This window comes from Dipodomys merriami, unplaced genomic scaffold (assembly GCF_024711535.1).
Source record: "Dipodomys merriami isolate MVZ:Mamm:240054 unplaced genomic scaffold, mDipMer1.0.p SCAF_28, whole genome shotgun sequence".
NCBI classification, from domain to species: domain Eukaryota; kingdom Metazoa; phylum Chordata; class Mammalia; order Rodentia; family Heteromyidae; genus Dipodomys; species Dipodomys merriami.
In genome coordinates, this window is record NW_027204270.1 from 7,445,207 (window position 1) to 7,514,372 (window position 69,166).

Sequence of the window (69,166 nt, forward strand, 5' to 3'; positions counted from 1 at the left end):
GGGCGGGGCGGACGCCAGGCCCGGGCCGCCTGCAGCGGCGGGGTCCGGCCCCCAGGGGTCGCTGTGCGGCGCGCGGCCCCCCCCGCGGGCGTCCGGAGCCGGGCTGTACCACCGTGCGGCTCCCGCGGGGGGGAGCGGCGGTCGCGCGGAGGCGCCCGGCGACGCGCTCGGAGCCCGGCTCCGCGTGGCGACGCGCGGGCCCCGGCCGGGCAGGGACGCCGAGGCGGGAAGCGCGGAAGCCGGGGGTGGCTTGGAGCCGGGAAGGAGACCCGGCTGCGGGGCCTGCCCGGGACACCCCCGCGCCCCGTGGTAGGAGCCCGGACCCAAACAAAGGCGGGTGGCAAATAAAAGGCGGCGGCGGCGCCGGGCGCCCGGGTTGCGCGCCGGGGTCCGGGGTCCGCGCGCAGCCGGCGCGTCCCTGCCGCGCAGCCCAGCCGCGCGCCGGCCTCCCGCGGCTCGGAGCCACCGCCACTCCGCCGAGGGGACCGGACGGCGCGGCGGGGCGCCCGCGGCCCCCGTCCTTCCCGGAGCGCGCCCCGCTCGGCGCCCGCCGCTCTGCCCGGCTCCGCTCGGCCGGCCGAGGTGAGTGCGACGGCCGCGGGCGCCATCCGATCTCCGTGTCGGGCTCGAGGCCCGGGGCCGGGGAGGGGGTGCGCACCGCCGGAGGAGGGGCCGGGCCCGTGCAGGGCCCCCGCGCCAACTTCCCGCGCCCTCCCTCCGGCCTCGGGTCCCCCTCCTCCCGGGGACGCCGTCGGGTGCGGTGGAGCGCGGGGCTTGACCCCGAGGCGAGCCCCCGGCCTCGGGCCCGCGCGCGGGGCCCCCGGGGCAGCCTCGAGCTCCCTCCCCCGCCCCGGCGGGCGCCGGTCCGGCTCCGTAAAAGTTGCGCGGCCGCCCGGGATCGGAGGGAGGCGGGGAGGAGGCCGGCGCCCCGCTCGGCCCGCCGCCCGCCCGGGCGCGCGGTCGGGTCCACGGCCCCGCCGCCGGGCCGCACGCGCGGGGCTGCGGGACCCGGGCAGGCGCGGGGGGTCCGAGCCCCGCCGAGGACGCCAACCGAGGGGAGCTGGGCCGGGCCTCCGGGCCCGGCGGCGTCGGGGTCGGGGGCAGAGCCGAGCGCCCGCGGCGCCGCCACGTCCCGCGGTCAGTCCCGCCTCCGGGAGAACTTTTCCCAAGTCCCCGGAGAGGCCCGCGGCGGGGCCGGGCGGGCGGGCGCGCGCCTCCCGGGAGGCCTCTGCCCCGGTCCCCGGTCCCCGCGATCCTTCGTGAAGCGGGGCGCAGGGCCCGGCGGGCGCGATCGCGGGGTCAGCCCCGCGCCCCGTCCCGCACCCCGTGCCCCCCCCCCATCCGCGTGCGCACGCACCAGCCGCTGGCCAGCCGCAGGTCCCCACGCGCCGATTCCTGGTCCGCTCGGGTAGAGACACTCCGGCCGGCCCACTGCCCGCAGCCCGCTCACGCGCGCGCACTTACACACACATCTGCCAGCGCCAGTGTGTGGACCCCGCAGCATCTCACCCCAGGACCTCTGTCCCAACGGACACCCCAACAGGGGCTGCTGCATTGGGTGATTCATAGGGTAGCTCAGACTTCTGCGCACAGGCGGGGGGGGGGGGGGGGGGGGGGGGAGGAGCCGGCACACACACACACAGACACACAGGCGGAGAGGGGGGAGCGAACACACACACACACAGGCGGAGAGGGGGGAGCGAGCACACACACACACACACACACACACACTCCCTGAGAGGTGAGCAAGCAGCAGGACTCAACAAACAGCACCTCTTCACCTACTGCAGACCTCCTGGGAACCAGCAAGAGGCTATGACCCAAAGGAACCCCCCTCACCGCAGCAGGCCAGCCAGTGCCCCTGAATCTTGGTTCGAAGTTCAGGGTCCATTTGGTCCTACTCACACCTGTCCCAGACATATCTCCCATCTGGGCCCAGAGTCCTTTTTTTTGGGGGGGGGGGTCGGTCGTGGGGCTTGAACTCTGGGCCTGGGCGCTGTCCCTGCACTCTTCAGCTCAAGGCGGGCACCACTTCTGGTTTTCTGGTGGTTCATTGGAGATAAGAGTCTCACGGACTTTCCTGCCGGGGCTGGCTTTGAACTCAGCCTCCTGAGTAGCTAGGATGACAGGGGAGAGCCCTGAGTCCTTGCCTATATGGTTCCCTGCTCTCTCCCCACTCTGCCCCACCCCTTCGCCTCTGCCTTCGCTCCTTCAGGACTTGCTTAGCTCAGATCTGACCCAGTCCGTGCTCCTTATGGGTGCTCCTTATGGGGAGCAGACTCCGTCTTCCCGGAGAGCCACAACTCCTGGCTCCCCTTCCCCGGCCCCCAGCAGTTTGCCACCCTCCACAGGAGGGCTAGACGCCAGGAGCCAGCAGAGGCTCCCAATAGACCTGGAACTCAGAGCATGGGGGTCCTGGGCTCCTGATAAGCCTCACCCCCTGGTGATCCAGAACCTTCTGTGCCTGCTTGCCTGTGGACATTTCCTTGCTATAACCTTAAAATCCAGGAGAATGCGGGAAGGTACTAGTGCTGGGGGAGGGGAGAATGCTCACCTATAAGTAGGGAGACCTGGCTCCAAGCCTCAGCCAGCCACAGATGCCCCGTGCACCCAAGAACAAACCGCCTCCTTCCTTGAAGCTCCCTGTTTATAACAGGGCTGGCTGCAGGGCCCAGTTGGGGTCCCTTTTGTGCCTGGATAATCTGGAGCATTGTCTGGTGAATCCCTTTCAAGGGGGTAGAGCGAATGCAGAGCTTTGGGGCACTCCCCTTCTGTAGAGATCCTCCACTCCTAAAGTCATCCTGCCCCTGAGTGAGGGACATTCCGATAGTTTCCTTAATAGTACCAGAAATGTCAAGTCATTTTCTTAAGGTCACACTGCTCTCAACTACAGTACACACCGAGTCTTTCAGTAGATGCCTGGTGAGTGAATAACTGCGGAGTGGCGATGTGAAGCCAGACTTGGGGGTGGGGGGGAGATGGTGGTGAAGGCCTTTTTCTCTGGTAGCTTAGACTTGTGTGATTGAAGTCCTGCTCTCCGGTCACAGACCCTCACTGGCCTTGCGTGGCCTCGCAGAGGCGTCTGACCGAGGGCCAGTTTTGATGTCTTGACCGTGGGTACTGGGTACTGGCAGCCCCAGTGCCTCGGAATCAACCAAGCAGACTGCCTTGGCTGTTGGTTTCTGGCCAGGAATCTGGGGAAGGAAGGAAGATAGCCATTACTCAGCCCGCTGAGCGGGGGCCGCAGACAGCTCTACCGACGAGATGAGCCCAGCGAGATACTGAGGGGTGAAGAGATTTTCTCCATCGGTATCAATCAGCCAGCCCACCTCGGCCGTAAAGGTAGGCACTCGAAATGGCGGTGGCGGTGATCGCCGGAGCCAGTAATATCAGTGGCGTTGATAATGGTGTTGGTATTACTTGAATGGGAAACCTAACGATTAGCCTCTGTGGAGATGCACAGTAGTGTCCCTCATCAGCCTGCCCTTTGCTGCACTCCTGCCAGGCCAGCTGGGAGAGGTGGCAGGGTCTGGGCACACACCCTTCCCAGCCCTGCTGCGAAGCCCCAAGGCCCAGAAACGATCGAGAGGACAGTGTGGGCCCACCCAGTCACAAACACGTGCGGTTTCCGCACGTCACATTTCACGGCAGGCTGCAGCTCCCGCTCCAGCTGCTCACAAAGGCCAGGGGCAGGGCGGGCGACAGAGCCTCTTCCAGCCAGTTCACCCCCTGCTTGGCCATGGGGACCCTGGAGGACTCCCACACAGTCCTGGCCCGAGGGGCGGTGGGTGGAGGATGATTCATGTCTGTGTGTGAGCCGGGCACCAGTGGCTCACGCCTGTAATCCTGGCTACCCAGAAGGCTGAGATTTGAGGACTGTGGTTCGAAGCCAGCCAGGGCAAGAAAATCCATGGGACTCTTTTTCTCCAATGAACCACCAAAAAACCAGAAATGGAGCTCAGCACCCAGGTCCTGAGTTCAAGCCCCAGGACTGGCATGTGCGTGCACAGATGTGCATGCCTACATGCATGTATGCTCGCGCATACACACACACACACACACACACACACACACACACACACACACACACACACACACACACACACACACACACACACACACACGTCTGTGTTTGGACCAGAGCTCCTTAGGAAGGGGCACCAAGCAGGACTGAGCATGTCAGGTCCCCGACTCACAATGAGAGGCTGCCAGTCATTGAAGTCCTACTGTGTGCCAAGTCCAAGGTACTTATTTATACACAGTATCTCATCTAAGCCTTGGACTGATCGCATGCTTAGGAAGTTTTACACTCACTGACTACCTGAGAAAACCACGTCTTAGAGAAGTGGAGAGACTTACTCAATGCTGTCCAGCTTCAAGAAGCCACATATGGGACAGTTTCGGTCTGAATGGAAGGAAAGTCCCCTTTTGGCCTTGGACCCTGCATTGTTGGTAGTTATTTCTCTGTCCATTTACTATTTCAGTCAAGAAAACCATTTATTGGGGGGGGGGTGCACACCTTTAATCCCAGCATTTGGGAGATTGAGTTGAAGGAAGGTGAACCCTAAGCTAGCTTGGGAGGGGGGGCAGAGAGAGGGAGGGAGGGAGGACAAAGCCCACTGGGTCACATGAATTCATCTCTGTGGCCTGGGCGGGCAATCTGGTTTCTGAGCTGGGCTGGGTGCCTCACTCCTGGGTCTCAGGCTCTGCCCCCCACCCGAGAGACTGACGTGTCTCCCGGGAGGTGGAGCCCTGCAGGGAAGCTTGGACTAAAAAGACAACTTAGCTCTGAAGACGTCAGGGCTATAGGAGGACTCTGCAGATAGAGGAGTCACATCAGAGAGGGCAAGTGGGCTGCCTGGTGTCAGCCAGCAGATGCCAGAGTTCTAACAAGCGTCAGCATCCGGGATGGGCAAAGGTGGAGCTGCCGTTGCTGCCATGGCTCCAGTCCTCTCCCCTGTATCCCCACTTGCATCTAACCCGGCCCTGCTGCCCTGGCCCCGGCCCCCACCTAGTCAGAAAGCAAAGTAAGTGTAGAATACTAGCGATGTGCCAGGCACTGTGCAGATGCTCCATGTACCCTAACCTGCACAATCCCCACACCACCACACACCCGCTGCCCTTCCACTTAGAGAACATTGTGACTAGAGAGGGTGAGTCACCTGTCCAAGGTCACACAGCTGGTAAGGGGCAGATGGAGCCCAGCAGAGTCCCTGCTCGCAGGGTCACCATGGGAGGAAGGAAGGGGAAGGTTCCAGGCGGGGCTGACGGGCAGCCCCAGGCTGTTTCTGGCAGTTACCCCTCCAGCCTGTCACGCTTGCCGGCACGTGTGCCAGCAGCTCTTGTGTCTGCCAAAACCTGGAAGGAGGAAGCCAGGCGCAGTGTTCCGGGCCCAGCTCTAGAGGACATCACTGAAGCGCGGGGGGAAAAGTCCCTGGCCAGGTCGCATTGTGTGCAAGCCTGCAAATCTGGTACGTCATCTCCTCCCTGGGGGAACCAGCAGCCTGGGGAGCGCTGGCAGGGAGGTTAGGGCTGCAGTGTGTGTGTGTGGGGGGGGGGGCCTGGGGCCTCGGGGCCACGCCCCTCCAGGAGCCAGCCTCCTAAACTTCTACCTGTTTGGGGGTTTTTTGTTGTGGTTTTGCATTTTGGTCTGAGACTGGGACTCGAACTCCGTACCTAATGCTTTTGCTAGTGACTGGGCCACACCTCCAGCCCTCAGCTTCCACCTTGGGACGTCTCCAGCCTCTGGGAGTAGCAAAGTCGCCATCTCTGCGCTTGCAGAGCTCACTGGGGCCCCCACCCGTCCCTGTCCCTCTTCCCTGGAGCAGAGGGGATGGATCACGAGCGCTGGGTGCCCTGGGTCGCCGCTGGAAGTAGAAGGACCCGGGTATCTTCCAGGGCTGACCATGGTCATCCACCGGTGGCATGCCCCGGGAGCCCGGGCACGCTTCCTGGCCGGGTGACGGCAGTGGGGTGCGGTGTGGCAGGCCCCTCCCCAGCCTGCCATCTGCCCCGGACATCAGCATGTGTGCCGACCTGGGCTGTGCATCCTTCAGCAGAGCCGAGTAAGAGGAGACAGAGCGAGGGCCAGAGGCTCGCCTCTGAAATCCTAGCACCTGTAAGGCAGTTAACCGGCACAAAGCTGGGCTGGAGGCACCACAGTAGAGCATCCAGCGCAAGGCAAGCAAGCCGAGTGAGAGGACAAGACAGTGAATTCAACCCCGGAGCTGGCGGTGAGGACAGGGAGGGCCAGGAGCTGTTCTGGGCATGGCGGCTCATGCCTATAATCCTAGCTGATTGGGAGGATGGAGGTTCAAGGCCAGTTGAGCAGAAAAGATCAAGACCTTACTCCATGGAGAGCTAAGTATGGTGCGCGAGCGCCCATCATCCTAGCTGGACGGGAAGCCTCCCGTGCTTGGACTGTGCCCGGGTATATACCTGAGCCAGAAATCTTACCTCAAAAATAGCCAGCAAAAATCAAGCCTGGAGGCGTGGTTCAGTGGTAAGAAGCACCTACCTAGCAAGCAGGAGGCCCAGAGTTCAGACTCCAGTACTGAGGGAAAAAAAAAAAATAGGAGACAACCCAGCCAGTGGAAAGCCAGGACCGGCTTGAAGGAGAGCTGGCGATCTGGGCTTCAGAGGGTACTTGCTTAGCACTCAAGGTCAGGAGGGGAAGGTGAGGCGGGGTGTGTGCTTTTCCGACTCCCCTGAGTGGGCCGGCTTCTCTGCTTCCTCACAGGGCGCTGTGTTCTGCGTGGTGGTCGCAGGGGCCATGAGCCCCCTTCCCATGTGGTTCTGTAGCTGCCCCCCCAACCCCTCCTCGCCGCCCCCCCTTCTCCCCCGCTCTGCCCTTGCTCCTGTGAGGTAGTGGGAGCATCTGTGTTTTGAGGTTTTGTGAGCACCGCCGGCACACCGCGGCCGAGGCCCACGTGTTGGCCTTTACATTAATTTGCCTTGCGTCTTTCAGGATGAGTACAATTGGATGGTTCTGTAATCCATTCCCGGGTAATTTGTACCTGTAGTCTCGGCTCCCTCTCCGTGGGGATTAACCGCTTGCTTCCTGACTGCCGGGCAACCCCACGGGGCCGCCTGTAGATGTCCAGATGTGGGCAGCATCTGGCGGGCTGGCAGGATTCCTCTGGCTTTCCCCCAGATGTGTTTCCTCGCAGACCCAGCTGGGACGTGTGTCTCCGGACGCAGCTGCATGCGGGGGTTTCCAAGTCGAAAAGCGTTTGCTGGTTTGAAAGCACCATGGTGTGACTTCACAGAAGCAGCTGGTCCTCCCTGCCGCTCAGGCAGGAGGTAAAATGGGCAGTGGAAAAGCGTCACCCGCTGGAGGAGCCCTTCCCGTCCTGGCTGGGGAGGAGCACGGAGGTGGGGGCTGCTGCAGGCTCCCTGGAAGGCTAGATTTCCCCACCTTGTTCTTGCAGAGACTTGGAGCCGATCAGCCTGGAATAGCAGAGCCAGGAGTCTGATCCTGGGCCCGCAGGATGGCATGCTTGGGTCTGAAAGAGATAGAGAGCGGATCTGGGGTGAGCAGGTTCATGGGGCCTTGAGGGGAAAGGAAGTTTGAGATTAGAAACTGAACCCTGCTGGGCGCCGGTGGCTCACGCCTGTAATGTCAGGAAGTTGAGACCTGAGGATCTTGGTTCCAGGCCAGCTTGGGCAGAAAAGTCTAGGAGATTCTAATGGAACACCATCCTTGAATGAAAAAGCAAAGCAAGAGCATGAGGTCCTGAGTATCCGTTTAAGAAAGAAAGAAACATAGCAAGTGAAGGATGTAACGACTACCAATGGGTGGGTGGAGGGGGGGTGGATGTCTAGATGGGCAGATGGACAGACATGACGGGTGGGTGGGGTGATGCTGCTAATGGAGTTTGACAGGAAGGCTTAGATTTGTCAAAGCTGGACTCCAGATTCTAACAAAGACCTGGTTCTCGTTCCCACCTTGCAGCCATCTTTCTTTGAGGTAATCTTGATACATAGCCCAAGCTGGCCTTGATCTCTAGGTCCTCCTGCCTCAGTCTCCTCAGTGCTAGGATGGCAGGTGTCTGTCACGGTGTGCAGCCCCTCCTTGCTCTCATTTTGACAGACTTCCCCGGTGCCCAGATTGCTGAGCTGCTGTCAAGGAGGTCTCTGGGTCTGAGAGGCTTTGGCTCTGACTTCGGGTTTCGAGTCCTTAGTGTCAGGACAGCCAGGCCTGGGCCTGGGGCATGGCAGATGTGGCCACTGCCCAGAGGGGACACTTGGGGAAAACGGCCCTCCCCACCACCGGCAGCCTTGCCTGGGGCAGCGTTTGAAGAACCAATTTGCTTCCTCCCTGCCCTTCTGGCCCAGTGGACTAAGTGGGTCACTTGGCTCCCTGCAAAGATTCTGTGGGGACGTCCGGGGAGCCCAATCCTGGAGAGCCCAGTCCTGGGCAGCAGCCCTGTCCCGGCCCGAGGCGCCTGAAGCACCCTTGGCTCCGGGCTTGCAGCTTCCAGGATCTACCTCACCCTCCTGCTGCATCGGCCCTCCGTCTTCTGCACGCCCTCTGCTAGTGGGGTTGCTCTGGCTCTGGGCTATGGCCCCAGAACCCTAAAACCTGGAATATTCTTTCCCGGGCCACACCTCCAAATCCTGGCCTTTTGGGGACTCCAACTGATAGGAAGGGTGGACCCTCAGAAGGACAAACAGGCAGCTAGCGGTCTCCGGGGCCTTTCCCAGAGCTGGGAACTGGCAGGTGGCTGCTTGCTGTGTCCCAAGGGAGGCCTTGGCACCTGGCGCACAGCCATTGGCTACTGGGCCATTCCTCTTGGCCTGATGTCACAACAAGCCCCCGGCACCCGACCCCATGTTACATGAAAGCTGCTGAATAGGGGGGAAAGGCAGCTCTTCTCCCGCATCTAGGCCCCTTCCTCTGCCTCCGGGCTGGGTAGTGACTGAGGCTCAGAGGTGGAGATTTTAGAGGGCAATTGTTCCCAGCCACCACCTGGCAGGTTGGACAGCGCGTCCTGAGAGGCAGAGTGACTTGTTCTGGGTCACACAGTGGGCAGGTGGCAGGCCAGGCCCCCTCCTCTACCTCCTTCCCCTCCCTGCTTCCTGCACCTGAGCCCAGAGAATGGTGCCCGGAGGTGAAAACAGGAATTGTTCTCCATATTTGCTAATCGAGTTAGAGAGAGAGAGAGAGAGAGAATGCACACGCCTTGAGCTCATCAGCCAGGAAGGAATCCAATTTGGCTTTTATAGCCATGGTTATTGGTCATACATTGTGGGATCTTTTTATTTTTTATTAACCCAGCAGTCTGGGGGCTGAGGCGCAGGACTGGCCGCGGGGCCCCCTGGGTCCCCCCCAACCCCCGCTCTGCAGTCTCCAGCCCTGCATAGAACTGCGGGCAGCAGCCAGGACACTCGGTAGGCGGCAGCCCAGTCAGGCTGGCCAGGGTGCACGGCGGGTTTTCAGGACTCTGCTGACCCTGCCAGGCATGAGCCTGGGACCCCACGTTGTAGTTTACGGCTTGGGTTCATGTTGCTGGTGTTATTGTCTTTTCTGTGATGCTCAGGCAGCTGTGACGGCTCTGATGGGGCAGTGCGGGGGGCGGGGGGGGGCGAGGGTAGTTGTGCAGGTAGAGGGGTAGGGCATGGAAGGAAGGGAGGGCAGAGCCCATCCTGGGGTGGAATTCTACCTGGCAGCCAGGGTCATGTGTTGCTCTGTCCAGTCCCCACCTTACAAGCTGCCCCCTAGGAGCTGAGGTTGGATCAGATGTGAGAGAAATAAGTAAAGCACCTAGTGTGTGCTGGCCGCCGCCACCCGGTAATGGTGAGCTTCTGCATGGTGAGTCCCTTGTAGAAAGCCATCCTTAGTCTGATGTTTTCTTTGGTTTCCTGGCCCCTGAGGACCTGGGTGGCAGATGTAAGTGTCCCCCCTCTCTCTGGTCACGAAGTCCTGGCCTGGCCCCAAAGCCAGCATCTCTTCCTTTCTTGTGACTAGAGGAAGAATGCTCTGAGGAGTGAGTCCTGCCCAGAGATCCCAGAGCCTGGGGCTGTCTCCAGCCTTCCCAGAACTCAGGGACCCCCTCTTGTGGGGGAGGAGGGGGTATTGGGGAGCTGTCAGGCCCTGGAGCTGGGCGAGGGGTGTGATCTGGGCTGCCCACGATGTAGGACCGGATCTAGATTCCCTCAGGCAATCACCTGGGTCTGGACCTGGTGTGATCTAGGGTCAGGGCCCACATTTGGTTTGCATTTTTTTTTTAAGCAAGTTGTGGGGCTTGAACTCGGGGCCTGGGCACTGACCCTGAGCCTTTTTTTGCTCAAGGTTTGCACTTTCCCACTTGAGCCACAGTGCCACATCTGGCTTTTTGCAGTTAGTTGGAGATAAGAGTCTCATAGCCTTTTCTGGCTGGGCTGGCTTGGAACTGCGATCCTCAGATCTCCTGAGTAGCTAGGATGACTGGCATGAGCCATCCATCCAGGGTTGATTTACATTTTAAGAGTGGGAGGGGCTGGGAAGGTGGCTCAGTGGTAGAGCGCTTGCCTTTCATGCCTGAGGCTCTGGGTTAGATTCCTCAGCACCACCTAAGAAAAAAAAAAGCCAGAAATGGCGCTGTGGCTCAAGTGGTAGAGTGCTAGCCTTGAGCTGAAGAGCTGAGAGACAGCGCCCAGGCCCAGAGTTCAGACCCCACGACTGGACCCCCCCCAAAAAAAGAGGGGTAGCCACTGAAGCCCCTGGTTCCTGAGATGCACAGGCAGAGGGCAGCTTTGGGGCTCTGAGAAGCCCGTAATGACCATGCTAGAGGGGCCCGGGTAGCACTGTCCCATCTTACAGATGGGTTCCTGTCTAGTGTCAGAGGTGGGATTTGAACCCAGGTCCATGTTACTTAGCTCACCCCCTTGGCACCCAAAATCAAGCCCTGGCTGTTCTCAGTCCCTGATAATCTCTTTGGTGCTGGGGGAGAACACTTTGAGCCAACTAGAGGGAACCCAAAAATGGGGCATCCGGAGGCAGCCCTCCCACACACTGCTGACAGGCTCCGCGGGGACAGCAGGTGAGCCCTCCGCCATAGATCCCCCCCCGTGCCAAGCTTGTTTGGCTGGCACGTATTGAGCTGTTGGGTTTACGAGTGAGCGCCCAGTTTTCTCACCAGCTGTCGGCCCGGGGAGGCCAGCCGTTCCTTCATCCGCTGTCTCCTCCGCAGCCTGCTTAGACAGGCTCAACACAGAACCCGCCTGCACCCCTGCGCACCCCGCCCGCCCCATCCGGTCTCCTGACAGACAGATAAGCCGGGCTGTCTTTGTGGAGAAGCGTGGTCACGGGCCACGCGGAGCTGACAGGATGGCATTTGTTGGGTGAAGCCGGTGCCTTTGTCAGCTGCAGCGTGGAGGCCAGCTTGCCGGGGGCGGGGGCGGGGGGCTGGGCTGGAGGAAGGCCCCCACAAGCCTCCCCCTTCCTCTGGGATCCGGACCACAGCCCCCACTCCCGTTTAAGATTCTGAAGAGAGCCAGGCATCGGCGGCTCACACCTGGAATCCTAGCTCCTCAGGAGGTTGAGATTTGAGGATCACCATTCAAAGCCAACCCTGGCAGCAAAGTCCGTGAGATGCTTATTTCCCATGAACCAGGGAAAACCTGGAAGTGGAAGTGTGGCTCGAGTGGTCGAGTGTCATCCTTGAGTGAAAAACATAGGGGCTGTCCCAAGCCCTGAGTTCAAGCCCCTCTTCCTCTCCCCCTGGAGAGAATTAGGGACTTCTGAAGAGGGGACGGGAAGGGCTCTAGGACCCATCTCTCAACCCAAGGCTGAGAGGATCCCAGCCCAGGATCAGACCCAGAGCTAAACACCCCAAGTCAGGAAGAAGATGTTGATTAGCTTCCTAATTGCCATTAAATGATACACACATATATGTATTTTAAGTCAAATCTGCATGTCTGATGTGATTTTTTTATTACATTTTAATAGTCTGGCTGGGATGAGGGAGGCTGGGCGGACGCTGGCCAGAGGAGGGAAGTTGTAAACAGGGTGGCGGGAAGGCCAGGCCTGGGCTCACCCACACTCCTGCGAGTAGAGAGCCGGGCCCAGTGGGGGCGGGGTGGTCTCACCCCCAAGGCCCCATTCCGCCCAGACTGGGGGTGTCAGAAACCACTGCAGACTGGGGTGATAGAGTCAGATAAAGACTTCAGACAAGAGTCCCGCCCTGCTGAGCTGTCTGCGTGTAAAATGCAGGCACTGTGCGGGGTGTGCTGTGGGGCCCTTTGGGGTCTGACAGTCCATTGTCTACTTTGGGGTTTGTTTTTTTAATTTCAGTCCTGGGGCTTGAACGCAGGGCCTAGGCATGGTTCCAGAGCTTTTTTTGCTCAAAGCTAATGCTCTATCACTTGAGCCATGGCCCCATTTCTGGCTTTTTCTTTTTAAGAGGTTACTTAATTGGAGATAAGAGTCTCATAAAGTTTCCTGCCTGGGCTGGCTTTGAGCCACTATCCTCAGATCTCGGCTGGGATTACAGGCGTCAGCCACTGTAAGACTCCTCTCTCCATGTTGGAACGGAGCTTCGGGTTCCGGGTTCTGTCACCCACAAAGGTCTGCCAGCTCCCCACTGCAGCGTCCTGCTGTCCTTCTGGGGTCCCTCCTGCCACAGCCCAAGACAGCTGTCGCTGGTGCTCGCTGGAGGACAGAACGCCTCTCTCCCACCCATTAGAGGAACTCCAAGAGCTGAGGCCGTCAGGAAACCCCTCCCCTCACACGCATAAACTAATGTATTGATGGAGCACGGTGACACGACCAAACAGTGAGTACATTTCCTCCCGCACAGTGGCGCCTGTTCCCCCCGCTGTCTCCCGGGACTTTCACTGGTGTCCAGTGCACTCTGCAGCTGGGCTTCTCCACCCTCGAGTTCTGTGCCCTCCTCTATTTTTAAATGATGTTCATTTCTGATCCCAAAGGTAAGGCTGTCCTGACCACAGAAAGAAAAAAGCAGACAAGTATAAAGGAGGAGAAAATAGTAATTACCCATAATTCTCACCCCACCCCACACCCCAGACAATGATAAGCACTGCTCATAGGTTTGGGAGGTTGTTTTGTTTTTGTTTTGGTGCCAGTCCTAGGGCTTGAACTTAGGGCCTGAGTGCTGTCCCTGAACTACTTTTGCTCAAAGCTAGCGCTCTATTGCTTTGAGCCACAGCTACACTTCTGGCTTTTTTGGTAGTTTAGTGGAGATAAGAGTCTCAGATTTTCCTGCCCTGGCTGGTACGATCCTCCGATCTCTGTAGCTAGGATTATGAGTAGATCTGAGTAGCCAGGATTTCGGGCATGAGCCACCAGTGCCTGGCACGTAGGCTTTATTTAAATACATACATCTAGAGGTTTGGGGTTGTGTTGTAGTTGTTGCTGCTGGTAGTAGTTGGGCTGGTTTCTTTCTGTTCTAAAAGTAAGAATTAGTGGTTTGAGGTGCGGCTCAGTTGGGGACTGCTAGCCCATGAGCAAAAGCGGCCACAGTACCCAGTGTGAGTTCTGGTGGCAGATCCAGGAGAAAAAAAAAAAAAGCCAAGTAGGAACTTGTTGCAGCTGTCGGTTTTGCATCTCCCCTGGCTGGCGGGGACGTTCTGCGCGCAGCCAGGCTCTCGGTCCTGCCAGTCTGGAAGGTGGCAGCCCCCATGCAAGGTGACTTGCTCTGCAGGTGTGAGCACTGTGCTTCAGAACCCCCTGGGAGGTTCAGAGCTTAACTGCTGAGTGTGTGTGTGTGTGCATAACAGACAGGCAGACAGAGAAGGGCCCACTAATGAGCTGGAAGGACCCCAGTCCAACTCCAGTTGTCAAGGATGAGTCTCGAGGGGCCCCCCTGCTCTTCTAGAGGGGCAGGGGCTTCTATGAAATGGATCTTTCCTATCACTCAAGAAGGAAAACAGACCTGTGAGCTGCTGCCTGGCCGGTGGCCTCCCTTGGGGCGGAAGGGGGAGGCAGAGCCCCCAATCCAGTCTCAGTGGTGGCGGGGCTCAGCTCACGCACAGCCCCGTGTTCAGAGCTTCCTGCCGGACGGGGCCTCCACTTTCTCACACCCAGAAGGGGGAGGGGCATGCCTTTCCAATGACAGCTCCTCCCTTGGGGGCAGGGGGAGGGTGAGAAGGCCCCGGTGCAGAGGTGTGAAGAAGGGGAGACAGACCAAGAACTCACCACCAGGTCTGCTGCACAGGCTTCCAGATCCTTCCCAGCCCACAGCGGTGTTCTGCCATGGGTGCACGTAGCTGGTGCTGCCCTGTCTGTCCAGACACAGTCCCGAGTCCCAGATCCAAGCTGCAGGCTCCTCTCCTTCCCTGCACGGTGCTCTGCACTGCTGAGGACTCGGCGCCCAGCCACGGTCTGCTTCCCAGGAGCTCATGTCCGCCCAGCTGCAGTGCCGTCCCCAGAGGTGGCGTGAGTGGCTGTGGTCAGTTTTCTGCTTACTCAAGTCCTGCGAGTGCTGGGGCTGGTGGCGGGGGTCGTGTGGAGAGCAAGGATCCACTGCGGTCCTGATACAGCGCCGTCCTGGGGAGAAGGCCCAGGCTGCCTCCAGCGGCGTGGAAGCTGAGCCTCCTGGGAAACCCACGGCTGGGGCCGGGCTTTCCTGCCGGGCTTTCCCTTGCCCATGTGGCCAACACCACAGCAGGCTGCTCAGCAGAAACTCCCCTGTGTGGTCTGTGCACGCACAGGTGCAGGCCTGCCCCAGCATGGCACTGGGATTCCACATCTGGGCGGGGGTCCTGAGAGAGCCCAGCGGAAGCCGCATCTCCCTCCCCCCCCCCCCCCCGTCCTTCCTGCTTTCTTTGCCAGGACCAGGTCTTGAACGCAGCACCTGGCAATCCCTTAGCTTTCTCACTCAAGGCTGCAAGCTCCACTTCTGTCTTTTTGGTGGTTAATTGGTGAGAGAAGACTCTCACAGACTGTCCTGCCCAGCCTGGCTTTGAACTACTCCTCAGATCTCAGCCTCCTGAGTAGCTAGGATGACAGGTGTGAGCCACCTGTGCCAGGCAGCTGGGGAGTTTTTACACCCAGGTAGAGGGTGGCGAGACTGGGCAGGCATTGGTGGGGTTCAGATCTGGGAGACCTCTTGGCAGGGACATCCATCAGAGCCGGGGAAGATGACTGAGGTTTGGGTGCCGTTGGAAAGGGCGGTGGCATTCCTCACAAAGTAGCAATGGGATAGCAGGGTCCCCAGAGCACCCAGGGCGGGCTGCTGTGACATCCAATTCTGACCTTTAACCCCCCCTCCATACCAACACATTGCACCAAGGCAGGCGGGGGGGGGGGGGGGGAGCAGGTAAGCTCATGTAGTCCAAGAGAAGTACAGAAGTCTCTGCCTGTCTCTGTTACCTACGGCTTCCTCCTTCTCAGGGCAGATGCCACCATGTAGTAACTACAGTGCTCCCCTGGGAGACAGGCTGGGTCTGGGCTGTCTCCCACACAAATACAAATACATACAAGAACGGTGAGTAGTCTTGCAGCTGGCTGGCGGGCTCCTTTGGGAGCACTGCAAATCGAATTGGAAGTTTAATTATCTCATTGATAGAAATCTTGTGTAATCCAGGAACAGCTTCTGTCCCGTCCAGCCCTCCCTCCCCCCACCCTCTGTCCTGTGCTCCCACCCACTCTTGGTCACTCTATTCCTCTCCTGGTGTCCCTGTTCGCATCTGTCCCTCTCTCTTTCCATCTCCCTCCATCCCAAATCTCTCCAATGTCTGTCCCCGATGCCTGGCTTCCCCTTGTCCTCCTCACTTTCTCCGGACTGACGGCAGTCTGCTCTCCTCCCGGACAGACCGTCTAATTGAAATGGAACGCTCCAGAGAATGTTAATAGGAAAGGCAGAATTAATTAGTCAGCTCTGGCATAATTAGCTTCTTCCTCTCACTGCCTGGTGTCTAACTAGATAATGAGGCTCTCTCCACCTGCACAGAAGGCAGGCAAGACAAGGGGACAGGCCGTGCCCGGGGATGCCCGCCTTTGCCCCCCACCCCGCTGGGATCCTCAGACTGCCTTTCCTGCCAGTCTCGCTGGCTGCTTGTGCTCAGGTCTTGGGAAGACAGCTGGCCTGCCCCTGCCTGTGCCCAAAGGTTTGACATTGCTACAGCTGCATATTAAGTGATCTGAATCTGACAATGAAAGAAATGCAGCTGTAAGGGGGGGGGGCTGCCGAGGAGACGTGGTGACACCACACCCCCTTGAGCCATGGCCGAGCATGTGATGGTCCCCAGAGGGAAGCAGAGGAGCCTGCTTATGTGACAGATGATAGTTAACATTCCATATAGACTGCAGATTACTTCCACCCTTGACCCCACAAATCGTGAGCTACAAGAACGCTCACCTTATTTCACAGATGAAGACTCTGATGTCCACAGAGGCCCAATGCCTTGCCAGTGTTCACTGCTGGGACCCAGCCAGGGTCTGTCTTCCCCTTCTACTTGTGTGAGCGTACTTTACAGCTGCTCATTAAACACAAGTGGTGGTGTGGAGTCACATCTCACATTAGCCTTAAGTTCTGAAGTCAGAGAAACCGGCAAAAGATCCAGAAAATCACATGCATTTAGGGTTCTTTTCCAATGCCCCTTACACGAAGAGAAACAGCTTTTCTATTTGTAATTGAGCTGTAGGTCTCCTTTTCTATGGCCTTGAACCCTAAGATCTAAGCCAGGTGCCAGTGCGCACCCTCAGACTGGATCTGAGGGTTGCAGTCCAAAGCCAACCAGACAAAAGAAAAGTCCATGAGACTTAGCTCCAATTATCCACCTAAAAGCTAGAAGCAGAGCTGTGGCTCAGGTGGTAGAGCACCAGCCCTGGGCGAAAGAGCTAAAGGGGCAGTGCCCAGGCCCTGAGTTCAAGCCCCAGTTTCTCCCACCCCCACCACCCGTTCTCTCTCCTCTCCCTCCCTGTCTGTCTGTCTCTGTTGAAGTGATGAAAGAGGTTGTTTCTTCCTTTTGTGGCACCTGGTTGAGTTCAGTAGAGCTGCAGGCGACCAAAAGCAATAGGTTTGGTTGTGAATGGGCGGGGCTAGCACGGGTCCCACCCCGTGAGCTGCCGAGTGGGCGTGTCTATGATTGGCCCCGCCCCGCGGGCTGCTCAGTGGGCGGGGTTAGCACTGGCCCCTCCCCCTGCAGGCTGCTGACCCCTGCCTCCCCTGCAGGCCATGGATTCTGAAGACGATCCCTTGCTGCAGGATGTGTGGCCAGAGGAGGAGGAGGAAGGAACTGGAGACGCCTTTAGGGGGGCCCAGAAGTCGGGGCCCCGAGCTGGGGCCGTAGGGCACTGTTGCTGGCGGCGGTGGACCTTCCCTCCCGGGCCGCCAGCCTCGGGCTTCTGGAGTACTCTGGGCTGGGCCTTCACCAACCCGTGCTGCGCGGGCTTGGTGCTCTTCCTGGGCTGCAGCGTGCCCATGGCGCTGTCGGCCTTCATGTTCCTCTACTACCCTCCCCTGGACATCGACATCTCCTACAACGCCTTCGAGATCCGCAACCACGAGGCCTCGCAGCGCTTCGACGCGCTGGCCTTGGCTCTCAAGTCCCAGTTTGGATCCTGGGGTCGCAGCAGGCGCGACCTGGCCGACCTCACTTCCGAGACGCTTCAGCGCCTCATCGCTGAGCGCCTGCAGCAGCTGCACCTGGGGAACCGCTCCAGACCGGCCCGAGCCCCGCGGGCCGCCCCCGCGGCCGCCTGGGACCCCTCAGCTGCCCCAAGGCCAGCGGCCCATCCGAACCAGCGTCTCCAGAGAGAAGCCTCGCCCCTGGCGGGTGGGACAGCCAACCAGAATGAAGCCTCGCAGGACCAGCCAGTGGTGGCCAAGAAAGAGCCACACCAGCCCAGCGCCCCACCCCCTGCAGCCACCGTGGCCAATCAGAGCCGTGCCCGTCGAGGCGCCGCCTCGCACTGGGACTACTCACGCACCTACGTAAGCGCCAACACTCAAACGCACGCGCACTGGCGCATCGAGCTCATCTTCCTGGCGCGCGGCGATGCCGAGCGCAACATTTTCACCAGCGAGCGGCTGGTGACGATCCACGAGATCGAGCGCAAGATCATGGACCACCCGGGCTTCCGGGAGTTCTGCTGGAAGCCCCACGAGGTGCTCAAAGACCTGCCTCTGGGCTCCTACTCGTACTGCTCCCCGCCCAGCTCCCTCATGACCTACTTCTTCCCCACCGAGAGGGGCGGCAAGATCTACTACGACGGCATGGGCCAGGACCTGGCCGACATCCGGGGTGAGCAGTCCAGGGGCTCCGGAGCGAGGCGGGGTGAGGCGGCCCGGGGGCTGTTCAGAGCAGGGACCGGTGCTCACTCCTATAATCCTGGTTACTCAGGAGGCTGAAATGTGAGGATCGAGGTTCGAAGACAGCCCAGGCAGGAAAGTCCATGAGGCTCGGATCACCAATAAACTACCAAAAAAAGGCCAAAAGTGGAAGCTGTGGCTCAAGTGGTAGAGCACCAGCCTTGAGTACAAAAGCTCAGGCACAGCACCCAGGCCCTGAGTTCCAAGCCCCAGTACACACGCACACACGTGGAAGAGAGGTTGAAGGATGACTGACATCAATCATCCTTTAGGTACATCAGCTATAGGACTTTAATGAGGAAGAGCAGAATAGGACCAGAGAATTGTTGTGGGGTCTGGGGCAGGGTTTGGATACAGGAGGATGTAGGGGAGACAGAACCCCATGAGGCAGGGCAGGAATGGGACAGGATAAAGCTGCAGGACTTCATAGTCTGAGCCCTAGAATTAAGTGGGATTCAAACAGAGCAATTGGGGATTGCTCTTCTGGGAGCTGTAGGTTTTGGAAGCTATCCGTGTCTCTAGCTGCCCTCCTCCCCCCCTCCCTGCCCCCAGGAAGCAGGAAGAGGGTGTGGAGGCTGGTGGGCACTACCTGTTGAGCAATTTGGCCTTACCCCCTGCCCACAGGCTCCCTAGAGCTGGCCATGACTCACCCAGAGTTCTACTGGTATGTGGATGAGGGCCTCTCCGCAGACAATCTGAAGAGCTCCCTCCTGCGTAGCGAGATCCTGTTTGGGGCACCCCTGCCCAACTATTATTCAGTGGATGACCGCTGGGAGGAGCAACGGGCCAAGTTTCAGAGCTTCGTGGTCACATATGTGGCCATGCTGGCCAAGCAGTCCACCAGGTAGGAAGTCCCGCTGCACCCTCGTGGGGTCCTGTCCCCACGAGGTAGCCGCTGCAGGGAATGTTTGCCGTTGCCTCGTGGTCATAAACCCCAGGTCCCCTTTCCTACATCCTTTCTCCCCACCAGGAAGCCTTTCTTGCCAAATCAGGGGCAGAGCCAGATACATTCTTGCTGTCTCTCTGCAAAGCCCTTCCCTTGATCAGTGCTTACGCTTAGTGAACATGACAGCTTGGGGGGAGGGAAGGAGTTCCTGAACTCTTGCCCCACAGGCCTTATGTATTGATTTTCTCCTGAGATGGTGCTTTCTAGAAAGATTTCTAGATAGGAGACAAGGAGCTCCTCTGTCTCAAGTATCTAAGGAGATGCTGGTAAGTTACTGTCTCCAGGTGTCATTGGAACAATAAAAGGAGGAAGTGTACCAGGTGTGGTTGTGCCTACCATCATCACAACCCTAAAATAAAAGCCCTAGGATAAAATCACATGTTAAAATTTGGGAAAGGTCTACTTTTATATTCTGTCCCAATGTGGTATGAATTGTGTACTGGATATAAGAAAAGAAAAAGAGCAGAAAGGCGAACTCAACAGTCCAACAGGTTTTATACAGGAAGAAGACCTGGCAACCAGGTCTTCTTCAGCCTGGCTGAAGAGGAAATGGCACCCCCCTTAAACCAGGGTTCCTTTAAACAGTAGGCAGAAAAAGTGAAGTCGGATGGAGCAGACAGAAGCAGGGTGAGATGGAAGCGAGGTAGGAGAGCAATCTTGAGAGTTTCAATGTCTCAACGGCACTTGTGTCTATTAGGGGCATCAGCACTAGACCTGGCCTTGTCTCAGGCCCTCTTCCCAAACCAGTGAATGTGTTTGTTGAGGGGGGGAAGTCAGCAGCAAAGGGTCCCGGGTGGAGTGCTTCAGTTTGAGTTATTTTCCATCACTGGGGTCTGGGATTGTTTCTGGCTCATTTCTATAGGTCTAGCCCTACCACTGTACCAGGCTTTAGTAAGTGTTTGTCTGAGGAATGAATGAATGAACAAGTCTGGAGGAAAGGTAGCAGAGAGTGGCTGATGGTGGAAGGCTCCTCAAGGTTTCCGGTCTGAATTATCCCTGTGGAAATGTTCAGCTGCAGAGTCAAATCCCTGCCCTTAGTGAAAAAGCCAGTCATTCCCTTCCCTTTCCCTAGTGCGTCATAGCAATCGTGACAGACAAAGCTCTGATTTCAGTGTCTTCTTTGATTAATAAAATCCCTTTCACTCCATTGTTGGTGACCCAAGAAATGAAGACTTGCACCTTGACTTAATACAGAATTATACACGTGACCACTCTCACTGTTCCCCTGATAACTCGAGAAGTCTTAGAACACTGCTTTTATTGTCTGTCCGCCTCTTGTATTTTTATCCTGTGTGTTCTATATGTGCTTAAAGCCCCCTAAGATGTTATGTTATTTCACGTAGTCTTATTCATATTTACTCACACGCTTACCTTTTCTTATTGCTCTTCATTATTTTCTACAGTTTCATGTCTCCCTCTGGGATCATTTCCTGAAGAACTCTCTGTAGTATTCTTTCAATGTGGGATTACTGGGGATAAATTCTCTGTTTTGTTTAACTGGATAACACCTCCATTTTGCTCTCCTTTTTGGAGTTGATTTTGCTGGTGTAGAGTTAGATACATGGGTGGCTAGTTTCCTTTAATACTGTTCCACTGTCCTTTGACTTCCATTGTTTTTGTACTGAAGTCAGCCCGTAACTCTTTTGAATGGTTGTTTTCCCTCTGGTTTTAAGATTTCTCTTGGTCTTCCATTTCACTAGTTTTACTGTATTGTGGTTTTCTTTGTTCTTGATCTGCTTGGGCCACAGAGCTTAATCTGTAGGTTGATGTCTAATCAGTTGTAGAACGTCTTGGCTCTTATCACTTCAGATATTGCTTCTGCCTCTGTTTTCTCTGTGTTCTCTCCTTTTATGGCTGTAATTATACAAATGTTAACTCTTATCACCAAGTCCCATCTGTCTTCAGTGCTCTTTTCTAGGTTTTACTGTGTCTAATCTGCCATTTAATGTCTGAGCTTTTAATGTTAAAGTTCTGCCTTTCTGTTAAGAATTTGCATCTGATTCTTTGTGTAGATCTACATCACTGTTGAAATTTTTCCTAGTTCTATTCATTGATTTTTTTTTGATCCACAGTCTCCTCTCTGATCTTAAACATGACCATTATGATGGACTTTGGATAACCCATAGATGTGTGGATGCAGTCTGTTCTTTTGCTTGGTTTTCAGTCATAATCCCATTTTCACTAGCAAAGACAGTCTTGCTTCTTTCTGATTCAGATACATGTCTTTTTCTTTCTTGTCTGATTGCACTGGCTAGCACCCCCAGTACAATACTGAGCAGCTGTGATGAGAGTGTGCAGCCTGTTCTATTCCTAAGAGAAGTATGTGGGATGGGGAGAATGATGATCGAGATGCACTGTATTCATAAACTGCTTTGTTAAATGACAACTCCTTTGTGCAATTACTTAAAGATAATAAAAAGCATGTGGGATTGTTGGTGTCTTTTCTCAGGCTAAGAGAGCATCCTTCTGTTTCTAATTTGATGGGCTATATTTTAAAATCAGTTATGAACATGCTTATTCTGCATCTAGAGAGAGGATTTGTAATTTTTTTTGTGTGTGGGTCATAGGGCTTGAACTCTGGGCCTGGGCGCTGTCCCTCAGCTCTTCAGTTCAAGGCTAGTGCTCTACCACTTGAGCTACAGTTCCACTTCCAGTTTTCTGGTGGTTTATTGGAGATAAGAGTTTTCAGGGACTTTCCTGCCTGGGCAGGCTTTGAACCACGATCCTCAGATCTCATCCTCCTGAGTAGCTAGGATTACAGGCATGAGCCACCAGCGCCAGCTTGTAAAATTTTTTAACTTAACAGTAAATCACATCAAATTGGTTGTCAATCTTTTCCCAGTATGGAGGGATGTTGCTCCATTGTTCCCCAACTTGCATTATCCTCTGCCATCTTCCTCTTTGATCCTCTGTCTGTGATGTGCTCTTCTCTCATGCTGCTTTCAAGATTCTTTCTCGGTCAACTTTTTGAACAATTTCAGATATGTACTACTGTACTTTTTTTTCTTTCTCTTTGAAGTTCATTCTTCAGGCTTCTTGAGTCAATAGTTTCATAGTTTTCATCGAAGTTTTCCACGTTGTTGGAGAATGCAGTAAGTGATGTGTTGAGCTGTGCTTGAGAACAGGAAATGTGGCTAAGACACTAAGCCAGGGTCACCCGAGGCCTGCCTTGCCCCTCGTCTCTCAGGAACCATCATCCTTTGTTGTCTGCTGTCCAGTGTTGTCTTCCATATTTTTTCTCACATTTCGCTCACACACTTTTTTTTTTTTTTTTTTGCCAGTCCTGGGGCTTGAACTCAGGGCCTGGGCACTGTCCCTGAGCTTCTTAGCTCAAGGCTACCATTCTACCACATGAGCCCCAGCACCACTTCCGGCTCTTTCTGTGTATGTGGTGCTGAGGAATCAAACCCAGGGCTTCCTGCATGCTAGGCAAGTGCTCTACCACTGAGCCACCTTTCCAGCCCCACATTTCTTTTGGTTCCTGTAAGAAATACAATTTAGATCTCATCCTGTTACTCCTTAAACAAAATCAGGTGTTGGTCCTGTTTGCATTTTTGGTTGTTTTCCTTTTAAAAATAGTTTGTAAGCAGGTACCCATGGCTCAGCCTATAATCCTAGCTACTAAGGAGGCTGAAATCCGAGGATCACCTGTTCAAAGCCAGCCTAGGCAGGAAAGTTTGTGAAATTCTTCTCTCCAATTAACCCCTAGAAAACCAGAAGTGGTATTGTGACTCAAAGTGGTAGAGCTCTAGCCTTGAGCAAAAAAGCTCAGGGATGGTGCCCAGGGACTGAGTTAAAGCCCCATGACCAACCAAAAGAAAAAGAATGAAAAATAACTTGTAAGCCCAAGAAGAATAGCGGTATGAAATGGAATCAAGAAGCCAGTTAGAATTTAGCTTTTGCTATTGGTAATTGACAATTGGAAGTTGACATAGAATTGATTATTATCTGAATAGAACAGGAAGTCTGAAGATTGGCCATACAGCTAAACCACTGGGGAGAGTCAGAGAACATGGCAGCCTCAGCTCTGCCCAGAAACCCCACTTAGTCTGCCTGTGTCTGGCCTGACTTGGGAAGCCCCCAGGTGATTTCCATGTCTAGCTAAGGTAGAGGGGGAGGCTCTCAGCCTTCCTGTCTCCCTCTCCCCGGGTCCTCTCCTCATGCCCCTCCTTCCCCCAGCAAAGTCCAGGTCCTCTACGGGGGAACAGACCTCTTCGACTACGAGGTGCGCAGGACCTTCAACAACGACATGCTGCTGGCCTTCGTCAGCAGCAGCTGCATTGCCGCCCTCGTCTACATCCTCACTTCCTGCTCAGGTAAGGCCAGGCCCTCCTCACTTCCTGTTCAGGTGAGGCCAGGCCCTCCTCCCCTGCTGGCCAGCCAAAGCTGTTCTCAGGAATACCAGAATAGTCTCTAATTTGGCCTGTCAGAGAGAGAGAGAGAGAGAGAGAGAGAGAGAGAGAGTGTGTGTGTGTGTGTGTGTGTGTGTGAGTGTGTGCGTGCGTGCGCGCGCTGGTGTGTGTGTGTGCGCATGTGTGTGTGCGTGCGCACGCACTGGTGTGTGTGTGTGTGCGAGCGCGCGCGCACGCAGGTCACATCTGGCCTGTCAGAACAGCCTGACCTTTTGCTCTTTGATCAGTTTTCTCCCTTGATAGCCTTGGGATCGGGGGATCTGGAGTGTCAGAATCTGGGCTGTGGGTTATTCTGTAACCTGTTTCTTCTCCCCCCAGAAGTGGGCATCTCCAGTCCCCGTGCTCGCTAGCCACTGCTTACTACTGTCCATGGACAGCAGGTGTACTTTGTGGCCCAAGAGGGTCAGAGATGGTTATGCCTTCAAAGCTGGAAAGGGAAGGGGTCCCAGTGGCTCACAGCTGCAATCCTAGCTACTCAGGAGGCTGAGACTTGAGGATCACAGTTTGAAGCCATCTAGGGCAGGAAAGTCAGACTCTTATCTCCACTCAACTACTCGAAAAAAGGCTGGGAAAGGTAGCTCCGTGGTAGAGTGCTTGCCTAGCATGCACAAAGCCCTGGGTTCAATTCCTCAGTACCACTTAAACAGAAAGAGCTAGAAGTGGCCCTGTGGCTGAAGTAGTAGAGGGCTAGCCTTGAACAAAAGTACCTCAGGGACAAGTGCCCAGGCCCTGAGTTCAAGCACCCTGAGTTCATGACTGGCAAAAAATAAAAATATACTACTCAGAAAAGACCCAAGTGGCACTTGGGCTCAAATGATACAGCACTAACCTTGAGCACAAAGAAGCTCAGAAACTGTGCAGGCCCTAAGTTCAAGCCCTAGGATCAGAAAAAAACAAAAACAAAAAAACCCTGGAAGGATATGCAGCCCTCCATGCAGCAAATATTAACTGGGCAGCCGGGCACCCGTGGCTCACGCCTGTAATCCCAGCTACTCAGGAGGCTGAGATCTGAGGATCGCGGTTCAAAGCCAGCCCAGGCAGGAAAGTCCCTGAGACTCTGATCTCCAATAAACCACCAGAAAACAGGAAGTGGCGCTGTGGCTCAAGTGGTAGAGCACTTGTCTTGAGGTGAAGAGCTGAGGGACAGCGCCCAAGCCCAGATTCAAGCCCCATGACTGACCAAAAAAAAAAAAAAAAAATATATATATATATATATATATATATATATATATATATATATATATATATATATATATATATAAACTGGGCACCAGCTGTGTGTCCGATGCTGTAAGGTGCCAGGTGCTGTAAGGTGTCAGTGGTAAACCTGACTAACACAGCTCCTGCTTGAGGAATCTCTGGTCACCTAGGGCACATTGCATAGTTCTTCTGTGCTAGCACTCAAGGTAAGTACCACCTCTCAGGTGAGGTCCCTGGACCACATGACTGGCTCAGATGGTTTTGTCTGCCGCCTGGGCCTCCTGCGGACCCGGTATTCAGACATGGAGAGCTGAGAATTGCTCTGTACCTGTGCTGAGAATAGACAGAAAGGTGGAGGGGCCGGGGGCAAGGGGACTGAGGCTGGATCCCCCCTCCCCCCCACCATCTCTTGTCCCGCCCAGTGTTCCTGTCCTTCTTTGGGATCGCCAGCATTGGCCTCAGCTGCCTGGTGGCCCTCTTTCTCTACCACGTGGTCTTTGGCATCCAGTACCTGGGCATCCTCAACGGCGTGGCTGCCTTTGTGATCGTGGGCATTGGTGAGTTGTCTCCCTCAGCGTGGCAGTAGGCCTTCCCAGGGCACTGACCCTTCCTTCCCAAGGGCCTTCCCCCTGGATGCCAATCTTGGCTTCTAAAAAGGCGTTCTCAGGCCTGGGAAGCTTGGAGTGTGGAGGTGAAAATGGGCAGATGCCTGGCATTTTTATGGGCAAAGAACAAGAAAGGAGGCTGGGAGGAAGTAAGGGTGCTGGCAAGGCAGGCAGAATAGAATGGGAAGCCGACTAGGATTTGGAGGAAAGGATGAGCGAGGCCCAAGAGCTGGGTGGGTGGGACCTAGGCTTGTGGGTGTGGCTAGGGAGTGTGATGGGTGGGACCTGGGCTTCTAGTGGCTGTAGCCAGCCAAGGAGCATGGTGGGTGAGGCTTGGGCGCTGTGGGTGTGACCAAGATGCTGGTGGGTGGGGCTTAGGCTTGTGGGTGGGGCTAGGGAGCGGTTGGTGGGACCTGGGCTTATAGTGGGTGGGGCTGAGACTCCTGAGGCCTGAGCTGTGGGGCTTTGTAAACTGCCACCAGAAGCAGGACTCTCCTGGAGCCTGGCCTGACCTGTAAAGGCTGTCCAGAGGTGGGGTCTGAGCTGAACTGCCCTCTGGCCCCAACTCCCTCCCACAGGGGTGGACGACGTCTTCGTATTCATCAACACCTACCACCAGGCCGCACACCTAGAAGACCCGCAGCTACGCATGATCCATACCATCCAGACGGCAGGCAAGGCCACCTTCTTCACCTCCCTCACCACGGCCGCCGCCTATGCAGCCAACATCTTCTCCCAGGTGCGGGCCCCTCCGGCCTGGCCTGCCTCCCCGCCTCCCACCCGTGGCTGGCACCCGCCTCCCGTCTTGCCCCCCACCCTCCTGTGACAACACAGCCTCCGCCTCCAGGCGCCCGCCATCCCTCTAGAGTCCACTGTGCTTGGGAACCTCCCTGACCAAACCTAACCAGCGGCAGGCCATGGTGATGCCCGCTGTATGCGTGGCTGCCGCCCGCCAGGAGCGACGCTCCCTCCGCCCTGGGCATTGTACAGTTTTCCAGGTCCTTTCATATTCAGTCATCCTAACCCCAAACAGAGGTACAACTGCCACCCTTCTTTCCCTAATCCCCAAACTGAGGACCAGAGACATAGAGTGACCTCTTCAGGGTCACGCAGCCTGGCAGTGTCACCCCTAGCCCACAGCTCTTACCTGCTCGCTCTGTGCCATGTTTTCACCCCTCACCCTGGCTTCCTCTCCGGTCTGTGCTCCACTCGGGGCTTGGCAGAACATGAACTTGTGCTGCGAGTCTGAGAGACAGGGCTTTGAGACACCTGACCGGGGCCAAACACACAAGCAAAAAGCTTAGCGGCGCGGGGCACCGGTGGCTCACGCCTGTCATCCTAGCTAACTAAGCAGGAGGCTGAGATCTGAGGATCGTGGTTCAAAGCCAGCCTGGGGAAGGAAAGTCCATGAAACTCTTTATCTCCAATAAACCACCAGAAAACTGGAAGCGGTGCTATGGCTCAAGTGGTAGAGCGCTTGCCTTGAGCTGAAGCGCTGAGGGACAGCACCCAGACCAGAGTTCAAGCCCCACAACCAACCGAAAAAAAAAAAAAAAGCTTAGTGGCTTCCTCACTTGTGGATTATTCTAGAAATGGAATGAGATGATAATGGAGGTGTTTCACGTAGGCTTGTCTTGGCCCTGGCTTTCTGACTGCCATGACCCGGGGCTGGTCCCTGTGGGATTTCTGCAGCTCCTGTCCCCTGCTCCCCTTCCGTTGTAGCTCGTCACTGACCTGTGGCTGGTCGAATGAGTGTAGCTTCATTCCTGTTACAGCCATGACTGTGCGCTTTGTCTGGGCCAGACGCTGTTCCAGCTGGGGTTGGAGGCAGCCGGGGCTCTAGGCAGCAGGGCTGTAGCTCTCAGGAATGAGCACGTCGTCCTCCAATGCTGCACCTGGCACCAGCCCTCGGCTCCTGGTGTCTTCCTGCGGGTGTGCGGCGGCCTGGGCCACACCTGGCAGCTGGGGTCTAACCGGTGCCTGTCCCCTCCCTGCTCCAGATCCCGGCTGTGCATGACTTCGGGCTGTTCATGTCGCTCATCGTGTCCTGCTGCTGGCTGGCCGTGCTGGTCACCATGCCCGCCGCCCTGGGCCTCTGGAGCCTCTACCTGGCGCCGCTGGAGAGCTCCTGCCAGGCCAGGTGAGCCGCCTGTGGCCCCGCCTCACTCCACACAGCCACGGTGAGCCTTCGGGCCACCGGCCCAGTCTCCCAGAGAGTGCTGGCTGGGACCCAGCCTGGGAAGGAGACGCTGCTGCCCAGCCACCAGCCGCTGCAGCCATCTGATTTCCAGGACGTGGGCACAGCATTTCTGCAGGGGCCTGGTCCTCACTGTGCCCATTACCCAGAAGGCACCGCTGGCTTCCTCATAGGGAGCTGGGGTGCAGGCTGCAGCCCCAGTGCCACCCCTCCTTGCTCAAGGCCATCTCTAGGCAGAGACCATGGGCCGGGCTGTTGGAGCAGGGTCTCTGGGCTTGGGGCCAGGCACACAGAGCTTGGCTGGCGGGATTTGGGGGTGCATACTACACCTGCCTGCCGAGCCAAGAAGGGGCAAGAGCAGCCCAGCCGCCCACCTCGGGCTTGTGAGGAGGAGCACATTGTCCCTCTGGGGTCCATTTATGGTGGCGCAGGTTGGCGCTCCACAAAGTCGCCCTGCTACATCATGAGCATTCAAATTGTGTGTAAGGCCAGGCGCCGGTGGCTCACACCTACAATCCTAGCTTCTCAGGAGGCCAAGATTGGAAGGATCGTGGTTCAAAGCCAGCCCAGGCAGGAAAGTCCATAAGACTCATCTCTAACTAACCATCAGAAACTCCAGAAAACCCCAAGTGGTAGAACACTAGCCTTGAGCAAAGGAGCTCAGGGTCAGCACCCAGGCACTGAGTTCAAGCCCCATGACTGACCAAAAAAAAAAAACAAAAAAAGTTGTTTCAAGGACGGTGTCACAGTATTGAAGGAAGGTATCCTGGTGGAAGGCGCCTGCAGAGACCCCAGCCTGGGCACAACTCTCCAGGGCACAACCACAGCCCTGGTTGGGCACATTAGTCTTTGTAGGTGACCCCCTAGCCCCCAACACCAGTCCCTTCACTTGTCCGCTGTGCAGCTTTGGTCAGTCTCTGTTCCTTTCTTGTAAAGTAGATGTGATCGCTGTGCAGGAGTCCCAAGGACAGGTTGTCACCTGTGTGAAACACTATGCTCACGAGTGTTAGCTGGGTGGACGGGGCTGTGTCCCGCTCCCCAGAACACCCCTCCTCCCTTGCAGCCCCCGCAGCTGAGCCTCAGCCACACAAGCCCCTGTGGCCTGGCTCACTCCCACCTGTGCTGGCTCCTGCTGCTAGGAGCTGCCATCCCATGGCAACTGAGGATAGTCAGTCCCCTGCTCGATCACCCCGCCACGGGGGCCGCTCTGGGCAATGTCTGCTGTCACTGTTCGTCTCCCAGAGGGTAGATGACACTGGTGACAGTCGCTGCGGTCTGCTGCACGTGTTGTCTCCAGGGAGATGTCAGCAGTGGCGGCCGCCTGCCTGGGCCTTTCCTGTCCACCCCAGGGGCCTGTGACGCCGCCCCCCCCACCCCACCCCCGGCTCATGGCTCTCCTGCAATCCACAGCTGCCACCAGAGGTGCGGCCACTTCCCCGGGGGCGGCCCTGCCCCGGGCCCCGCGCCCTACCTGGACGACGACATCCCCTTGCTGAGTGTGGAGGAGGGGCCAGGTGAGCGGCCGCTGCCCCTGCAGGAGCCGCCCTTGCCAGCCATGTGCTTGTGGTCCTGGGGCAGGGGCTGGCTGAGGTGGCCTGCCCTGGGGCTTCCGTGGGACCGGGGGGGGGGGGCGGGGGAGCGGGTAGGCTCCGGTGGGGCTCTGACAGGCCGCTGTTTTGCCCTGGCAGTGTCTCTGGAACTGGGAGATGTGACGCTGGTGTCCGTGCCCCCTGAGGGCCTACAGCCCTCGGCCTCCCGTGGAAGCAGCCGCGGACAGCTCCTGGCACAGCTGCAGGAGCTGCTGCACCACTGGGCCCTGTGGTCAGCCGTCAAGAGTCGCTGGGTGGTCGTGGGTAAGTGCATCCCACCCGCTTCCTGGTCTCACAGCCCCTCCCAGCACCCGGGAGGGGGGAGGTTCACCTAGACATGCAGACCTGGGAGCCCGGCCCCTGGGGTGAGCATGGAGGCCGGAGGCTCGGGCTGCCTCCTTGCTGGACCTCTCTGCTCCTGCAGGGGAGGCACTGGTCCTGTCGCAGCCGCCGCTCGCCAGGCCTCTGACACGGGTTGGGCAGGAGCTCAGGAGAGCGCTAAGCTTGCAGTCAGGCTTCCGTGTCTACAGCCTGGCTGGCTCTGAACCCCAATTCTGCCACACACAGTGACTCAGCTGTGCTCTCGGTGTCCTGTCATACAAAGGATGGCAAGACTGTCCAGGGCTGGCACGTGGTCGGGGAGAGTGCAGTTCTGCTATATGCATCCCCAGCACACACACAAAAAGAAAAATCAGCCATGTCTAGCCAGGTGTTCATGCCTGTAATCCTAGCTGCTCAGGTGGCTGAGGATTGAGGTTTGAAGCCAGTCTGGGCAGAAAAGTCCATGAGACTCTCAACACCAACTACCAAAACCAGAAGTGGAGGTTTGGCTCAGGTGGTAGAGCCCCAGCCTTGAGCAGAAAAGGCTAAGGGAAGGCATGAAGCCCTGAGTTCATGCCCTACTACTGAGTGGCACAAAAGAAAAGATTTGTGTCCAACTGCATCCTAAGGATGAAGGTTGTAGCCTGGTAGGTGGACGTAGGAGGTGTCAGAAAACGAGGCATTATTACCATTGGCCCTGGTGGGTGTATGTGGGAGGTGTCAGGAAGCGTGAGGCGTTGCCATTGGCCCTGGTGGGTGTATGTGGGAGGTGTCAGGAAGCGTGAGGCGTTGCCATTGGCCCTGGTGGGTGTATGTGGGAGGTATCAGGAAGCATGAGGCATTGCCATTGGCCCTGGCGGGTAGATGTGGGAGGTGTCAGGAAGCATGAGGCATTGCCATTGGCCCTGGCGGGTGGATGTGGGAGGTGTCAGGATGCGTGAGGTGTTGCCATTGGCCCTGGTGAGTGAATGTAGGAGGTATCAGGAAGCGTGAAGCATTGCCATTGGCCCTGGTGGGTGGATGTGGGACGTGTCAGGAAGTGTGAGGCGTTACTATTGGCCCTTGTCATTGTCTCCAACAATGCGTTGGGGAAGGGAAGAGCAGCGTTCTGGCTCTTCATGAACTGTGCCATGTTCTCAAATGGTGTTCCTATGGACAAGTGTCAGCTTGTAGTTTAAAGCCAGACTCAAGAATTCTGCACATAACTGCGTGGGCCTAGCCCTGGAAGAGCTGTCCCTAGCAAGGTCACCCGCGGGCTGGGCACGGCCAGGACCGGGCCCCACTGTAGATGGGGATGTACGCGGGGTCCCAGACCCGCTAGGCTAGGGCGGCATCCTTCTTCCCAGGGCTCTTCGTCTCCATCCTCATCCTGTCCCTGGTGTTCGCCAGCCGGCTGCGTCCCGCCAGCCGGGCCCCGCTGCTCTTTCGGCCTGACACCAACATCCAGGTGCTGCTGGACCTCAAATACAACCTGAGCGCGGAGGGCATCTCCTGCATCACCTGCTCAGGTAGAGCCCACCCTCTGGCGTCTGGCTGTCACTGTGTAACCTCTGCTCCTCGGGGCCCCCAGGTTTGATGAAGCACAGGACCCTCGTGGGTGCTGGCTGGGTGCCAGCTCTGGGAAGACGCAGTGGGCAGGAGAGACAGGACCCTGGGGCTCGGGGAGTCCACGTGCCAGCGCCAGGCCATGTAACACATGCGAGCCTCGGTGAAGAGAAGGCAGGGTGGCTGCTATCGGGGAAGGCTTTCTGGAGGAGGCGGTGTTAGCAGGTCAGAAAGGTTGGGGAGAGAAGGAGTTAGACAGGCCAGAAGGGAAGGAGTTAGCGTGGCTGAGAGGGCAGTGCCAGTGCCAGGGGTGGAAAGAGCAGGGCGAGGTCTGAGCGAGGCAGCTGCAGGAGCCTGTCCGGCCGAGGGGTGGGGAGAGGTGAGGAGTCTGCCCCTGGAAACCTGGCAGGTCGGGCAAAGGTCAAAGGGGGAGGGAGTCCTGGGGCCGGGTGGAGACGGTGGGTGTGGATCAGAGCCGTGGCAGCTGACGGTGAGGCCAGCCCCAAGGAGACAGCAGTGGAGTCTAGAGGCTTTTAGGGGTGCTTTGAGTTGCACAGGATGTGGCAGTGGACCTGGGGTGGGCTGAGTCAGGAAGGAGCTGCTTTTGAGGTACCCACTCCCGGCCTTGCCGCTCGTGGCATCCTGAGGTGGGGTGAGCAGCTAGAAACCAAGACAGGCTGCCCGTGCGTGATTGCCTGCATCTGGTTGGGTGGAGCTCAGGTTAACCTGCCCTTCCCCTCGGTCATGACATGCCTGCCCCGGCTCCAGCTCACTGTGGGTGAAGGCCAGAGCTGGGTGGGGCAGGGGCAGGGGGGGTCATCAAGGTCCAGCCCCAGCTCTACCTCTGTGGCAGCAGGGAAGCCCAGACCCGCCTGCCACCCACCCTGTGTCTGCGCTGTGTCACCAGCCTTTCCTAGGTCCAGGGTGGTCAGTAGTGGCGGTCTCCTGGAACTGCCCTGAGGTCAACAGTACATAGAGTGTGCAGAGACCCAGCGCACAGCTGTGGCACAGCAGGGCGTCACCCGCCCTTCGTCTCTGCCCACTCCCGTGCTTGATGGCTTGCCAGATGGGGACAGACCTGAGGCAACACCGGTTAATTCTTCAGCCCCTTGGTGAGGGAGGTGTGGCGTCACCACGGAGACGGGGGCACTGTCTTGCACCTGTAATCCTCGCTACTCAGGCTGAGATCTGAGCCCAGTCAGCAAAGTCCATGAGACTCTTATCTCCAGTTAACAAGCAAAAAGCCGGAAGCGGAGCTGTGGCTCAAGCGGTAGAATGCCAGCCTTGAGTGAAAAAGCTAAACAAGAGCTCAAGGTCCCGAGTTCAAGGCCCAGAGCCAGCACACATATAGAAAAGAGTGGACAACCAGGGTCACCCCACAGCTGCGCCTTTCAAAGACAGCGTTCTCTCTCATGTCATTCAGACCTGACTCCATCCCCTCCCAGCCCTGCCCTTTGCCCACCAGGCCTGGCCGCCGGCCCCTGCTGTCCCTGACTTGGCATGGGGGGCAGGTCTGTTCCAGGAGAAGCCGCACAGCCTGCAGAACAACATCCGTGCTTCCCTGGAGAAGAAGAGGCGAGGCTCAGGTGTCCCCTGGGCCGGCCGGCCGGAGGTCCTCCCGCAGGGTGAGTGGCGGTGATCCTCTTTGGAGGGGAGCAGGGACGGGACGGGGAGAGCCACAGATCCCCACAGGACTGAGAGCTGCACACGAAGCTCACAGAAGCGGGCTGGGTGCTGCAGGAATCCGAAGCCCTGCCCACAACCCCGAAGCTCCTCACTTCCCTACCACCCGCCTGGCCCAGGGCTCTCCACACACGCCCACCAGAGCCCGTCCTGAGCCCTGGGAGGGGCCTAACCCTCCTGGAGTCTCCATCATGGGCATTGGGGTGTAAAGAAAGCCCGTGGGCGGTCACCCCACAGCCTGTGTCTTCATAGCTGTCCTTGCCCCAGCAGCCTGGTGGTAACCAAGCCAATCGTAGTCACAGCCACTGTCACCTCCACCTGCACCATCGCCTCCTCCCCACCATCACCTCCTTCCCCATCATCACCTCCTTCCCCACCATCACCTCCTTCCCCACCATCACCTCCTTCCCCACCATCACCTCCTTCCCCACCATCACCTCCTTCCCCACCATCACCTCCTTCCCCACCATCTCCTCCTCCTCCCCACCATCTCCTCCTCCTTCCCCATCATCACCTCTTCCTCCCCACCATCTCCTCCTCCTTCCCCATCATCACCTCCTCCTCCCCACCATCTCCTCCTCCTCCCCACCATCTCCTCCTCCTTCCCCATCATCACCTCCTCCCCACCATCTCCTCCTCCCCATCATCACCTCCTCCTCCCCACCATCTCCTCCTCCCCACCATCTCCTCCTCCTTCCCCATCATCACCTCTTCCTCCCCACCATCTCCTCCTCCTTCCCCATCATCACCTCCTCCTCCCCACCATCTCCTCCTCCTCCCCACCATCTCCTCCTCCTTCCCCATCATCACCTCCTCCCCACCATCTCCTCCTCCCCATCATCACCTCCTCCTCCCCATCATCGCCTCCTCCTCCCCACCATCACCTCCTTCCCCATCATCACCTCCTCCTCCCCACCATCTCCTCCTCCCCATCATCACCTCCTCCTCCCCACCATCTCCTCCTCCTCCCCACCATCTCCTCCTCCCCACCATCTCCTCCTCCTCCCCACCATCTCCTCCTCCCCACCATCTCCTCCTCCCCACCATCTCCTCCTCCTCCCCACCATCTCCTCCTCCTCCCCACCATCTCCTCCTCCTCCCCACCATCTCCTCCTCCCCACCATCTCCTCCTCCCCACCATCGCCTCCTCCTCCCCACCATCTCCTCCTCCTCCCCACCATCGCCTTCTCCTCCCCACCATCGCCTCCTCCTCCCCACCATCTCCTCCTCCCCACCATCTCCTCCTCCCCACCATCTCCTCCTCCCCACCATCTCCTCCCCACCATCGCCTCCTCCTCCCCACCATCGCCTCCTCCTCCCCACCATCTCCTCCTCCCCACCATCTCCTCCTCCTCCCCACCATCTCCTCCTCCTCCCCACCATCTCCTCCTCCCCACCATCTCCTCCTCCTCCCCACCATCTCCTCCTCCTCCCCACCATCTCCTCCTCCTCCCCACCATCTCCTCCTCCTCCCCACCATCTCCTCCTCCTCCCCACCATCTCCTCCTCCTCCCCACCATCTCCTCCTCCTCCCCACCATCTCCTCCTCCTCCCCATCATCTCCTCCTCCTCCCCACCATCTCCTCCTCCTCCCCACCATCTCCTCCCCACCATCTCCTCCTCCCCACCATCTCCTCCTCCCCACCATCTCCTCCTCCCCACCATCTCCTCCTCCTCCCCACCATCTCCTCCTCCTCCCCACCATCGCCTCCTCCTCCCCACCATCTCCTCCTCCTCCCCACCATCGCCTCCTCCTCCCCACCATCGCCTCCTCCTCCCCACCATCACCTCCTCCTCCCCACCTCCCTCATCTCTGCCACGCATGGGCACCATAGGAACCACACCAGCCCTGGGAGGCGAGGCCTGGTGCACTGACCGCAGAGCTGCGTGGGGATGGAAGGTTGGCAGGGTGACCGCTCACTCCTCTCCTCCCTCACCTGTCCCTAGACTCAGCGGGCACCGTGTACATCTCCAAAGCGAAGGCTAAAGGCCGCCCGGCTATCTACAGGCTCTCCCTCAATGCCAGCCTACCAGCACCGTGGCAGGCCGTGTCCCCGGGGGACGGAGAGGTGCCCTCCTTCCAGGTGAGCCTGGGCGGCCCTGACCCTAACCCGAGCCACCGCCACCCGGGAGGCCCCACGGTGCTGCACTGCTGGCAACCTGGGGGGCGGGGTTCTTGAAGATGGAGCTGCTGCCACATCAGCCCGGTCTGCCACAGCCACCTGCAGAGTGGTGACAGCTTGGGCCTCTGGGTCAGCCAAGCCTGGGCTCCAGTCCTGGCTCTGCCAGGTCTGACTGGGATGGTAGGTCCTTAACCTCCCTGAGCCTCAGTTTCCTCATCTGTGACATGGTTGGAGGTACATGAGGTAAGGCCTATGCCGTGCGTGACACTAGGGACATAGGTCCCTGAGAGTGACAGCTACCCTGGGCGACCACCCTGGGAAAGGCCCAGGGGCCGGCATTTGCCCCGCCCCCAGTCCCCAGTGGGTCGTCCCCTCGTAGAGCCCAGGCTTGGCTTTCTCAGCTCTGCATTGCCACATCTGAACCCAGCCTGTTCCAGAGCCCGATGCCCTGCTGGGGAAGGGATCTGCGCATTTTCAGACTCAAGCGTGGGGGTCTCCGGAGCCTCGGCCCCCACGAGGGGTGGGGGTGGGGGGGAGGGGGGAGCCAGGCAGGACGTCCCAGGAGGGCGGGGACAGACCTCAGCCCACAGCCTCCCCGAGCCACCTGTCTTGTCTCTGTCAACCCACTGCTTAGGTATATAGAGCGCCTTTTGGTGACTTCACCAAGAAGCTGACCGCTTGTATGTCTACAGTAGGGCTGCTCCAGGCGGCGAGCCCCTCCCGCAGGTGGATGCTGACGACCTTGGCCTGTGACGCCAGGCGGGGCTGGAGGCTCGACTTCAGCTTTTACGTGGCCGCCACGGAGCAGCAGCATACCCGGTAACGCCCGGCACCGCCGCCCTGCCCACCCCACTCCCCGCTTTCCTCCTCTCTGTCTCCCCTTTCTTCCTCTCCCCCCATATCTTAGTCGACCTCCTGTTCTTCCTCCCCATCTCCTCTTTCCTTTTCCCCTTCCTTTTTCTTCCCCTCCCATCCTTTTCTTCCTCTTTTTCCTCTTCTTCCTCCTCCCCTCTGTCTCTCTCTCTACTCTCTCTTCTCTCCACTTTTCTTTCTTTTTTTCTTTGGTTGGTCATGGGGTTTGAACTCTGGGCCTGGGCGCTGTCTCTCAGCTCTTCAGCTCAAGACAAGCGCTCTACCACTTGAGCCACAGCACCACTTCCAGTTTTCTGGTGGTTTATTGGAGATAAGTCTCACGGATTTTCCTGCCCGCGCTGGCTTTGAACTGTGATCCTCAGATCTCAGCCTCCTGAGTAGCCAGGATGACAGTTTCTCTTCTCTCCCTGCCCCCTTCTCTACTCTTTTCCCCTCTCCTCTCCTCCCTTCCCCACCCCTTCCTTACCTCCCTTCTCCTCTCAGCTCTCTTTCTCTCCTCTTCCTGCTTTCCCTCTTTCTCATGAGAGAAGCCAGCAGGCACCTTCAGGAAGCCCCTGTCTCTTGCCACACACCTGTTGGGATGTCTCTGTGCCCAGGACTGAGGACTGGGGTCACGGGCACAGACAGGCCTGGGATGTACCCCCATGTACCCTCCCCCCGCCCCTCCTTCCCCATAGCACCGCGGGGCCAAGATGGCAGCCGTGCTTGTCGGGATGCACACTTCCTCCCCCGCTCCTCCTTCGTGGGCGTACGTAACTCACGTCTGCATCCCAATGTCACCTTCTGTGCAGAAGTGCCACCCGCTGGGCTGGGCTGGGGACTCCTGCCCTGCAGGCGTCTAGCAGGAGGCCGGCAGCCATGTCACTTTAGGTTAGGCTCTGGGCAGCTGCCATGGCGGAAGACAGCGGGGCCACGCCGTGGGCACCTCCCACTCTGGGGGGGACACAGGTGCCCGCTGGGCCCTGTCTACCAGACTCACCTTGTCTCAGGCGGAGGTTTCTTCTTGTGACACACAGTAGTGGCCAGAGTCATGTGATTTGCCTGGATGAGCATAAGACATTCTAGAAAGAACTCCGAGCTGCCTCAGGCCCCGTGGTCAGCCAGGCGATTGGCCACGGAACCCTTGCTTCACACAGAGCCTTGTGGCCCCTTGGTTCTCCTGGGTGCTGCTAGGCAGGGACACCACATCGGGCCTCGGGTCCTTCCTGAACTGTCGCTGACCCTGAGAGCCAGAGAAGGGAAGGGCCTTGACCACAGGGAGTTGCTGTGCGCAGCGCAGGCCTAGGGCAGGCGCCCGGCTCATCTATGACACCTGAGAGCAAATCGCCATGGGAGGCTGGGTCTGCCCGCGCCCGCCCAGGCCCTGGGCAGCGCCACTCCTGCTCATGTCCCCCCTCCCCACGATTCCTGGCCTTCAGCCCCGGCCTCCCGGCCTCCCCTGCCTCCACAGGAAGCTGTACTTCGCCCAGTCCCACCGGCCACCCTTCCACGGACGCGTGTGCCTGGCACCTCCCGGGTGCCTGCTCAGCTCCAGCCCCGACGGGCCCACCAAAGGCTTCTTCTTCGTGCCCAGTGAGAAAGGTACGGGCGGGGCACCCGTGGGGCTCGGCCTGCGGTCCCCCCTCCCCCTCCCTGACAGCTGTCACCCCTGCAGTGCCCAAGGCCCGCCTCTCAGCCACCTTCGGCTTCAACCCCTGTGTGAACACAGGCTGCGGGAAGCCGGCCGTGCGGCCCCTGGTAGACACCGGGGCCATGGTCTTCGTGGTCTTTGGCATCGTTGGCATTAACCGCACCCAGCAGGCCGACAACCACGTGATCGGAGACCCAGTATGTACGCCCACTTAGCGCAGACCCTGGGGCCCTGGTCCGAGTGCAGCCTCGGCACCCAAGCCCTGCCCGGGGGCCCAGCGCCTCACGCACACCTGGACGGCGCCTGTTCACTGCCATGGCGTCTCTGGCGTCTCGGGCCCAGGAAGGGGGAAAGGCAGGTGCTGGGGGACAGGCGGGGTTTAAATGAGGGGAAGGAAGGGTTGAGGGGACCAGGAGAGGCCAGGAGCTGCAGCTGAGCCCTGGTGGAAGCAGAGGGGCCAGGGCAGGGCAGAGGGGTCGGAGGGGAGGGGGACAGCACCGCAGGGAGACGTCAGGACCTGGGGCCTGGGCCTCCGTCTCACCGAGCGGCCTGGGCCGGCTGTGTGTCTCTTTGGGAAAGGGCAGCGTCGTCTACGACAGCAGCTTTGACCTCTTCAAAGAAATCGGCCACCTGTGTCGCCTCTGCAAAGCGATCGCGGGCAACTCGGAGCTGGTGAAGCCGGGCGGGGCGCAGTGCCTGCCCTCAGGTACCTGGAGTCGGGCGCCCGGGCGCTGTCCACCAGAGACGGTGGAAGGATGAAGCCAGGCAGATACACGTCTGCGTGTGGGACCGCATAGGGCAGGCGCGTGGGGTGCGTGGATGGGGGGAGGTGTTCCCCAGAGGACGAGGACATGGGGGGTGAAGAGCCAAGGTGGGTACATTCGGGCAGAGAGCCTGAGATGCTACCCTGGATGTCCCTTGGGGGGAGGGGTGGCAAACATCATTTCTACCCAGTGGCAAAGTGACACGGCCCAGGGTGGCAGCCACGGGGGAAGATGGGGGGGGGGGCGCCATTCTTGTGGCCCCAGCCCGTGCTCTCCTCTCTCCGCAGGCTACAGCATCTCCTCCTTCCTGCAGATGCTGCACCCCGAATGCAAGGAGCTGCCGGAGCCCAACCTGCTGCCTGGGCAGCTGTCGCACGGGGCAGTGGGCGTCAAGGAGGGCCGCGTGCAGTGGATCTCCATGGCCTTCGAGTCGGTGAGTCCCGGGCCTCCCCAGGCACTCGCCCTGGGTGACGGTCCCCCTGCTCCCGGCCCTCAGCCCAGATCACAGATGGCCACTCAGGCCTTTGCCTGCGGTCACATGGCTCGTGGTGCCAGCGGCAGCATCTTGACTGCAAGCTCTGCCTCCCCTGCACGGCTGCCCCGGTTCTCCTGCCCGGGGCCTGTGTAGAAGGCCACAGGCCCTGCAAATGGCTCTTCCCCAGCGGCCTGGGCGCAGAGCTAGGAAGCCAGGGAGCCGGCCACCCACAGCGCTCCCTGCTGCGCTGCCACCTCTGGGCACGCCCCGGGCTCTGCTCAAGGAAGTGCTTGCGCTCGCATGGCCATGGCACTTTGCTTGCTGAGATTTGGCAAGCTGCCTCAGTGTGGAGACCTGACCCGGAAGCAGATCATCACCTGATCCTCAGTGCCCCTGCTCTCCTGTCCCCCATGGCCTCGCGTTCCTCATCGGCAAAGTGAGAGCCCCAGGACAGGATAGGGTGACCCAGGCGGCCCGCCCTCTCCCCACCACCCATGCACAACCACAAAGCCACCGCCTGCCAGCTGGTGGGTACTGGAAACCTCCAGCCCTCAGGGAGCCAGGCCAAACCCCCTGACAGGCTTTCTTAGTTGTTTTTGGTGGTAAAACATACACACTGTGAGATACACCATCTTAGCTGTCTTTGAACTTAAAACTCAACCACATTAAGATGGTGCTGGTGCTCAAAGTGGTAGAGTGCTAGAGTTAAGCCCCGTGACCAACCAAAACCAAAACCAAACCAATGTTCTCCTGAGCGCTGCTAGCTCACGCCTGTCATCCTAGCTACTCAGGAGACTGAGATCTGAGGATCACAGTTCAAAGCCAGCCTAGGCAGGAAAGGTCATGAGACCCTTATCTCCAATGAACCACCGAAACACTAGAAGTGGAGCTGTGGCTTAAAGTGGAAGAGTGCTAACACCCAGGCCCTGAGTCCAAGCCCCAAGACTGACAATCTTTTTTGAGAAGGAATGTTCTTGGTTGGGCCCAACCTTAAGCTGAGCCCCGTGGTGCTCACGCCTGCACCCACCCCTGGCCCCAGCGCAGCACAGCCCTCCCAGGGCCGGCGAGTGCGAGCGGCCCGCAGCCCCCGCCATCTCACTGGCTCTTGTCCCCTGCAGACCACGTACAAGGGCAAGGCCTCCTTCCAAACCTACTCGGACTACCTGCGCTGGGAGGGCTTCCTCCGGCAGCAGCTGCAGACGTTCCCCGAGGGCTCGGCCCTGCGCCGAGGCTTCCAGACTTGTGAGCACTGGAAGCAGATATTCATGGAGATCATAGGTGAGCAGCCTCCCCAAGCCAGCCTGCCGGGGCCCACACAGGCCCCCGAGAGCCCTGGGGAACGGGGGCGGGCCCCAGAGCCAGGCCCCTGACCAGAGACCAGAGCTTGGGTCCCCTCCTGCAGGGGGCATCTGAGCACATGGGTCTTGATACTGGCCAGCCACTGCACAGGGTGCTGTGGCTTAGGAGTCTTGGCCAGGCCCTGGGCTGAGGCCCTGGACCTGCACTGAACTCGGGAGGACGCTCAGGCCCCGTGGCTGTGACTGCCCCACCAGGGGCCCCGTGCAGCCTCTGCACAGCCAGGGACGGGGTGCTGCCCCTTCCCTGCTCCTCAGCCCCCTGAGGCCCGCTTCTCCCGCCGTGCAGGGGTGCAGAGTGCCCTGTACGGCCTGGTCCTCTCCCTGCTCATCTGTGTGGCCGCTGTGGCCGTGTTCACCACCCATGTCCTGCTCCTGTTGCCAGTGCTCTTGAGTATCCTCGGTACGTGGCTGGGGCGGGGCGGGGCGCGGGGGGGGGGGGGTGGAGGTGGGGCTCTCCCCAGCAGGTTCTCTGAGCCTCTGATTGTCCCCGCTGGCACCATCCCTTCCCTTCCCTTGGGGCCCGCCTGCCACTGAGCTTCCCCTGGGACCACGGCATCCAAGCTGCGCCCCCGCCGCCCCCACAGGCATCGTCTGCCTCGTGGTGACCATCATGTACTGGAGCGGCTGGGAGATGGGCGCCGTGGAGGCCATCTCCCTGTCCATCCTGGTCGGCTCCTCGGTGGATTACTGCGTGCACCTGGTGGAGGGCTACCTTCTGGCCGGGGAGAACCTGCCCCCGCACCAGGCTGAGGTGAGCACGTCTCCCAGGGGGCCACCGCGCACCCCACCACCTGCCCCTCAGCAGCCCGTGGTCGACGCTGAGCCGCAAGCCTCAGCATCCGATTCTAAGGCCATCTCGGCTCCAGTAACGTGGCGGGGCCTTGGGCAGGCCCGTGACGCCCCAAATGGCCAGACAGGGAACCAGGACCCTCCCTGCAGCCTGCCCACCCACCCACCCACCCCGGAACGGGGGAGTGGGTAGTCCCGGCCAAGACCCTGAGGCCACATGCGCACACAGACCCACCTCCCAACGTGTATTCACGTGACACGTCCATAAGTCGGGTACATTTCACGTTAGGTCAAAAGACTCCCATTTATGAGAGCCACTGCTGCCACCCACAAACAGGCAGGTGGACCTGGGGCAGGGGCTCCAGAGCGGAGCCCAGGAAGCCGGGCCCGGGCGGCCCCGGCCCAGCGTGGCTCTCTCCCCCCAGGATGCTCACTCGCAGCGCCAGTGGCGGACGCTGGAGGCCGTGCGGCACGTGGGCGTGGCCATCGTGTCCAGCGCCCTCACCACCGTGGTGGCCACCGTGCCGCTCTTCTTCTGCATCATCGCTCCTTTCGCCAAGTTCGGCAAGATCGTGGCCCTCAACACGGGCGTGTCCATCCTGTACACGCTCACCGTGAGCACCGCGCTGCTGGCCATCATGGCCCCCGGCTCCTTCACCCGCTCCAGGACTTCCTTCCTCAAGGCGCTGGGCGCTGTGCTGCTGGCAGGGGCCCTGGGGCTGGGTGCCTGCCTGGCGCTCCTGCGCAGTGGCTACAAGATCCCCCTGCCCAGCGGGGCCGCCCTATAGCCCTGTGCCTGGCTCCTCACTGCACCCTGGCCCAGCGCAGAGGGGGACAGCCGCGCCCTGGCCTCAGACGCTTCGCCTGAGGCAGGCCCCACAGCCAGAGCCTGAGCTGGGTGAAACCGGCCAGCGCCATGGAAGGGACCGTCCCCTCCTGTGCCCTGTCACCACCAGGCTCTGAACACTGCCTCACCATTCACAAGCTGCTGGGTGGGCATTTCACGACCACCCCCATCCCCATTGTACAGATGTGGAGACTGAGGCACAAAGGTGATCACAGTCATCACCCTGTGGCCGGGGAGAAGGCAGAGCCGGAGCTGCCTGGGAGCCCAGGCCTTCCCTGGAAGAGCACAGCGGGAGGGGGTTGGCACCCTGCCGCCTCCCCTCCCCCTCCCCCTCCCTCAGCTTAATCCAGCAGCTGCTGCTGGGTGGACCTCTGGGCCTCTGGCCCCTTGTCCCAGATGGAGAGAGCCAAGGAACCAGCCCTGGGCTGTGCATGTCTCGCCCCCAGCCTCGGGGGCTCCTCCCTGGGACCCCCCCCCCGCCCACCGATCCCAGCCCCACCATCTGCTGACTGGTGGGCTCTGGGGGCTGGGGGGACTGGCGGCACCTGCCGCCGCTCACGGCAGATGGTTCCTATTAAAGCGAAATGAAGCCGCAGAGCGCTGGGCTTCACGCGCGCGTTTGCAGCATGGCTGACTCGATTGTATTCTAACCACCGGGATAACACGGTGTCCGTGCCCACTGGAGCCTGGTCGGAGAGGAGGGTGGGGAGGAGGACCTAGCAAATGCCCGTCTCTCCAGGGCCCATCCAGCCCCACAGCTGGGCACCGCTGAGCCTTCTGACTGCCTGGCATTGTGCCCAGCGCCGGCCTGTTTAATAGAGCGGGGCAGACGATACTCTGTGCCTCACGCGGGACACAGCCTGAGCTGGGCCAGGCCGGGGAAGCTGGGAAGAAATCTAGGTGGTCTCCAGGCCAGCTCACCTGGTCCCCCGTAAGTGACTTGGGGGCTGGGGCTGCAATGCAGATGTGTGCCACTACGTCCCCTGCCTGGCACGGGGCAGCTCCTGCGTGTGCTCAGGGCACCTCAGGCTAGGCATGCGCAGTGAGAAAGCCAGAGCTGCCATTCAAAGACCCGTTATCCTGCCCCCCCCACCCATCCACAGAGCTGTGGACTGCTGCCCTCCCCCCACAGACTGCTGCCCTCCCCACCCATCCACAGAGCTGTGGACTGCTGCCCTCCCCCCACAGACTGCTGCCCTCCCCCCTACCCATCCACAGAGCTGTGGGCTGCTGCCCTCCCCCCACAGACTGCTGCCCTCCCCCCCCATCCACAGAGCTGTGGGCTGCTGCCCTCCCCCCCCATCCACAGAGCTGTGGGCTGCAGCTCATCCGGGGAAACGGCTGGCCCCACACAGGGACCCCCACGTCAGCTCAGCCGCCAGCCTTACTTCAATAGCAGGCAGGTAGGAGCCTGCCTGCTTTACATGTGGGAAAGCCAAAGCCTGCGAGGTGAATCCTCGAACCCACGGCCAGTGAGTGGGAAGCCAGGTGCGGGGGTCCTCGGCCCGGAAGCTACGTGGGCCCTTCCTAGAGCTGTCACAAAGGCTGATGGGTAGATCAAGAGATGCAGTGTGCACACCAGGAAGGAAGGGAAGGGAAACCCTTCAACTTTCTCAGTACTTCCCACAATTTCCCTAGCCTATGAATCCTGAGCCTGGGGAGGGGGGCCGAGGGGGGAAGGGAGGGAGGAGCCCTGTGGCTGAGGAAGGAGTCCCTGAAGGGGCTGCCCAGGGCTCAGGCTGGGCTCTGACCTGGGATCCCCTGAGCCTTGTGTGGGGACCACACCAGACCTGGGCCTGAGACCTGAGATGGCTCATTTGCATGTCATTTGCATGCAGCCCCCAGGATGCCCAGCCCCTCCCCTGCTGGCTCACTCCGCCTCACCCCTGCCTGTGCCCAGCCAAGCTGCCCTGGTCCCCGAGGCTGTGTGGAGTGACGGAGCTGCCCTCCCCCCCACCACAGCTGGGGGAGAGGTGGTGACATTCAGACCATAAATCAATCCCCTGACCGTGTCACGGGTCCCTAGGGCACTGACTCCTGAGCAGAGCCCTGACCGTCCTTTCTGGCCCATGCACCCCAGTGCCCTGGCTTCGGTCTTAATGAGCCTGCCGAGTTTAATGGGTGGTTCTCATTCAACTGGGGCACCACGTCCAGGCACCCTGCAGGCCTGGCGGGGTGGGGAAGGCAGGTGGGGGGAGCAGGCAGGCCCCTCGCCTTCCCAGGGGCCCCTGGCTCCTCCCACTAATGACCCAATGGCCTTGGGAACTCGCTTTTCCAGCATGGGGAAGGACACTGACCCCAGCCCCAGGGCCCTCGTGTGTCCCAAGGGACTGCCTCTGGCCAGCTGTGCCCCTGTGCCCCTGTCTAGCTGAGAAGGAGCCATGAGAAAGGGCAGAGCTAAGTTGACCCCATCTGTCTGAGAAAGTGGGGCTTTCTGCCGAGGGGCCAGGGATCTGAGGAGAGGGTTTTTAAAGCAGAGCCTGCTTTAAAAGCCGGTCTTGGGCATCGCCTGGAAACAGAACCAGGTTCCAACAGGGAGGGTGCTGTGACAGGAACTATCAAAGGAATCACCCACCCTCACTGCTCCTGAGGCTGAGATCTGAGGGTCACAATTCAAAACCAGCCTGGGCAGGAAAGCGCGTGAGGCTCCTAGCTCTAACGAACCACCAGAAAACTAGCCGTGGAGCTGTGGCTCAGTGACAAGAGCACCCACCTGATGTGGTGAGAAAGCTCAGGGACAGACGGTGTGCAGGCCTGAATTCAAGCCCCAGGACCGGTGTACATGCGCACATGTGTGCACGCACACACACACACTATCATCACTTAGCCCTTTCCATTCAGCAATTTTGCATCTAAGAATTTACCTGGCAGATACACGTCATTGGCCAGATTCAAAGGTCTTCACCCAAGAGCTGGGGGGTTTCCCCCACCCCTTCCGTCCCTTGACAGCAGAACATCCCACAGCTGTAAGGAAGGAGGCGGGGCCTCCCCAGGCCCTGCGGAAAGCTTGCCAGTATTGTGAAGTGGGAGAGCGGGTCTCCAGACCATAGGAAGTTCCCTGCGCTTGAGGAGAGGGGCAGGGACAGCATCTATGCTCCTTTTCTTGCCCAGGCACCATGCGATGCTAAAGAAAATACAAGATAAATTAAAATGGGGCTACCTACGTGTGTTGGGGTGAACGCGCTCATCTGACTCACAGAGCGGCGAGGAAGGCTTTTGTTCTAAATCTTTCCACACCCGGGTTTTTCATCTGCAGGAATGTATCATCTAGATGACTTTTGTGCAGGCGGGGGGAGAGGGGGTTGTCACTTGCTCCTTCAAGAGCTCACTCTGGCTGCAGGGGAGAGAGTGGGAGGGGAGGAGAGAGGGGGAGGGGAGGAGAGCGGGGTACACCCACTCCACAAGGTGCCCTGCAGGGGAGGCCTGCCCCGCCCCCAGGAGCATCTATGGAGTGCCAGGCTCCCTGCTCCCTTTTCTGCTCAGGAGCCTGGGGGTCCCAATCAGAACCCCCTTGGGGAGAGGCAGGAGGCATTGCTCAGTGTCACTTTCGACCCATAGACATGAGCAGGCAGCCCCTGGCGGGATAAGTAGCAGGACTGGGTCCACTCACACTGTGCTAGGCAAATCACGTCCCCTATCTCTACCCATGTGCTTGTCCATTAAATAGAAAAATGCATAGTCTTTGCGTTTTAATAAGATGGTGTTTGCTTAGGCCCTGGCTGTAGTGATAACTACCTCCCTATTATCACCACCTTTCTCATTATCTGCTTCCACCAGGGCTGGGCGTGGGGTTGGAATGGCAAAGCTGTTCAGTATGCAGGGCCTGCTCCTCCCCAGCAGTCTCCCCCTGGCTTTTGTGTCTTGCTGTGAATGGGCACAGTGTGAGACCTCTGCTGTCCACTGAAACACGGCAAGTGTGCAAATGACTCCACCCCTCCAGGGAAGGGTCATGCCCTCTTGGCCCCGTAGATTCAGGCAGCTGAGAACCCCATGAAACTGGTTTTACCTCCTCTGTGGCCCGAAGCCAAGCCCAGCTGCCCCTGGCCTGGGCTGACTCCCAGCTGACAGTAAGTGATCGCTGTGTGAAGCTTTGTGGTTGGGGATGTTTGTTACACAGCACTGTCACAGCAGTCACTGACTCAAACACTGCTGGTCACCTCCAGAACTGAGGATTCAGTGTGATGGGCATCACACTGAATTGTGTCCCCCTTCCCTAAAATTGGTATGTTGAAGCCGTAATCTCAGTACCTCAGAATGCAGCTGTATTAAGATTGATTGATCGACTGATGGGGTTGGATCCAGCCTTACTAAAGAGAATAAGACCCATGGAGATGTCATGGGCACAGAGCAGAGGGACAGCCATGTGAGGACACAGGGGACAGTGCCCTCTCTAAGCTGGGGACAGGGGCCTCGCGAGAAAGCCGCCCCGTCAGCCCTGTGATCATGGACACCAACTCAGACGGTGGAGAATCCGTTTCCATTGTGGAAGCCGCGTCCGTGGCGTGTTGGTAAGGCTGACTCTGAGCTGCAAGGAGAAGGCTCTGTAAAATGAAGTGTGGCTATGGACTGCACACAAGGAAGAGGTGGTGGGTGCCCCCGCGCCACAGCCACGTGAGGATGGAGGGTGGAGCCACGTGGCCACCAGCCGAGGGTCGGCAGGGATGGTCAGGAAACCATGAGAGCGGGGGAGGCTGGGAATGGGGGGAGGCCTCCAGCCATGGGCTTCACTGGGGGCCCAGGCCTGCCAACACCTTGAGCATGGTCTGTGGGCCACTGAACTTCTGTGGTGGAGGCCACTGTTTATTGTGCTTTGCTGGGGACCACAGAGGAGCCCAGAGACCAGGCCAGATCAGAACGGGCACCGTGCCATGCCTGTTGCTGGAGTGTCCTCAGGGGCCCTGTTCAGCCAGGTGGTAACAAGGAGATCGCCAATGTATGGCAAGGTGTGGGATGGCCTCTTGTTTTTGCACAGAGTAGCCTACAAAATAAGGGCTTCCTAAAAGCAAACAATGATGTAGCAATGTCTTTTTGGGGGGGGGGCTAGTAGCAAGGTTTGAGTTCAGGACCTCAGTTTGTTCAGCTGGTACTCTGCCACTTGAACCTCACCTCCAGTCCAGCTTTTTGCTAGTTATTTTGGAGATAGAGTCTAGGGGATTTTTCTGGCCCAGTTGGCTTAGAACTCTAGTGCCCTGGATCACAGCCTTCTGAGTAGCTAGGGTTACAGGCATGAGCCACCAGCTCCCAGCTCCATGGCAGAATCCATCTTCATGTTTCCGCTGCCATTTCTAACACAATGCCAGGCACAGGACAGAAGCTCGGGAAGCGGCGTTGGATCCAGCCAGCCCTCAGGGCACACCCAGCACCACCTCCAATCTGAAGGTGCCTAGCCCACGAGGACAAGACTGTCACTTAAGGCAGCAGCCGTCTTCCTGTGACAGCTGCTGTGGAGAGGATCTGGGTCCTAGGACCTCTGAGCTCACTCACCCCGTTTCCCAGGCAATACTCCTGTCTCCTGCTCAGACAGGCTCCGTGACCCACAGAAAAGGGGCATGGGCGCCTCCTGCTCTGAGCCCTGCAGAGCAGCTCAGAGGCTGGGCAGCTGTTGGGGGGGGAGGGGCAGGGAGCTGCTCTGTCCCCTCCCCCTCCCCACGCCAGCTGAGTCAAGTGATGGCCCCCAATCCTCCCTCACCAGAACTGTTTTGACACCAAAGACTTGAGTACGCTGAAGACTGCAAGCTCAGACCACAAGAAAGACAATGAAGACAAAGAGGGAAGATGGCAGGGAGCGGAAGGACAGGCGCTCATCCCCCGAGCCACCATTTATAAAATGAAAATCTGGTGTGACATCCAACCAAATTAACCATTTCTAGATAATTCACAATGCTCATACCATTAAGCAAATGCACTTTAAATTGATTTCAAATTAGTGGGCTAATGATTTCCCCCAGGACGTGTCTCTGCCCACCCCACGCCGCATCTCTAATAGCGGGAAGGTGTGCAGCAACAGCCTCCCGGCCGCACTTGAACTCGAGGTCATGTCCGAGGGCGCCATTGATCTGCCTGGAGAGAGAACGTGCTGACTGGGCGGAGGGGCGGCGTGGGCCAGGGGCTCCACTGCAGCCACCGGGGGCGGGGGGGGGGTCAGGGCCATTTCCTGCCCAACTGCAGGGAGCAGTCCTGGATCTGCCAAAGGGGACGTTCAGGAGAAGAAATGGAGTGGAAGCAAGGGAGTGAAGAGCAGACGAGTGCTGACCCAGGCACCGGTGGCTGATGTCTTTAATCCTACCTAAGTGGGTGCCTGAGGCTTAAAGGATCAGGGTGCCAGGCCATCCCAGACAGCAAAGTCCACGAGACCCCATCTCAATAGATGGGAACTGGGCACGGTGCTGCATGCTTACCATCCCAGCTGTGATGTGAAACTGAAAATAAGCAGGCTGCAGTGCAGAGACACAGAATGAACACACAGAGGTTGATCTCAGTCGGGAGGACCTGCATCATGGGCAATCTCATGGGCCCAAGGAAGGACAGCAGGGGGCCCAGGGGAGCCGGGCACGGGGCGCGCTGATGATGCACAGAGGCTTCAGCCAGTCTGCAAAGTGCTCCACATCCGAGCCTTAAAGTTGCCCGAACACTCCACACCGGCAGTAGGTACATCGCCTCTGCTCTCACAAATCCCAGGAGAAGGTGAGAAACGAGCGGCGCTCCCTCCTGCAGCTTGTCCTCTTTCTTGGGGCGTGGAGCTGCCTCGAGGTGGTAAATTAGGCTTTGAGGGTCTGGGAGCAAATGCCAAGCTCCCCGCCTTCCTGGCTGGATGCGCCCGCAGGCAGGCAGGCAGGCACGTGGTGTGGCTGGGGGCGTGGGGAGAAGACCACACTCCATCATGTCCTTCAGATTCCATCACAGTGTCGGCCAGGTCAATAACCGGAGAAGGAGGGTGTGAGAGGAGAAGGCAGAGATTAGTAGCTAATCCATACTGATCGGTAAGATATTCTAGAAAACTCTCAAACCACAATTATTTAAGCCGAGCCTTCTCCAGAATGTCTCCTTCATTGATGAGGAAAGGCAAAGTCAAGAAGGAAGAATTAATGGTTTAAGGTCTCTAAATCAACACGACCACTTTGGAAGCTGATGTACGCACAAGGATCCCACAGTTCCGCTCCGGGGTATGCTTCTAACATAAATGACTGCTCTGGTCACCAAAAGATACACAGGAGGGTGTGCATGGCTTTATCCAAAACACTCACACCCCAAACAACTCCAGTGCCCGTCAACAGGTCATTAGATAAGCGAGCTGCGGTTCACTCACACAAGCGTGTACTCAACACCAATTTAAAAAGAAAAAGAAATCCTGCTGGGCACATTGTGTTCACCTGTAATGCCAGCGTTTGGGAGGCTGGGACAGGAGGATCGCACGTTCTAGGCCAGCCTATATACTACACTGTGAGACCCTAGCTCCAAACAAATGAAATTATCGGTGTGCAAGAACATCTGTGAATCTGAAGATAATAAGGTTGGAATAAAGCAGTCAAATCCACAGGGCTCACGCTGAATAATTCCATTTATGTGAAGCTCGGGAATGAGGAAACTAATCTTGGGCAGCAGCTGTCACCGGGGGAGGTGCTGCCCTGTTCGGTGGCATGGCTGTGTGAGTGCTGTATTCACACACTCTCGCTCTCTCCCCTTCCCTCTCTCCCTCCCTCCTTCCCTCTCTCTCCTTCCTTCGGTCCCTCCCTCTCTCACTCTCTCCCTCTTTCTCTCTCCCCCCTCTCTTCCCCTCTTTCTCCCCCCTCCTTCTTTCTCTCTCCCTTTCTCTTTCCCTCTCTCTCTCCCTCCCCCTTCAAAACACATCCTTAACCTATACACTTAAGAAATGAGTGCTTCACATTTTACTTGGGCACAACAACTCTCACACGTATCTTTAAATGGACACCCACCACCCCTGGGCATAAGCCATCACTTGTCACGTTGAAAAGGCACAGAGCCTCTTCCTTCGCTGCCATGGTGGGAAAGTGGCACCTCATCCTTTCCTGTGCCATCCTGCGATGCCCAAGGCCGGGCACAGCCCTGAAGCTGCCCAAAGGGCCTGGGCCCTGCAGCCCATCCACACTTCCTCAGATGGTGGCAGCACCTCCCTGGTGGTCTCGCTGGCAGGCACGTGGTGCCCACTCTGGGCACTGGGACCACACCCTGCCCAGCAGCTGGGCGATCAGCACCTTGGACAGAGGCAATCCTGGGGCGCACCGGGCTGACCGTGATGTTTCAGCACCGCGGACAGCAATCCCGCCGCACACTATCTGGTTGTAGGAATAGACTGACTGGGCTGGCAAGCTCTATTGGAGAGAGACATCTTCCCACCCTTTCTGTGCTACCCAGGACATGAGGCTGAATAGAAGGAAGAGGCCTGAGAGTGGAGGAAGTTCCCCCTGCCTGCCCAGCTCACGACCGCTCTTGTTTCTTGCCATTGAGCTGAAGTATTGCCTCTTCCTGCATCTTGAACCCACTGGCCTTCAGCCTGGATGGTGCCATTGGCTGTCTCAGTTCCGAGGCCCTGGGCTTGGGCTGGACCTACACTGTCAGCTCTCCGGCATCTCCAGTTTGCCAGCCGCAGATGCGGGACTTGAGCCCTGTCACGTGCGTGGAGTCTGCACACCATGGAGATCCTCCAGTATGCACTTCTGTCTCCCTGGAGAGCCCTGAACACCACGGCTTCCTACACACACTCAACTGTGGTGATGTGGGGAGCTGGGACGCTGAGCCAGGCTCCCACCACACACTGCTTCATCCCCCAAATTAAGCATGAGCGTCTCTGATGGGGGTGGGGCGGTGGCATATGCAGGGGCTCTCGGCACCCTTCAGTCATTTCTTGGTGAAAGAATGAACTCACAGGGCTGGAAAGGTGGCTCGATAGCGTGCAGAGGAGGAGGGGAGGACAGGAGAAGGGGAAGAGGACAAGAGGAGGGGAGGAGGAGGAGGAGGAGAGGACATCTTGCAGCCCTGGTTTAGAAGATGTCCTCACAGCTGCCGGCCTAGGCGGCTCAGCATCTGAGCTGTGTGCGCCGTGTTTGTTGCAGGAATCACTACTTGCTCACCCATAGAAATCTCGCCTCGAGGCGTCCGGAGGGAGGGCTGAGTGGCCAGGCTGACCAGGAGCAGCAAGACCTCCATTGTGTGCTAACGTACCCATCCTGGTGGCCCAGAGAACGCCCCCAACGCGTCCAGCCCCCAAGACTGCACTCCATCCTTCCAGCAGCCCAGGCCCAATTTCACAGGAAACCCAGGCGGGAGGAGGTGGAAGTGGCTTCCTTGAGAAGGTTCTGGACAGGGCCAGGCTGGGGGCTGACACTCCCCGGAGGCTCAGGGTGCGCTGGGACCTCTGGCCCCCAGCGCCTCCCCCAAGCCCACCGGCCAGCAGGAAAGATCCCAGGGCACTGCTTGGGTCACAGCCATCCTGAATGTGTCACCGCTGCCAGAGGCCGTCAGCCTGACCTTGGCCTTGGCCCAACCCCGCTTTCCCCCTTTCTTATCTGTAGGTCTCAAAAATAACTATAAGGCCAAGTGTCTGTGGTTCCTGCTATCATCCCAGCTGCTTAGAAGGCTGAGATCCAGACAACTGCAGTTCAATGCCAGCCTGGCCGGCAAAGTCCATGGGACCCCCTCTCCAAAATAAAGCAAAAGGCCAGACCGGCGGTGTGGCTTACGCGCCCTCTTTCTGCACCCTTAGACTCTCTAGCAGGCCCCGCTTTCTTCACCCCGGGCGTCTCAGAGCCACTGAAGAAATGGGGCGCCCCTCCAGGCTCTGGTTCCAAGGGTGGCTGTGGGTCAGGCCTCCCCGCGACAAAGCCCAGCCCTGATCCCCCACGCGAGTATTACTACCCAGCCAGTACAGCTTTCAGTCACAATGGCCGGTCTCAGTTGAGAGTCAGAGTGTTCGCCTGACAGTGATCTGTGAGGTTGGGGTGCTGCAGGAACCTTCTCTTTGGAATATCTGGGTTTGGTTTTTTTTTCAATGCGATAAGAATCAGCTTTATGCGGCTGCTGGGGAAGTGGAGACATTCTTTTTTTCTTTCACTTCTTATCTTGCTGAAACTTCTTCCAGCAGCAGTTCTAAAACCAACTACTGGAACTGTCTTAGTCAGCACTGATGGGAGGAACGGGCCAAGGGGAGGAGGCCGAGGAGAGGAGGCCGAGGAGAGGAGGCCGAGGAGAGGAGGCCGAGGAGAGGAGGCCGAGGGCCCCTGAGCTGCCTAGTGGCTTGGTGTCTCCAGTGTTCACAACGCTCAGCACCTCCCAGGGGCTACTTTTATCTTGTGCCCAGGACTAACCCCAACTAAAAATGGGGTGTCACCAGGATGGAGGACGTAGACACCTGTCACCATTTGACAAGTCCTTCAAATTCTTCAGTTCTGTTTTGTTTACAGCATGGCCTAAGTGAGCCCACAGTGGCCTCGAGTCTGGGATCCTCCTGCTTCTGCTTGTCTACTGCTGGAATTACAGGCATGAGCCACCACACCTGGCTTACTTCAAATGCTTCAATCACATCTTGCAAACCCCTGGAAGAGGACAGGAGAGGTGTGTCCCGGTCTCCTGGCCCTGTCCACCTCCGTCCCTGTCACCCTGCCTTCCATTCCTCTCCTGCCTCCTTGCTCCCAAATTGCCCAGTCAAGCCCCGCCCTGCCCCCCCGCAACCCCCTCCTCCCCTGCTTCCCCTCCCCCCACATTCCACAAGGACCAAGGTCAGTCTGGCTACAGTACCTCTCTGCCTGAGGCAGGCCAGGGAGCTGGGGGACAAAGCCAGGGCTGTGAGCAGGGACATCTGCAGACTGTGGCCAACCCCGGCTGCCTCAGACCGAGCAGAGGCTGGAGCCAGGTGGTACACTGCCAGTCCCTCATCCCTTTTCCCTCACCAGACATCTCTTTCTGCCCCCCCCCGCCCACGTCCACCACACCCACGGGGAATCGTCATACCCCTGGTCCAGGAAATCACCTCCGACATTCCCTGGGCCCCAGCATGAGCTTCCTGACCACAGGGACTTTGACTGGCACATACTAGATGCTCAATGAACACGGGGTGAATCCAAGCCACTGACAAATGCACTGCTTTCTTCAGATGACGCTGTTTTTGGACACTTGGCAGGGGCCACCAGTGGAAAGGACTCCGTCAGAGATCCCACCGCGTCCCCTGTGGACAACGCAAGCCGAGCCCGCACCGCATGGCCTCAGCTGTACATGGCGAAATAGTTGCTGTTCTGCCGGGGACTGATGGACACTGGGGCCACCCCTGCCCTGCTCCTGGGACCTCTCCTCCACTAAGGCCCCCCAGCCCCCCAACACACCCCTACCCGCTCCCCTTCCCCTCCCCAGAGGTGCTGAGGCCCTCACATAAGGAGATGCCAGGGGTGCGGGGGCAGGAGGCGCTGAAAACGGCCATTTTTGCCCAGCACTGTTCACGCCTGTCATCCTAGCGACTCCAGAGGCTGAGATCTGAGTTGCACGGTTCAAAGCCAGCCCAGGTGGGAATGTCCACGAGACTGTCATCTTCAATGAACCACCAAAAGGCGGGAAGTGGGGCTGTGGCACAAGTGGTAGAGCACTAACTTTGAACAAAACAAAACAAACAAAAAAAGCTCAGAGACAGCGCCCAGGCCCTGAGTTCAAGCCTGGAACTGGGGGGCAGGAGTGGGGGAAGAAGACATTTGAGGATGAGCCAAATCCCAGAGCCTGCAGCCAGCACAGCCCTCGGCTCAGGAAAAGCAAATCCCGCTCGTCTTCCACTCCGGGCCGCTGGCCTCCGCCACTGCCTGCCCTCCTCCCTTCCCTGGGCCATCTCAGGCTTCGCTGACTCAGAGAAGGCCTCCCACCAAGAGGGACACACCACCTCTGGGGCACCTTCTAGAATGTTCCCAGTCCTTGCACCCCAACCCTCCTCCTGGGCCACAGAGCTCTGAGCACACCCCCCCCAGACTTGGGGCACCTGTGCCCCTTCGCCGCCCCTCCCAGGAGCTGCGCAGCTCAGCGCTGGCCCTGGAGATGAGCTCGGGTCCCCGCAGGCAGATCTGGGCCAGCCTCGCACACGACAGGACTTCCGAGATAAGGAAGCGGCTCTTTCTTCTCTCCTTCCCACTGCAGAGTGATAGGCCCCTGCCTTTCCGCTCGCTGAGAACCCAATCAGCCAGAGGGCTTGGCAGGAGCCCAGCCATCTGGAGAAGCCGGGCTTTTGTCAGCGTGGATGTGGACGGGCAGCAGAGCGGGGACGAGGCTTCCCCAGGCAGGAGAGGCAGGGCGGCGCCGGCCCCGCAGCCCAGGGACAGACACCGGGGAACAGCGGCTCGGCCAGCTCCGCTCCCCGAGCTCAGGCCCCAGCTCTGCCCCGGGAGCCAGGCCCGGCCCTGCCTCCCCGCTGCAGCTGACTCAGCTGTGAAACAGCCATCGCATTCGTCCAGTTCCTTTTCAAATGCTCCCACGGGCCGCAAGGCCTTTGAGAAGTTTCTGGATGAAAGAGATCTGGAACTGGATGCTGGTGAACCCAAAGTCCCAGCCCCTGACCTGCGGAGACCCCGCGGAACGCTGTACAAGTGTCTGACCTCAGATGGCCTTGGGAAAAGCAGCAGCAAGGGCCGGGAAGGTGGCTCAGTGGTAGAGCGCTTGCCTCACATGCCTGAGGCCCTGGGTTCGATTCCTCAGCACCACATAAGCAGAAAAAGCCAGAAGTGGCGCTGTGACTCAAGTAGTAGAGCACTAGCCTTGAGCTGAAGAGCTGAGGGACAGTGCCCCGGCAGAGTTCAAGCCCCACAACCAACAACAACAACAACAACAAAAGCAGCAGCAGCAAGCAGAGACCATGTAGCCAGTACCCCAGAAGGCACACCCCTGAGACAGGATGGAGATTCACAGGGGAGAGCCACGAAGCTCAGAGACGCCCCCTGCGGACTTTGGGGTCAAGGTCAGACAGCCATGGGGAGCCATGTGACACAAACTACCATGTGACCCCCAAACCCCCTCCTAGAGAAATGAGAACAACTGACTCCACACAAAAAACCTGCAGATGAGCTGGCCACCAGTGGCTCACGCCTGCCACCCTAGCTACTGAGAAGGCTGAGATCTGAGGTCACGGTTCAAAGCCCACCTGGGCAGGAAAGCCTGTGAGACTCTTTTCTCCAGGAAACTGGAGGTGGCACTGTGGCTCAAAATGGTAGAGTACTTGCTAGCAGAAAAGTGCTAGTGTCAAGCAGGAAAACCAGGCTCAGCACCCGGACCCTGTGACCTACAACATTAATAATAATAAAACTGTAGATATGAGGCCAGGATGTAGCTCGGTGATAGAACCCTTGCCTGGCATGTGCAAAGGCCCGGGCTCGATCCGTGGCACCACAAAAAGAAAACAAAAGCAAAACCATGTACTGGAACGATCAGAGCAGCAAACCGCCCAAATGTCTACCGAACAGTGACTGTGTGGATGAGGTGAAGTGTATCCACACGATGGAATATTATTCAGCAATGAAAAGGGATTCATTCTTGACAGGGGCAACTACGTGAGTGACCTCGGAAACTACCTCCAGGGCGCACATATTGTGCGATTCCATTTCTGTGAAGAGTCCAGAGCAGAGAAATCCACAGACAGAAAGAAGATTAGCGGCTGTCAGGGCTGGGGCAGGGGAGGCGCAACTGCTAATGGGATGCTTCATCGCAGGCAGAGAAAAATCCCTCCGAAATGACAGGGTGCCGGCGACGCCCGGGATGCGCTAACAGCCGCTGCATTGTGCGAGGTGGGAACTGAAGCTCGTGCCGCTCTTAAGAAAGAGATGAGAACTGTGGGCGGCGGCGCTCTAGCTCTTTCCCTTCCATGAGTGACAGGGCGGGGGGGGGGGGGGGGGGGGGGGGGACTCGGTCTGATCACAGGCCGCGTCCCAGGAAGGTATGTTCCCGGCCGGCTGGCAGGAGTGGTCTCTGTGCAAGTCCCCATGTCACTCAGGGCCGTGAGCAAGATGGAGCACAGAAGCTGGTCGGGGTGAGGGGCTCCATCCTGGTCTACGCCAGGCCACAAGGGCCCCGGCACTACCCAGAGGGCATCGGGGCAGAGCCCCAGCCAGCCCTCCACGAAGAGGGATTCTGAGACGGGGCTGGCAGAGGAGGGGCCCCTTTCTATCTTCATTGCTGTTCGGGTAGGGTCTACAGCTCTGCCTGGGGCCGGCCTCAGACGACCATCCTCCTACCTGTGCCTCCAGAGTGGCTGGGATGACAGGTGTGCACCCCACACCCCACCCAGGAGCCCAGGCTTCACAGGCGGGGGTGTCCAGCATGTCTGCCTTTGCATTCCCTGGTGAGCCCAGCTGGGGACAGGTTCGCAGTCAACTGAGGTGGGGGAGAGAAAGGGAAGAAAAAAAGGGAAGGAAAGGAGGGAAGAAAGAAAGGGAAGGAAGGGAGAGAGGGAGGAAGAGAGAGAGAGAGGGAGGGAGGGAGGAGAGAGGGAGGGAAGGAAGGAAGGGAAGGAGGGAAGAAGGAAGGGACGGAGGTGGGAAGGAAGGGAGGAAGGAAGGAAGGAAGGAAAGAAGGAAGGAAGGAAGGAAGGGAGGAAGGAAGGAAGAAGGAAGGGAAAGGAAGGAAGGGAGGGAAGATGGGGAGTTTGGGGACTGTGAATCCAGGCTGCCCTCCAGGCCCTGTCCATGCTCACAGCCCCCCCCCCCCCCCGCCCCGTGGTGGTCACACGGAGGCCACAGCTCTTCCCGGTTCCCGCCAGGCCAGGCGGTGGCTGTTCGCAGCTCATTAACCACCTGACACAGGCTCACAGAGCTGGAGACAGAAAAGAAGAAATGTCAGTGCGCCCGCTGCAGGTCCTGCAGAAATGAAGGCGAGGCTGCTCCCGGGCAGGGCAGGTGACAGCCGAGATGGGGCCCTGTGACACAGGTGGCCGAGGGACACTGCCCCCCAGCTCCTGCCGCCCAGGTGTCCAGCAGGAGAGCAGGCAGCGGGCTCAATCCCACACCGCCTGTGCGGATTGCCTGACCATTAAAAACGGTGCTGGCCGGGCCGGGCGCCCGCGGCTCACCTCTGTCACCACAGCTCCCCAGGAGGCTGAGATCTGAGGATCAGGGTTCAAAGCCAGCCTGCCAGGAAACTCCATGAGACTCTTACCTCCAACAAACCACCAGAAAACCGGAAGGGGCGCTGCGGCTCAAGTGGTAGAGCGCCATCCTTGAGCAGAAAAAAAAGCTCAAAGACAACCGTGGGGGCCTAACTTCAAGCGCCCCCCCCCCCAAAAACAAGACTACTAAATATCTGAGCTTGTTCCGTCCTGCCCCCCCACAGGTGAGGTCCAGCCAGCCGGGGAGACCAGGCCTCACCCCGGAAGCACCCCGGAAGTGCCTAGGGGAATTCAAGGCAGGAGACCTGGGGGGGGCGGTCCTGAGAGCCAGTGGCCCCTCCCCGCCTGGCCCCAGGTTCCTAGGGCGGTTGGCCCCTGGGGGCAGAGGGCGCATGTCAAGGAGAGAGCAGAGATAGGGTCTTCAGGAAGACAAATAGGGGGAGCGGCTGCAGAGGGGGCGGGGCTGTGTCCCCCAGGTACGGGTCTCGAGGCGCTCCTGGGTTGTGCTGTGAGCCTGCGTGGAAGGCAGAGTCCTGGGAGGAGGCCAGGCAGCAGCGGACAGCCACAGGTGGAAGAGAGGCCGGGCACGGCACCACCCTGCCCAGCCCCAGGTTTTCATCTTCGGGGTTCAGAACCCTGATGATCTCCCCTCATCCTGAGGCATCCAGTCTGCGTACCTCCCATGGCAGCCCTGGGAAACCGACACGGGGCAAGTGAGGCTCGGAGAGGGTAAGTCACTTTCCCGAGTTCACACAGCGGTGCCTGGAAAGACTGGGAGTGGGCTGGCCGATGATGCCAGGGACGGAGCTGAGGCTTTCTCCGCCTGCTCCCAACAGCCCCTCTCCACAGGCTGTGCCGCCCCACGCACTTTACTGGACATCTCTGAGCCTTCGCTTCTTCCCTTACACATGGAGGAAATAGCCAGGCGCCGGTGGCTCACGCCTGCCATCGTGACTACTCAGGAGGCTGAGATCGGAGGATCAAGATTCAAAGCCAGCCTGGGCAGGAAGACTCTCCTCTCCAAATGACCAACAAAACTAAAAGAGTAGAAAGGCTGAAAGTGGAGGTAGGGCTCGAGTGCCGCCTTCAGATGCAAAGGCCCAGTGAGTTCAGAGAGAGAGAGAACCCGACACGGGCCAGCCTTCCCCCTGCCAGACAGCCCCCCACAACTGCCTTCCCCCTGCCAGACAGCCCCCCACAACTGCCTGCCTTCCCCCTGCCAGACAGCCCCCCACAACTGCCTGCCTTCCCCCTGCCAGACAGCCCCCCACAACTGCCAATTCTCACAAACAGGGTTCAGCTCATTTCAGCCCCACGGACCTGGCAGACAACAAGCTCCCCCCCCCCGCCCGCCATCCCCCATCTACAACCACTCCGCAGGCCCCAGGCAGGTGCAGTGACTGAACTCCACGCCCCCTGGCTGGCCGTGAGGACCAGCCTGATTGGGGGGTGACCCCCAGTGGCTGTCTTGTCTCTCCTCTCCCCCCAGCCACAGCTGCACCCCTCCCGAAGGCCACCCACTGGTGGCGGGAGACTGTCCCTTGCTCCATCCCCATGCTCAGCAAGCCGAGGCCCCACCTCCACCCCGCAGCCTGAGCTGGGGCCGGGCTGCCCAGGAGGCCGGCATGGGGCGGGCTGGGAGGCTGGGGGGAACTTTCCTCCCAGGACAAGCGTCTGCCTTCGCTTTCTGGGCTCCAGACGTAAGCAGTCCAAAAATATTAAACAGACAACTCCGGGAACCCACAAGTCATAATACCTCTAATTACAGAACGCCATCATAATGGTTCTCGTTTATGACTGCCAACGCTAACCCCCGCCGCGCTTTGTTTCTGAATAAATGTTCTCCTTCTCGCAGTTAAGTCTGTGCAGAGGAACATGGTGGGCGTGGCAGGGTGGAGCGGTGACCTCGCCCAGACTGGACGTCTAGACTCTGGGGGGGAGGGTCCCTCACACCCAAGAACGCACAGAACCCTCCCCCATGGGTGGGCACCAGGCTCACACCCCTGTCACGAAGCATCTATAATGCCCTCACTCTGAAGGGGGGAAACCAAGACACAAAACAGGTATAAAACTCACCAGGGTCAACCGGCCAGTAAGGGAGGGAAGATTCAAACATGAGAATGGCCATGCCCTTGCCCACCCCCCACAGATCTCCACATCCATTGCCCCTCACCCCCAGCACCAGGCAGCACACCCGGCCCTCAGCCTGTGTTTATAAATAAAGTTTTATTGGGACACAGACACCGATATTTGTTTGTACACCCCCTGTGGCAGTTTTTATAGGACAAGGGCCTAGTCGGGTAGTTGTGACCGAGACTGCTCAACCCACTGCGCCTAATGCACGCAGCTGTTTATAGAAAGCGCTTGCTGACCCCTCCTCCAGAAGCTCCCGTTTTCTGCCTGTGCACGCAGGACGAGGCCCGGCTCCTCTTCCCCCACCTGTTCCGTCTCCCCACACACCCCGGCCATACTGCCTCTGTGGTGGGCACTCGTGGGGACAGAGGCCCCTGTGGGCGGCATCCTTAGAGCCTGCCACAAGGCTGCGAGCTCAGCCAAGGTCCTTGGGAAACCAAGATGGGGTTCTAGCCGGGCATGGTGGCTCACACCTGTAATCCTAGCTACTCAGGAGATCTGAGGATCTCGGTTCAAAGCTGGGAAAGCCCATGAGACTCTCATCTCCAATAAACCACTCAGAAAACTGGAAGTGGCTCTGTGGCTCAAGTGGTAGAGCGCTCTCCCTGAGCTGAAGAGCTGAGGGACAGCGCCCAGGCACAGAGTTCGAGCCCCACGACTAAAAACAACAACAAAAAAGATGGGGTTCTAATGATCCCTCCTGCCAACTGTGGCTAAAAGGAACCCTCCACCAAGTTAAATCTCCTGCTGTGCAGCCACACTTTGCACTGGAGAAGAGTCGCTAAATAAACAGTAACTAATTTGCAGGAAATCCCGCCCTGACCCACTTTCGGAGCTTGGCTTTCTGAACAGCGCCTTTGTGCTCCTCTGTTTATCACTGGCCCAGTTTTCTTCCCTTTGTACCAAAGGCTGGACACTGCAGCCCCAGCCCAGACTCACTTTGTTATTTAAATGATGTCGTTTGCGTACTTGAGCACTTTAATTACACGTTGTTTACAGTTATAGTCCGTTCATAAACACGGAGCTCTGAGTCGGCCTTATTCAGCCGGTCGGTGGGTGCACGGCTCAGCTCCACGGCCCACAGCTCAAACTTCACAGCCATCACATGAGGGATGGGCCTTGGGGGGGGCGGTCTCCATGGAGGAGGAGGGAAAGGAACCACATCTGGTGACCCAGAACATGTGAAGAGAACACGGAGCTTGCCTGGCCTGTATAGAACCAGGCACAGCCCGGGGACCCAGTGTGGGCAGAAGCTGGAGCCTCTGATACCTGGGCCTTTCTCCCATGATTCAGTCTCCTCTCTGCCATCTCGGAGCTGTGTGACCCTGGGCAAGTTACTACACGTCTACAAGCCTGCCGCTCCCAGCCAGCGCACCTGCAATGCAGGCGTCTGAGGGTCCCAGGCTCAGTGCCACCCAAGCCTGGTCCTCAGGTGGTGGTGATGAGTCCGGAAGCTGGGCAGGGCCTGGTGTCAGAGCGGGATGCTGGGGACCCGCGGGTGGGCTGAGGGAGCCTCAAGTTCTGACACAGTGGCGATGATGCACTGATTCCCCATCAAGGTGAGCGTCATGGGGACACTGGCTATGTAGGTACACCTGTGCCAGGAGAAAGGATGGGGAGAGGTGAGCCCGCCCACCGGGTCCCCGGGGGACGCCATTCTCAGGCGACACTGACCCACCCGAGGCCCTCAGTTCTTCCCCTCTCCTGGGTTTCAGCAGCCCATGGATTTGAGTGGCAGCTGCTGGATGTGAATAGGAGATGTGAGGCTGGGCCTCTGGCAGCCACGTTGCCACCATGAGGGCACAGCTGTCTGAAGCCAGCACAGCAGCAGGTACTAGTCAGTGAGGACAACCGGGCCCCAGACACCTCATGGCTCTCGAGCTCCTTTTTGGTCTAAACTGGATTAACCTGGATTTTCTCTCCTTAATGGCAGGGCCTTGGGGGGAGGGGGGGTCGCTGTCTGGAGCCTGGCTGTGGGGAGGCGGCTGAGGTACCTTGGTGGGTTTTCTGGACCTGCCCCACATGCGGGAAGGGGAAATGGAACTCGGGTCTCCTCCGGCACCCCGTGGGAAAGCAGCAGGCATCTCTGCTGGGCTCAGAGCGGGGGTGACAGGAGACGGCCCACGGCGGCTGCAGGCAGTGGAGCCCAGCAGCCTGGCTCACAGCCCAGAGTCAGACTCTGCAGGTTCGAACCCCAGTCCTGTCACTTAGCAGCTGTGGCACCCTGGCCATGCCCGCACTGCCCCATGCCTCGGTTTACCCCTGTGTGGAATGGGCTGAGGAAATGCAGCTCCCACGTGGTACTTAGGACCTGGTCAGTGCCAGGTTCCTGGGCTCTGGGTCCCTGTGTTTAGGCCCCGCAGAATTTTCACCTCGTCTCTGAGCTGAGCACTGGGGGCTCACGCCTGCAATCCTAGCCACTCAGGAGGCTGAGATCTGAGGACCAAGGTTCGAAGCCAGCCACGGCAGACAAATCTGAGAGACTCTTCTCTCCACTTAACCAGCAAAAAGTCAGAAGTAGAGGTGTGGCTCGAGTGGTAGAGCGCCAGCCTTGAGTCAAAAGCTGAGCCAGGGCATGAGGCCCTGAGTTCAAACCCCTGCGTCTTCCACCGGATGCCCACACGTGGCTCCAAGACTCTACGCCAGACGGGGGGAGGGCCTGGGTGGGGGGTGGCACATCAGGGAAAGGCCCCCCCCCAGTCCTGCAGAGCCTCTGCGGGTGACTGTAAGCCACACAGAAGCCCAACACACACACACACACACACACACACACACACACACGTCCCCAGCAGGAGCTGAAACACAGCAAGGCTCTGAAAGGACCCCTGCGGGTGGATTAATGGGGCGGCCTTGGCTCCTACTGAGAAGAAGGCAAATTATCAGCCTGGAAAGACAGCTTGTTCCCCAAGCTGCAGGTGCTCAGACCACAGACAGCCAGACAGCGCTGCTGCTCCCAACGCCACCTCCAGTGGAGGGCTTTCCCAGAAGGGACCAGCCGCTCTGACCCCACTCAGCCCTGAGAAGATTCCCAGCATCCACCGGGCCACGTGGTTCCATGCACCGAGGGGATGAGGTTGCCACCCGCTCTCTCGCCTGCGTCCCTGTGAGTTCATTTGTTACTGAGAATAATCGGAGCTAGCAATTACACCGCCAGGTGCTTGGCAAAAGTAAACCCTTCAACCCTTACCACCAATCTCCGTGCACCCAGTACAAGAGAAGGAAGCTGAGGCTCAGAGAGGTTGAACAACTTGCCCAGGGCCACGCAGCAGGGAAGTGACCGTCTGACTGCAGTGCCTGTGTCCCCAAAGTGTCTTTGGCTTCTCACGGGGGATCCGTCCCCCTCTGGTGCATGGATGGCTGGTGAGCTCTTGGATCTGAGCACCCCCCCTTCCATGGAAGCAGCTCCAGAAAAACCTGTGTGGGGGGGGGGTGTCCTCAGCGTTCTCCAGAGCAGTCTGAGGTCTCCAGCAGGGTTGGGGGGGGGAGGGAGGCTCTGAGAAATGCAGGCCCAGACACTGTCATCTTGAGTGTGGCTGTCGCCTGTCATCCTAGCTGCTCAGGAGGCTGAGATGTGAGGACCGCAGGTTTGAAGCCAGCCTGGGCAGGGGAGTCCAGGAGATATGAATTCCAAAACAACCAGCAAAAAGCCTTGAACTTTACTTGCCTGATCTCTATGCGCCCCCCCACACACACACAAGCAGCTGGGATTACAGGCTGTGCCACTGAGACTGCCCTTGTTGCCTTTGAGATGAAGTGAAGTGTGGCTATAGAGCCCAGGCCAGCCTAGAACTTGACTTTCCTTGACTTTCCAGTGCCAGGATTACAAGCTTGACCGCCATACCTGGCCAGAGGGAAGTTTTCCAAGGTTGGTTTCATTGGCATTTCTGAAGGGATGTGGATAAGAAGACAAGGCAGGCAGTTAGCGGGGAATGGAGAAGGTTGGAAGCCAGATGAGGAGGAGAGAACTTGAACCAAGTTTTCTAAGGAGCCAACTAAGCAGAAAAGTATCTCAGGTAGGGGCTGAGAGTGTGGTGGGGTGTGGTTGGGAGGGGAGATTGTTCACTAGCAAATGAAAAAGGTTTCGTTTGAGGTTTTTTGGTACTGATGGTGGGACTTGAACTCAGGGCCTAGGCACTCTTGCTCAAGGCTAGTGCTCTACCATTTGGGCCACAGCCCAATTTCTGGCTTATTTTGCTGGTTAATTGGAGGTAAAGTCTCCAGGACTTTCCTGCCCAAGCTGGCTTCAAACCTCGGTTCTCAGATCTCAACCTCCTGAGTGGCTGGGATTACAGGGTGAGCCACCTGTGCCTGGCCTGGAAAAAGTTTTAACAACAGTTGTAACAGCAGCCCTGTGCTAGGCACACTCCCAGTGGGCATCATGGGCATGCCACGGTTGTGTTGTGACCCGGGGGCCATTTCAGATTGCACAGCCGGGTCCTGTTTGCTTTCAGACATGTGCTGTTACATTTTGCTTCCAAAATCAGTTCTTCATAATTTGTTTTTTATCGGAGAAAATTAGGAATGACCTAAATACATTCTAAAGAATCTCCACAAGAGGTATTTGGTGAAATGAATTATGATTTTATCTGGACTGTTTAGTATGAGGAGTGGGGAAAATGGGTGGCTGGATGTTTATCAGCATGAGAGAGGCAGGGCGGCCTCTGGGCGCTGAGCCTGTGGGGAGGGAGGGTCTCCTGGGTCTGCAAGATCAGGGGTACTCCTGGCGGTCATGGTGAGGCTCAGCTTACCAGTGGTCCCTGGAGATGCTTCCCAGGGGGCCCACCTGAGGAGCACGGTGGTCACCCCACCTTGCGATGCCCCCCCCCCCGTGCCCCCACCCCCAGGCAACCCAAGCCTTTCCAAATGCCCTGCCCTGCAATGCCCAGCCCTTTCTATGACCCACCCTTCTCTATACCAGGGCCCTTGGATGCTCCACCCCTCTCAGTGCCACACCTTCACAATGCCCCGCCTCTGCAGTGCCACGCCCCTTCGATGCTCCGCCCCTCAGAGTGCCCCACCCCTGCAATGCTAAGCCCTTTCTATGGTCTGCCCCTCTCATGCCACACCCCTTCCATGCCCCGCCCCTGTAATGCCACGCCCCCTTGATGCTCCGCCCCCACAGTACCACACCCTCACAATGCCCCGCCCCTGTAATGCCATGCCCCTTAAATGCCCAACTTGACACCATCATATTTTCCTGACTCCTTTGCAGCTTAGCAACCTCAATAACCTTACAATTTTTTAAATATTGCCATAGACTCAACTGTGCGTCCCTTATCCGCAAAAAACTCCTATGTTGAAACCCTACCTCCCCCCAACATCAGGTTACCATCCAAGAACCCCAGTGCCTAGGAGGGTAACCAGGTTCACAGAAGGTCACCAGGCCTGGTGACAGGGACGGGGCCCTTGTATGAAGCGGTTTGGTGAGAAGGCGGTGGCCCTCTGCCAGCAAGGAAGAGGCTGCCCGAGGTCGGAATCAGCCAGCACCTTGCTTGATCTCTGGTTTCTCAGCCTGCAGGCAGGAGAGAAATAAATGTCTGCAGTTTAAGCCAGCCTGGGGGTTTGGGCCCAACAGCCCAGGCAGATGTCTGCAAACCCCAGCCCTGTTTCATGTGCAGTGAGGCCAGTCTGAGCATGTCTGATTGCTGTCCACGTCCCAAAGATAAAATTCTCCTCCTTTCTATCTGAAGACCCTGAAGAACACCCTTCTTTGTCCTGCATCGGGCCTCTGTGTCTTCGCCTCCTTCCCTGGGAGAGGAGGTGCAACAGGGCTCCTCCTTCTCTTCTTGCCTGTTTTCATGGCACAAACTCCAAGCCCTGCTTCCTTCGGGACCTTCCGTCTAGCGTCTCCCCACTGGCCAGCCCAGTCTTTTTGTGCCATAATCTCGATGTGCGAATGAGCCTCTGCTCATTTGTGAGAGGAGAAAAGGCCAAAGGAGCCTATCTCCAACCCTAAGTGTGCGGTGGGGGGCGTAGGCAGGCAGTGGAGCACTTGCCTGGCCACTGCAAAGCCTGGGTGCAATCCCCCAGACCACAAAAGAAAACCATCCAGCTCACTATGGCTGGCTTTTGCTGGCAGACATGGTATTGCATCACTGAGGCATTAGAGAAGTTACAGAGATAAAGCTGCAACGTGTGAAGCTGAAATGAGAAGAGCCAGTGCTGACACAAGAATTGGGGGGCTGGGGAGAAAGGGCACCAGATAATCACAGAGCCTGACTATGCACCCCCACACACAGTGGCTTCCTAGAACTTGCTTAGTTTGAATCATCATGTGATAGGAGTACAAATAAAATTCACACCCAGATGTACATCACCTTTATAATAATAATTTTTTTTAATCCACATCCAGACCAGGTGCTAGTGGCTCACACCTGTCATCCTCATCAGGAGGCTGAGATCTGAGGATCGCTATTCAAAGCCAGACCAGGCAGGAAAGCCCATGATACTCTTATCTCCAATAAACCAGAAAACTGGAAGTGTGCTGTGGTTCAAGTGGTAGAGCGCTAGCCTTGAGCTGAAGAGCTCAGGTTCAGCCCCCAGGCCCAGAGTTCAAGACCCATGACTGATGGGGGGGGAAAAAATCCACATCCAGTTTCTTAAATTTTGGTCCAAATACAAAGGGGAAAAGGTTGACATGGCTCATTCCTGGCTTTTCTGTTGGTGGAAATGCTAAACCACTGAGGTACACTGGGTTAAAGTAGATTTGCTATGAAATGCGTTTCTCCTGATTCCTTTTCTTTTCTGAACATGGCTTGTGGGAACATTTAACATGCCACATGTGGCCCGAAATCTGTTCTGATCCAGCCTCCCGGGGCAGAGAGGTGCCAGAGCCTGTGCTTGGGGAGGGGGTCAGGAAAGGAATACTGGAAAGGTGGGGAGACAGGGAGCCTCCTCCCCATGGGGGAAGCAGGAACGTGGCTGGTGTCTCAGGAAGGGCGCAGGAGGCTCAAGAAGGAACCTGAAGAATGGCTTGATGAGCGACAGGAAGCCAGGGGGCTGGATTAGGATGGGGAATCTAAAGAGATTGGCTGTGAGTCTGAGCAAAGGTGGGGGGGGAGGGAGGAGGACACACTGAGCAATCCCAGACAGGATGGGGACACGGGGACGCGAGGTGGGGACAGACAAATTTCTCCCTAGGGAAATTTTCCAGCACCACAGCTATTCCTCAGTCAGAAGAGCTGGCTACATGAAAGGACGCGTCCGAGTAACGTCCACCCATGCAGAGAACACACTAAGTCACCGGAAGTGTGTGCTCCCTCCCCCCCCCCCCACAAGCAAGACGCGTTACTGTGCCATTTTCCTGCCTGTGGGCTTTTCTAGGTCTTTCTTCCAAATCTCCAGCATTGTGCAGGTATTGATCACATAATCAGAAAAGCCAATAAATTCTTTTAAGACTCCAGGAGGCCAGGGGAGCTTCGGGCATCCAAAAAGCAATTGTTCTAGGTCTCCAGATACACCCCCCCACACACACACCCCTCACACACACACCCTCCTCCCAACGCTGGACCCGCTCCAGGTGCCTGGGTGGGAGTCTGGGAAGGAAGCCAGCTGGGTACAGCCCAGCCCATAAACTGCCCAAAGCCAGAGGAGGCTGCCTCATGGGTCATTGACAGCGAGCTGGGCAGCCAGGCCAGTCCTCACCCACCATGACAGTCTGGTGACACCCACACATTACCATCCCAATTCCCAGGTGAGAACACTGAGGCTTGGGAAGTAAAGCCACTTGCCCAGGGAGTCAAAGCCCAGGGCCAAAACCCAAGGGAGGTTCATTCATGGCAGCGTCCCACCCCTGCAAACGAATCAAGTTGTTAGCTGGGAAGTTTGGGGGTAGTTGGTTACACAGCAGTTAATAAGCAAAATATAAAGACTGAGCTCAGTAGCTCATGCCTGTAATCCCAACTACTCAGAAGGTGGCGTTCTTAAGGATCGTGGTTCCTGAACAGTACAAGGAATACATTAGCAAGACATCATCTTTACTGTAAAGCTGGGCATAATGATAGAGCTTGTAATCCTAGCTACACGAGGAGCACAGGTTAAGAGGGCAGAAGTCTGAAGCATAGAGTCTATGTGAAGACTCTATGGAGACTCTATGTGAAAAATCATGTGTAGAAAAGGACTGGGGACACAGTGCAGGGGCCCAGTGCCCACAGAGCAAGTGTGAGGACTCGGATTCAAATTCCAGTATTTCCAAATAAAATCCTCATCGTCATCATCTACCTGACTTCCAAACCAGGAACAAGGATGGGCGCGGGTGGGTCACGCCTGTAATCCTACTCAGAGGCCAACATCTGAGGATCGAAGTTTGAAGCCGGGCCAGGCAGGAAAGCCCAAGAGCCTCTTACCTCCAGTGAACCATCAAAAAGCCAGGAGGAGCTGTGGCTCAAGTGGTAGAGCACTAGCCTTGCACACAAGAGCTCAGGGACAGCGCCCAGGCCCTAAGTTCAAGCCCCAGGACTAACACAAATGAAAAGGCAAGCTGTCAGAAAACTACTGCTCTGTGGGTCGGCCACCACAGAGGTGGACTGGCCAAGGCGGGTCTCTGTGGAGGGAGGAAGGCAGGCCGGGGTCTCCCTCAAGGGAAGGAGCACCCCCCAGCAGGCCTGAGGGTACCTCGCTCAATACAGCATCATTTCCAACTTGTCACAACTTGCCAAATGCATTACGAAATAAAGGCCCCAGTGACAGAATAACGAACAATTCATTTGAAATGTAAAATAAATAGGTAGGTAAATCTCTGGTGAGCAGGCAGAGTAAATGGCAATCAGATGACATTTGGTGATTAAATTTAACAGTAATGAGGCCATGAATAATGCACATGGGGAGGGTAAGGTTCCTTCCAGAGCTCAGGTGCCAGGGGACCCTGCCCCCCAACCCTGCCCCCCACGGGAGCCCCGGAGCCCTCTGAAATGATCTGCTGCAGAGGCGATTGGCAGGGCCAGGCCTTCTGGCCCCCATCACAGACCTTCCTTTTTTTTTTTTTTTCTTTCCTGTCATGGGGCTTGAACTCAGGGCCTGGGCTTTCTCCCTGAGCTCTTCTTGCTTAAGGCGAGCATTCTACCACTTTGAGCCACAGCGCTACTTCCGGTTTCCTGGTGGTTCATTGGAGATAAGAGTCTCATGGACTTTCCCGCCTGGGCTTTGAACTGAGATCCTCAGATCTCAGCCTCCCCAGCGTCAGGTCTGCCTGGGAAAGGCAGGGCAGACTCCTCCCTCCCCTTGGCTAAGTCTCCACCCAGTACCTGTGTCACCCAAGGTGACTGGCACAGCTGGAGGCAGGCACCTCCCCCTCCTCGAGGTCACTTCCTGGTCACACCTCCCATCTGACCCAGGGAGGGTCCTAGGCCCTGAGGTCACATCCAGTATGGCTACACCCCCACACCTGGCCACACCTTCTCCCCCACCCCTGGCCTAGATAAGTGATAAGGGGGAGGGGGACTCATCCCTTTTCAGCCCTGTGCTCTCCACCAGGCATGCCAGGCAGCAGAAATAAAACTTCTCTTGCTGCCTGAATACTGCGTGATGCTCTCATTGATCAGCCACCTACTTTAATTTACCTTACACGAGTGGCTAGGATGACAGGCGTGAGCCACCGGCGGGCGGCCATCACAACCTTTCTGGCCCGTGTCTCCTCTTCCACGGCGGTCTGTGGAGCAGAGCCCAGCCTCCCCTCGTGGCCTGGTATTCCCACGCCCTGCAGGGCCTGCCCTCGTCAGGGAGCGAGGGCTTCTCCCCAGCAGAACCCGCTAGCTGCTGGCCATGACATTAAAGACTAGTCACAGAAGCTGAATGCCAGCAGCTCATGCCTTTAATCCACGCTATTAGGAAAACTGAGATCTGAGGATCGAGATTCTAAGCCAGCCTGGACAGGAAAGCCCATGAGATTCTTACCTCCACATAACCATCAGAAAACCGGAAGTGGCTCTGAGGCTCAGAGTGGTAGATCACTCACCTTGAGCCAAAGAGCTTAGGGGCAGTCCCCAAATCCTTAGTTCAAGCCCCAGGACAAGTACAAGGGGGGGGGGAGGAATGGAGGGACAGGGGGAGAGGGGGAGAGAGGGGGGGGAGAGAAAGAGAGAGAGAGAGGCCCAGCTTTCTGTGGGGCAGAGCCCATAGACCACATAGAAAGACAGATACAGCTGTGCCTTCTTCTTCAATGATGTTCCAGTTGTGGGAGCCTTTTTGGGCCTCCAGTCCTGGGAAGGGGTGTGTGTGTGTGTGTGTGTGTGTGTGTGTGTGTGTGTGTGTGTGTGTGTGTGTGTGTGTGTGTGTGTGTGTGTGTGTGTGTGTGTGTGTGTGTGTGTGTGTGTGTGTGTGCGCGTGCGTGCGTGCTAGTA

At 58.1% G+C, this 69,166-nt stretch overlaps 1 protein-coding gene across 5 annotated transcripts; it reads left to right on the forward strand.

The window, feature by feature from the left end:
• The first annotated feature begins 472 nt into the window (after positions 1–472).
• Positions 473–42,202, forward strand: Disp3 (dispatched RND transporter family member 3). 5 transcript variants are annotated; one of them, XM_070037357.1, is made up of 22 exons: positions 473–582; positions 3,191–3,342; positions 17,121–18,192; positions 18,885–19,104; positions 23,386–23,522; positions 25,241–25,375; positions 26,002–26,162; positions 27,424–27,563; positions 29,031–29,134; positions 29,309–29,473; positions 30,877–31,038; positions 32,587–32,700; positions 34,706–34,842; positions 35,516–35,700; positions 37,205–37,335; positions 37,409–37,581; positions 37,964–38,090; positions 38,436–38,581; positions 39,742–39,901; positions 40,268–40,381; positions 40,566–40,732; positions 41,196–42,202. In XM_070037357.1, the coding sequence occupies exons 3-22, from the start codon at positions 17,124–17,126 to the stop codon at positions 41,556–41,558; spliced, it is 4,110 nt and encodes a 1,369-aa protein (XP_069893458.1). In that variant the 5' UTR covers positions 473–582; positions 3,191–3,342; positions 17,121–17,123; the 3' UTR covers positions 41,559–42,202. The 5 variants fall into 5 exon arrangements, with proteins under 5 accessions (XP_069893458.1, XP_069893460.1, XP_069893459.1 ...); XM_070037359.1 differs by lacking the exon at positions 3,191–3,342; XM_070037358.1 differs by lacking the exon at positions 473–582 and having other exon boundaries at positions 3,176–3,342.
• Positions 42,203–69,166: the final 26,964 nt, after the last annotated feature.

Excerpts from the sequence above, each read along its gene's own strand:
- Disp3 (XM_070037357.1), top strand. The coding sequence starts at position 17,124 with ATGGATTCTGAAGACGATCCCTTGCTGCAGGATGTGTGGCCAGAGGAG. Across the intron at positions 19,105-23,385 it reads CTGGCCAAGCAGTCCACCAG|CAAAGTCCAGGTCCTCTACG; the intron begins GTAGGAAGTCCC and ends TCCTTCCCCCAG. Across the intron at positions 31,039-32,586 it reads CTCCTGCATCACCTGCTCAG|GTCTGTTCCAGGAGAAGCCG; the intron begins GTAGAGCCCACC and ends CATGGGGGGCAG.